At 40.5% G+C, this 72,089-nt stretch overlaps 2 long non-coding RNA genes across 4 annotated transcripts; one reads left to right on the top strand and one right to left on the bottom strand.

The window, feature by feature from the left end:
- Positions 1–41,293: 41,293 nt before the first annotated feature.
- Positions 41,294–44,831, bottom strand: LOC125930702 (uncharacterized). Its single transcript, XR_007460223.1, has 3 exons — positions 44,476–44,831; positions 42,394–42,536; positions 41,294–42,177 (listed from the first exon to the last, which is right to left on the bottom strand). It is a non-coding gene; the product is annotated as an uncharacterized LOC125930702 (long non-coding RNA).
- Positions 44,832–44,977: 146 nt separating this feature from the next.
- On the top strand, positions 44,978–48,196 carry LOC125930699 (uncharacterized). 3 transcript variants are annotated; one of them, XR_007460220.1, is made up of 3 exons: positions 44,978–46,523; positions 47,637–47,666; positions 47,913–48,196. It is a non-coding gene; the product is annotated as an uncharacterized LOC125930699 (long non-coding RNA). The 3 variants fall into 3 exon arrangements; XR_007460219.1 differs by having other exon boundaries at positions 44,978–47,666; positions 48,014–48,196; XR_007460218.1 differs by having other exon boundaries at positions 44,978–47,666.
- The last annotated feature ends 23,893 nt before the right edge of the window (positions 48,197–72,089 follow it).

Here is a 72,089-nt window from a genome sequence, read left to right as displayed (position 1 = left end):
AATTTGTGGTGCACATTTGCCTTCTAAATAGTAAAAAGTTAGACTGGGGTTTGTTGATGTGTCAAGTTGACTTGCAGGTTGTGACACCTTGAACATTCTCATGAGATTGTTGTAATCAAAGCTGATTAGATTGCTGGCTGGTGGGTAAAAAATACTGGCCTGGCTGTCATGCCATCATATTGCATCACTCTGTCTACCATAAACCAGTTAACTGACTGTAGGCAAGTTATTTTGTCTTGCTGGACTTTAATTCTGTTAAACTAAGGGGTTGTGTCTGATACTCTTAAGTTTCTTTGAATTTAGGACTAGGACTTTGCTATGGCCTCATTAGACCATTAGCTATGGCTCCCATCAGAGGTTAGGAGAAAAATAACTCCGAAGGCCTAAGAGCTGGTGTTTTCCTTGTCCCTCCATCATTCTAGCTGCAGGGCACACAAGGCAATTGCCCAGCTGTTGGCTCATCCAAGCTCTTTCCCACCCAACCTGTACAGTTCCATTTGAAATCTCATGCCTTGTTACCTTCTGAGATTTTTTGGTTTCTGAATGCAGAGACTCACTTCCCACAATCTCAGTACCACCAGTATAATGATGGTACTTGTTGCCTTGTATTGAGCCCTACTATATTCCAGTGTTATGCTATGTTTTGAACACCTACTATAGGAACTGTTAAAAGCACTTTCCATAGATTATCTCATCTAACAATCGCAACCTGTCAGTAAAGTGGATTCATGATTATCCCCAATGTGTTAAGATGAAGAAAATGAAGACCAGAGAGAGAGTAAGAAGCAGAACTAGGTTTAGAACTCAGGCTCTCTGATACCAGAACCTGTATTTTCACTACCAGCCTGTGTCCTGTGGGAAGTGAAAGATCTCAGTACAATTAACCTGAAAGGGGATTCTGGGCATGTGGTACATCTTTTTAAACTGTATGTCTGCTTCCCAGCGGGAGAGGAATGGAATGAATATTTGGAGATAACCAGAATGTGTAATCTTGGGCCTTAGATAAAATTGCTAAAAATAATTTAAGACCAGATAGGAAGTTCTCAGTAGTTCATAACTAAGAACCACCTATCAAGGTAGGGAGCTAGAAGAAAGAAAGGCAAGTATGGTGTTACCCTGGGTAGATGGAAAGGACAGGACCCTTCCATTCAAGTTGGATGATATAAGAATAAAGACCAATAAGCCAAGTGTTTGGGTATCATTTCCCCTGTCACAATTGCATCTAATGGAATTATAGACTCAAGCAAACCACTTCAAAATGGCTTCTACCTTGGCATTCATGGAGATGTATGCCTATGGCATCAGTCATCTAGCCATAAGACCAAAGAACTGTTCTAACCAGTGTAGCCTCCCACCCATGTGAGGTGCCTTTTGTGGACAACACTGGGTGAAACTACAGAGTGGAGACAGTTGTCCTTTCTGACCTTGCTTCTATTCTTTGGGTCAAAGGTCGTAGGTGGAGAAAGGAACATCCAGGCTACTTCTCACCGAAAACTCATGTCCTAGTCTTTGTGCTCAGATTGTTCATTATCAGCTTGGGAAGGGACATCACTAGGGTTTAAAAGGTCAGAACCAACTATACAGTATCAGTTATTATATTGGTATTTTGGTGGTGGGCAGCACTTTTGTAGTTAAGCTTTCTGCTGACTTGCACTGTTTCTCTGTAGATCACTTATCTTGGTTTAATAAGTAGATGGCAGGTTATTTTGTGTGTTCTTGAATGAATTTGACATGTACACAACTTGAATCAAGCTGAGAAAATTCCCTGTTGCTGCTTTACTCTTTTACCTCAACTTTGGCCTTCCCACACAGGAAACATGCTCACAAGAGCGATCTTCAGGCTCTCTGCTAATGCTGTTGTTCTTCAAGGGGAGTCTAACGTTGCCTTTACATAGGTGGGAAAATGGAGACACTTATTCAAGAATAAGTAGCAAGCGTACAAAATCTAGAATGTACCCCTCTATGTAGGGGAAAGTTACTAAATAATGAATAATAATTCCTTTTACATAATACAAATATAATACAAATATACATAATACAAATTACAAAAATAGGAATTCTTTTTTAAAAAAAGTGCAATTGGGGCGCCTGGGTGGCTCAGTCAGTTAAGCATCAGACTTTGACTCAGGTCATGATCTCGCCGTTCATGGGTTCGAGCCCCACATCAGGCTCTGTGCTGACAGCTGGAATGTGGAGCCTGCTTCAGTTTCTGTGTCCCCCTCTCTCTCTGCCCCTTCCCTGCTTGTGCTCTGTCTCTGTCTCTCTCAAAAATATACCTTAAAAAAATAAAAAAAGTGCAACTATTTCCAAAATAAAGCACTCTGGAGTCTAAAATCTTTTAAGCCTCTACATTCAATGATTTTTATGCAAATTATTTCATTGTTTTTCTTGTGCCAAATACAAGTAATGATAGTCCTTTGAAAAAGCTTAACAAAGAGCTGTTCTAATGGTGTCAATTTGGTTTTACAGATTCATTTAGCTGGAGGAACGTATTTACAATAGCCAAACAGGATTTTATGGAGTAATTAGTGGCTAGAAAGAAAGAGGAACAAACATTTTCTTGAAATAAGGGCATCTCAAGTGCCTTTGATAAGCAGATAGCTTGTGATGTTCTTCCAATTCCATCAGATTCATCTACTCTGAACTCTAGCTACCATTCCTACAGACCCAAAGTGCACCTTTGTTCCCAAGCAGTGGGGCCAGTGAGAGTGACTTCTGTGGCTTGGATCGGAATGACTTGATCCAAAGCCAGTCTTCCTTTAGACCAAGAAAATTTTGATTCTGGCATATGTAAGGCTTGGAGAAGGTCTAGTACCATCATAAGGACCATCCACCATTCCCACTCTTCAACCATTTAACAACAAGTTAAAAGTAAATGAGGTAAATCTAGTTTTCATTTTCTAACACTACTGTTGACTACAATCCTGTAATATATAGAAATTCTCGAGCAGTCTAGGTTTGGGAAAACCCCTCCCTTCAATTCCCTAAAAGGATTTCTCTGCCACCATTGATTTCTGTACTAAGAACTCTATCCTAAGACACTTGTGGCTTTACGTTTGGCTTATGAAGATGAAGTGAGAATACCCCTGCAGGGATACGTCGACAGCTCCTAAAATGGCTCTCAATGTTCCCTGCCTCCTGGTATTCATGCCCTTGTGCAAGACTGTGCTGAACCTACTGACATGCTTTTTAGAGTAGAATAGGGCAGAGTGATGGGGTGTCACTTCTGGGATTAGATTTTAAAAGACTAATTTCTGTCTTGCTCTTACTCTCTGTGTTTCTCATTTGCTTCTCCTAATGGTAGCCAGCTGCCATGTTGTGAGTTGCCCCTGAGAAAAATTCATGTGGCAAAGAAATGAGGGTGTCTTCTTGGCAATATCCAGTGAGGAGCTGAGACTCTCAGCCCACAGGTCATGAGAATATAAATCCTGCTAGTAATTATATAGGTGAATTTGTAAGTGGATCCTTCCCCAGTTGAGCCTTCAAATGAGACCTCAGTACTGATGCTTTGATTGTAGCCTAAGAGATCCTGAAACAGAAGACCCAGCTGAGCTGCTCCTGTGTACTTGGCTCATAGAAACTGAGATAATAAATGTTTTAACCCACTAATTTTGGGGTCTTAAAGTAACATTTGCATCCTAAAGTAGAATAATTATTAAGTCAAGTTCCAATCTGTATCTTAACTCCTCAGTTTTGTACTTTTATTCCTTTGTTTTCAGTTGGATTAAATATGTTAATGTGTATTAAAATGAATTGCGTATTTTGTTTTTCAACATTAGCATGTAACATTTGTATGAATAATTATGATTGTAATTTGTTTCTGCTAAAATTGTATCTGTCTCTTTAGCTCTTTCCTGACCCCTTCTTTCTAAAAGCATACTTAATTAAACAGAACTCTTTTTGCAAGTGTCAGAAACCAAATTCAAGCTAGCTTAAGGATAAATTAGGCTTTTTTTTTATATGAAATTTATTGTCAAATTGGTTTCCATACAACACCCAGTGCTCATCCCAAAAGGTGCCCTCCTCAATACCCATCACCCACCCTGCCCTCCCTCCCACCCCCCATCAACCCTCAGTTTGTTCTCAGTTTTTAACAGTCTCTTATGCTTTGGCTCTCTCCCACTCTAACCTCTTTTTTTTTTTTTCTTCCCCTCCCCCATGGGTTTCTGTTAAGTTTCTCAGGATCCACATAAGAGTGAAACCATATGGTATCTGTCTTTCTCTGTATGGCTTATTTCACTTAGCATCACACTCTCCAGTTCCATCCACGTTGCTACAAAAGGCCATATTTCATTTTTTCTCATTGCCACGTAGTACTCCATTGTGTATATAAACCACAATTTCTTTATCCATTCATCAGTGGATGGACATTTAGGCTCTTTCCATAATTTGGCTATTGTTGAGAGTGCTGCTATAAACATTGGGGTACAAGTGCCCCTATGCATCAGCACTCCTGTATCCCTTGGATAAATTCCTAGCAGTGCTATTGCTGGGTCATAGGGTAGGTCTATTTTTAATTTTCTGAGGAACCTCCACACTGCTTTCCAGAGCGGCTGCACCAATTTGCATTCCCACCAACAGTGCAAGAGGGTTCCCGTTTCTCCACATCCTCTCCAGCATCTATAGTCTCCTGATTTGTTCATTTTGGCCACTCTGACTGGCGTGAGGTGATATCTGAGTGTGGTTTTGATTTGTATTTCCCTGATAAGGAGCGACGTTGAACATCTTTTCATGTGCCTGTTAGCCATCCGGATGTCTTCTTTAGAGAAGTGTCTATTCATGTTTTCTGCCCATTTCTTCAGTGGGTTATTTGTTTTTCGGGTGTGGAGTTTGGTGAGCTCTTTATAGATTTTGGATACTAACCCTTTGTCTGATATGTCATTTGCAAATATCTTTTCCCATTCCGTTGGTTGCCTTTTAGTTTTGCTGGTGGTTTCCTTTGCTGTGCAGAAGCTTTTTATCTTCATAAGGTCCCAGTAATTCACTTTTGCTTTTAATTCCCTTGCCTTTGGGGATGTGTCGAGTAAGAGATTGCTATGGCTGAGGTCAGAGAGGTCTTTTCCTGCTTTCTCCTCTAAGGTTTTGATGGTTTCCTGTCTCACATTCAGGTCCTTTATCCATTTTGAGTTTATTTTTGTGAATGGTGTGAGAAAGTGGTCTAGTTTCAATCTTCTGCATGTTGCTGTCCAGTTCTCCCAGCACCATTTGTTAAGGAGACGGTCTTTTTTCCATTGGATGTTCTTTCCTGCTTTGTCAAAGATGAGTTGGCCATACGTTTGTGGGTCTAGTTCTGGGGTTTCTATTCTATTCCATTGGTCTATGTGTCTGTTTTTGTGCCAATACCATGTTGTCTTGATGATGACAGGTTTGTAGTAGAGGCTAAAGTCTGGGATTGTGATGCCTCCTGCTTTGGTCATCTTCTTCAAAATTACTTTGGCTATTCGGGGCCTTTTGTGGTTCCATATGAATTTTAGGATTGCTTGTTCTAGTTTCGAGAAGAATGCTGGTGCAATTTTGATTGGGATTGCATTGAATGTGTAGATAGCTTTGGGTAGTATTGACATTTTGACAATATTTATTCTTCCAATCCATGAGCAGGGAATGTCTTTCCATTTCTTTAAATCTTCAATTACCTTCATAAGCTTTCTATAGTTTTCAGCATACAGATCTTTTACATCTTTGGTTAGATTTATTCCTAGGTATTTTATGCTTCTTGGTGCAATTGTGAATGGGATCAGTTTCTTTATTTGTCTTTCTGTTGCTTCATTGTTAGTGTATAAGAATGCAACTGATTTCTGTACATTGATTTTGTATCCTGCAACTTTGCTGAATTCATGTATCAGTTCTAGCAGACTTTTGGTGGAGTCTATCAGATTTTCCATGTATAATATCATGTCATCTGCAAAAAGCGAAAGCTTGACTTCATCTTTGCCAATTTTGATGCCTTTGATTTCCTTTTGTTGTCTGATTGCTGATGCTAGAACTTCCAGCACTATGTTAAACAACAGCGGTGAGAGTGGGCATCCCTGTCGTGTTCCTGATCTCAGGGAAAAAGCTCTCAGTTTTTCCCCGTTGAGGATGATGTTTGCTGTGGGCTTTTCATAAATGGCTTTTATGATCTTTAAGTATGTTCCTTCTATCCCGACTTTCTCAAGGGTTTTTATTAAGAAAGGGTGCTGGATTTTGTCAAAGGCCTTTTCTGCATCGATTGACAGGATCATATGGTTCTTCTCTTTTTTTTTTTGTTAATGTGATGTATCACATTGGTTGATTTGCGAATGTTGAACCAGCCCTGCATCCCAGGAATGAATCCCACTTGATCATGGTGAATAATTCTTTTTGTATGCTGTTGAATTCGATTTGCTAGTATCTTATTGAGAATTTTTGCATCCATATTCATCAGGGATATTGGCCTGTAGTTCTCTTTTTTTACTGGGCCTCTGTCTGGTTTAGGAATCAAAGTAATACTGGCTTCATAGAATGAGTCTGGAAGTTTTCCTTCCCTTTTTATTTCTTGGAATAGCTTGAGAAGGATAGGTATTATCTCTGCTTTAAACATCTGGTAGAACTCCCCTGGGAAGCCATCTGGTCCTGGACTCCTATTTGGTGGGAGATTTTTGATAACCGATTCAATTTCTTCGCTGGTTATGGGTCTGTTCAAGCTTTCTATTTCCTCCTGATTGAGTTTTGGAAGAGTGTGGGTGTTTAGGAATTTGTCCATTTCTTCCAGGTTGTCCAATTTGTTGGCATATAATTTTTCATAGTATTCCCTGATAATTGTTTGTATCTTTGAGGGATTGGTTGTAATAATCCCATTTTCATTCATGATTTTATCTATTTGGGTCATCTCCCTTTTCTTTTTGAGAAGCCTGGCTAGAGGTTTGTCAATTTTGTTTATTTTTTCAACAAACCAACTCTTGGTTTCGTTGATCTGCTCTACAGTTTTTTTAGATTCCATATTGTTTATTTCTGCTCTGATCTTTATTATTTCTCTTCTTCTGCTGGGTTTAGGCTGCCTTTGCTGTTCTGCTTCTATTTCCTTTAGGTGTGCTGTTAGATTTTGTATTTGGGATTTTTCTTGTTTCTTGAGATAGGCCTGGATTGCAATGTATTTTCCTCTCAGGACTGCCTTCGCTGCATCCCAAAGCGTTTGGATTGTTGTATTTTCATTTTCATTTGTTTCCATATATTTTTTAATTTCTTCTCTAATTGCCTGGTTGACCCACTCATTCGTTAGTAGGGTGTTCTTTAACCTCCATGCTTTTGGAGGTTTTCCAGACTTTTTCCTGTGGTTGATTTCAAGCTTCATAGCATTGTGGTCTGAAAGTATGCATGGTATAATTTCAATTCTTATAAACTTATGAAGGGCTGTTTTGTGACCCAGTATATGATCTATCTTGGGAACGTTCCGTGTGCACTCGAGAAGGAAGTATATTCTGTTGCTTTGGGGTGCAGAGTTCTAAATATATCTGTCAAGTCCATCTGATCCAATGTATCATTCAGGGCCCTTGTTTCTTTATTGACCGTGTGTCTAGATGATCTATCCATTTCTGTAAGTGGGGTGTTAAAGTCCCCTGCAATGACCACATTCTTATCAATAAGGTTGCTTACGTTTATGAGTAATTGTTTTATATATTTGGGGGCTCCGGTATTCGGCGCGTAGACATTTATAATTGTTAGCTCTTTCTAATGGATAGACCCTGTAATTATTATATAATGCCCTTCTTCATCTCTTGTTAGAGCCTTTAATTTAAAGTCTAGTTTGTCTGATATAAGTATGGCTACTCCAGCTTTCTTTTGGCTTCCAGTAGCATGATAAATAGTTCTCCATCCCCTCACTCTCAATCTAAAGGTGTCCTCAGCTCTAAGATGAGTCTCTTGTAGATAGCAAATAGATGGGTCTTGTTTTTTTATCCATTCTAATACCCTATGTCTTTTGGTTGGCGCATTTAATCCATTTACATTCAGTGTTATTATAGAAAGATGCGGGTTTAGAGTCATTGTGATGTCTGTATATTTTATGCTTGTAGTGATGTCTCTGGTACTTTGTCTCACAGGATCCCCCTTAGGATCTCTTGTAGGGCTGGTTTCGTGGTGACAAATTCCTTCAGTTTTTGTTTGTTTGGGAAGACCTTTATCTCTCCTTCTATTCTAAATGACAGACTTGCTGGATAAAGGATTCTCGGCTGCATATTTTTTCTGTTTAGCACACTGAAGATATCGTGCCAATCCTTTCTGGCCTGCCAAGTTTCAAAAGAGAGATCAGTCACGAGTCTTATAGGTCTCCCTTTATATGTGAGGGCACGTTTATCCCTTGCTGCTTTCAGAATTTTCTCTTTATCCTTGTATTTTGCCAGTTTCACTATGATATGTCGTGCAGAAGATCGATTCAAGTTATGTCTGAAGGGAGTTCTCTGTGCCTCTTGGATTTCAATGCCTTTTTCCTTCCCCAGTTCAGGGAAGTTCTCAGCTATAATTTCTTCAAGTACCCCTTCAGCACCTTTCCCTCTCTCTTCCTCCTCTGGGATACCAATTATGCATATATTATTTCTTTTTAGTGTATCACTTAGTTCTCTAATTTTCCCCTCATACTCCTGGATTTTTTTATCTCTCTTTCTCTCAGCTTCCTCTTTTTCCATAACTTTATCTTCTAGTTCACCTATTCTCTCCTCTGCCTCTTCAATCTAAGCTGTCGTCGTTTCCATTTTGTTTTGCATTTCATTTAAAGCGCTTTTCAGCTCCTCGTGACTGTTCCTTAGTCCCTTGATCTCTGTAGCAAGAGATTCTCTGCTGTCCTCTATACTGTTTTCAAGCCCAGCGATTAATTTTATGACTATTATTCTAAATTCACTTTCTGTTATATTATTTAAACCCTTTTTGATCAGTTCATTAGCTGTTGTTATTTCCTGGAGATTCTTCTGAGGGGAATTCTTCCATTTGGTCATTTTGGATAGTCCCTGGAGTGGTGAGGACCTGCAGGGCACTTCCCCCGGCGAGCGCCTTTGTTCCCCACCAAACTGAGCTCTGTCGTCCGGGGGCTCGGCAACTCTCCCTCCCTTTGTCCTCCAGCCTTCCCGCTTTCCGAGCAGAGCTATTAACTTATGACCTCCCAGACGCTAAGTCGCGCTTGCTGTCGGAACACAGTCCGTCCGGCCCCTCCGCTTTTGCCAGCCAGACTCGGGGGCTCTGCTTGGCCGGCGAGCCGCCCCTCCGCCCCGGCTCCCTCCCGCCAGTCCGTGGAGCGCGCACCGCCTCGCCGCCCTTCCTACCCTCTTCCGTGGGCTTCTCGTCTGCGCTTGGCTTCGGAGACTCCGTTCTGCTAATCCTCTGGCGGTTTTCTGGGTTATTTAGGCAGGTGTAGGTGGAATCTAAGTGATCAGCAGGACACGAGGTGAGCCCAGCGTCCTCCTACGCCACCATCTTCCCTCCTGTCCCTAAATTAGGCTTTTTAATTCATGTGTGTGAAAAGTCCAAGGAGGTGGATCTTGGCTTAACTATGACTAGATGCACGAGTTTCAGGCATGATGACCCAGTTGCTCTCTCTGTTCATTTCCTCAAACTCTCTGCTTTCCACATTTCTGTCTCTGCACTCTTGGTTCTCTTGTCCTATCATTATTTCCAGGCCAACTCTCTTCTTCCTGTCTGCAAAAATGTTACCCCACGGTTAGGGAATCCAGAGAAAAGGGCAACATCCCTTTTTTGTAGATTATGCAGTGATTCCCCCAAGGGTTTCTGATTGGCTCTGAAGGGTGATACAATCCCTGGCTCAGACCAATTACTATCTGTAGGATGGGCTACTCTGATTGGCCAGGTCCAGCTACATATCTGTCCCTGAGGCAGAGAACTCTTAGTTACCTGGTAGACAACCCCAGAAAAATCAGATGGAATTGGGGAGGGTAAGAGTTCCTAAAAGGGAAAAAAATACCAGGCAGCTATAAAGTACCACATATCCACTCAGGGCAAAGGTAACAATTTATTTTTTAGAATATATGGTTATTTGTTGCTGTATAACAAATCATCCCAACTTGATAGCCCAGAGCAATAATAATCATTTATATTATATTTCTCAGAGTACTGTGGGCTGATAGGGCTGAACTAGATGTTTCCCACTTGGGGTCATTCAAGCAGGTATAATCAGATGGTGGCTAACCTGGGGTCATCTTAAATACATCATCACTCATATATTTGGTGCCTGGCCTGGAAAGACTCAAACAGCTGGCATTTCTTGCTTCTCTCTCCCTCTCTGTGGTGTCTTCAGTATGGTAGTTATAAGGTAGCCAGATTTCTTGCATGGTGGCTAGAGGTCTGTGTCCAAAAGGAGAAGAGACAGGAGTCTATGCCTCTCTAAAAGGAGAGAGAGCCAGGTGCATTTTAGGGATCAAGCTCCAGAAGTCACACACAGGTCCACTGCCTTCTCGTCCTTAGAAGGGAACCATGTTTAAAGGGAGTGGAATGAGATTCCACTCTTGAAGAGAGGAGCATCAAAGAATTTGTGGACACATTTTTACATCATCACATGTAAATTTTAAAACATCATTTTTGTTTGAGCCAGAACTTATTGTGAATTATTTCCAGATGAGATCAAGAGTTGGCTGAGACCTAAGTGTGTTTGACAGAGGAAGGTGGTAAAGTCACTAAATCCAAAGAGGTTTTTTATTTCTAGAGTAGAAAAATGTTTTTAATTTATTTTCTTAATCAGTACTGCAAATCCCAAAGAAGCATACGATTTAATACTGAAAATTTATACACACACGGGTCTGTGTTTGTTGTTATATTTATTGACTTCAGCAATCCTCACACTGAAGGGAGGGTAGTGTATTTGGTCAGTGATAGACCATTGTAGTTCCTGTACATACAGAGGCTCCTAGATACATTTACAGCCTTGTTTTCTTGTGGAAATTGCCATTTTTCTTGAAGAAAGATATTCTGAATTGTAGAATTGCTTTTTGCTCTCCAGGTTTACCTAATCTTCTTTTATGCCATTATTTGTAGTATATTTCTCAAGGATTTCTAAATTTGTGTGTGTGTGTAAAGAAATGGCTTAAAATGTTTTATTAGCAAAACCAAATGAAGCAGCTATCCTTTTCTATCTATGGAAAACTTTAATGGCTGGCCTTATCAACTCTGTTTGTAATAGTTTGGATTGTGACTTTGGACAAGTTATGTCATCTTTCTTTGCCTCAGCTTCTTTGTTGGGCCGCATTGGGCATGGAGTTTATTCAGGAGCTCATGTCCAACACCCATAAACCTCAAAGCCTGAGGCACTCAGCTTCACAAAAGGCCTCCAATGTATGTATCTTACCAAATTCCTTCTAGATGTGCCTAAACCCCGTGAACATTGAAATGGGCATGCTTGGCTTCTCAGCAATTCCCCCACTGCCTCTGGGTCACTACCGTATGCTTTCACTCTTGTGCTGATAAGATACTGGAAGAGATGGGGCATGCAAGATGGATTTTATGATCACCCCATTCCTCTGTTGGTAGGATATAGTAAGAGGAAGAAACGCAGGCTGGATTTCATGATATAATTTGGGGCTTACCTTCTCTGGGAGTGGTTGAAATATGAATACTATGGCAACCTTGCAGTGCTGAGGCTAGACTCCTGCCAGTACGTCTCCATGGGAGAGGTGGGGTAGGGACTCAAGCAAACACCAGAACATACTACTGAGCTTGAGCAGGATATATCTGTGAATTGTGGTGGTGGGAGTTGGGTTCAGACACTCTCTGTCTTGGAGCACAAGTGCCTCTCCTGATGTTTCAGTAAACAAACATTGCCATTATTTAAAGTTAGGACATTCTTGTGATTTGTTCTTAGACATTGAAGTCTGTGAATCATCCCCTCAGTACTGGAGTTTCCCTCTGGAGTGTGTGGCCGTAAACACAGGGAGAACAATGAACCAGGCTGGCCCTTGGAAAGGGAATCCTCTTAATGCCTTTCATCTGTAAACACGGGGTCCAAACTAGGGTCACCTCTGGAGTCTTTGTCAACCATAAGCCTTTGCTTTCAGAATCTTATTTATCTACTTCCTAGTATAGTGCCCAGCAGACCATGAGAGTTCAATAAATATTCAATGAAGGAATGAGTTTATCCAAACAGCAAGAAATAGTGGAAAGAGTGTGGCTGTTGGAGGTGCACAGACTTGAGTTTTATTCCCAGCCTTGCCTCTTTTAACTTTGACTTTGGGCATGTCATATATGGTTTCTAATCAATTAGGAACCAACCAGAAAAAAAAAAAAAACTTTATGTACTTAAAATTCAGGGACTATAAGGCAGAGAATTAGTTATATGGGTGATGGAAGAGAGGCTAAGAAAACCATAGGAGTTGGCAGACAGCAGCTGGAGGAAGCTTGGAGCACCTCTAGAGATGAGGGACAAAGAGGGGAGGTAGAATTACTGAACCTCATGGTCTACAGTCAACTGGCACAAGGCCACTAAGTAAGAAGATGTAGGTTGAGCTTTAATCTCAGTTTATACCATGAAAATAACAGTTACTACCCATATTCTTTTTCCGACTACTTATGCCCTCTCCACCCCATCCAACCTAATTCTCATAGCCTCATCCTATTAAGAATCACTGAAATAAATCAAGTTTAATCAGTGAATAGTAAGCCTGGTTCATAGCAGATGCTTAGTAAGTTTTTTTAGCAAAATGAAATTGTAATGTAAACGTGTGAGAGAAGTAGCAGATAGTTGCCATCACCTTGGTGTGAAATAGTTTATAAGATCCTTTCCTGGATGCTAGGTGACAGACCGAACTGGTATCCCCTCTGGTTCCTTATTCAGGGGCACAACAAGAGGTCAAAATGCCTTAAAAACATGACCAGCCCACATCTTTTGGCATAATTGAATTACAAATACATGGTCTAAATTCTCCCATCTATCCCAAAGGTATTACCTGGCAGGTAATTCCTTGCTCTAAACCAAACTTTGGTATGTGTATCTCATATGCTTTTTAAGGATTCCTGACACCCTTAATCCTATCTCTCCCTAATGAAAGTAAATACAACCAGTAACGCTGAGACTTGGAGTAACCATGAATTAGCATTTAGCCTCTCTGAGGGAAGGCCCTTGGACTGACTTTTTAATTCTTCTAGAGAATTAAAATTAGACCTTTGCCTCTTTGCTGTGTAAAGCAGGCTTTTTGGTATTGGTCAAGATGACACTTCACTTCATGTGCTTAATCCCTGTTTTCTAAAAGGAGACGGACTTTGACTAGGAGAAAGCATTTAAAAGGTTCAGATAAAAATCTTCCTTGGGGGCTAGAAGAAGGATGGATTAAGCAGTTGAGACTTTCTTTTCCTCAGACACGACGTCTTTCAAAAAATACCTTTTGGCCCCACGTTTCTTACTGTAGAGAATGTTTGTGCTCTTAAGAGAGAATTTGTGAATGTTTACGGACACAAAACCTTCATCTAATGTTATCAAATATAATGAACATCATTAGAGTGGTGTGTTTGTGTCCAGAAAAAGAAGAGGACAACATTAAGAAGTTATTGTAAAGTTATTGATTTTTCCCCTGTTGTTTCTCAGAATTGCCACACCCAGTCTTATCTCAGATTCTTTTGTTTATGTCCTGACAGGAACTCTCTTCAGCCAGCTCGATCTCTTCTGTCATTTGGGGGTCACTGAGATCTCGGGTCAAATGTCACCTCTTCAGAGAAGCCTTCCTTGACCACCCAACTGACAAAGTCTCTGTTTTCATAGAGCCGACCTTTCAGGGAAGACGACAAACAAACTGATGAACATTTAATGTTTAATGTGACAAGACACAAAGTAAGGATAAGGGAGACAGATAGACATCTGGATGAGAGGCTAGATGACGACCTTATTGGCCATTGAGCAAAGACTTCCCTGATAAGTGGATATTTGTACCAGGTAAGGGCAGGACCTTGCTCTGTGCATTTAGAGAAAAGAAAGAAAGCCAGAGGTTTGGACTGGAGTCACTGAGAGGGTGAAGGGAAGAGATGAGAAGTGTGAGGTGACTGTTCATGGGTCAGATCACAGAGACCATGATAAAACTTTGGTTCTAAGCTGAAGGGTAACAGGGCCTAATTTTCATTTGATGATTCTGGTTGTTTTATGGAAATTAGACTTCAGGAGAGTAAGGGAGGAAGCAGGGAGACCAGTTAGGGGGCTCTTCTTTGGCATTTCTGTGGGTGACTGGGTAAAGGATTCGTGTACTTGAATTCCCTTTTGGTTTCTGGACTGTATTTCATTGACTGCCATTCTCTAAACTCTGCCCATAGCAAACTTTGATTTAGCTGGTTCATATGTGCCTCAAGCACTCCCAACGTACCAGCCTCGGTGCCAAGCACAAGGGTAAGAACTTGCCAACCCACAGTTATTGATATAACTGAAAGATGGCATGATCCTGAATGGGGAAAAGTCCCAAGTCTTCAGCTAGTGATTTCTTAGTTCCCTGAGGCTTATTTCACAGAAGGTGTTTCAAGGGGTGGGGTGGGAGAATGAGCTGCTTTGTTTCTTTACCTGCTTCCCTACTTGTAAAAATGTTTGTGAGACACGCACGTGGCCTGAACACCAGAAGGAAGATTAGCAGAAAGGAGGAAAAATCAGATTCATCCTTTGAGGCATCTGGCAAGGGCAGAGAGGTCCTGAGCTCAAAGGAGGCTCTTCTGCTTGACATAACTCATTCTTTCGGCTCTGTTCAACACAGGAAGAATTTTTGAGGCCAAGCTCATTCAGTTTGGGACCCCAGAGTGCCAAGGGAGAAGTGTCTGTGTGGTGTGAATATCATTACCAGGCTCCGGTGGCTGGTAGCCAGCCTGGTAGGCTCCCGTTGCATGACATTGAAGCGACCGCATCTCCTGTGACATCCAGAGATGGCAGGAGGCAGAAGGACTCTGAAAAGACCAAGCTGGAAAGCTTTCCGGTGTCGTGTGTAATACTGCAGAGCCTGATGTCTTGAGCCTCTTTGAAACAGAAAATGAATTATAGACAGATTTGTGAGAGAGTAGCTCTACAGAAAACGCCTTTGGAATCTTAGGGCCTTCCTCTCCCCCCTCCTTTACTTGTTATCAGCCGTTAATGCAATGGTTTGCATTCATCCTGGGTATCACGTTGAACTGGAGTTGAAGAGTGTCTGCAGTTCCAACAGGCCCAATGCTTGGGGAGATAAAGACGGTCAGGATGCCAAGACCAACAAATAAATTAAATCCGCGTCATGGTTACTCTGTTTTGCTAACACGGCCTGGTGCTCAGGTTAAAATTTATTGCACGGAGCTTCTCCGGGTCTTAATTTTAACTTAAGTCGTAATATCCCAAGACTTAAAGAACTGCCTTTTGTGGCTTATTTTGCCTAGTTTCCTTGGGTGGGGGGCTCAGCGATTTGCATAATGCTGGGTTAAACGACCTAGGAATATATGATACAAGGATATTTTGTAGAACAGGAATAATCCGTGCTGTGAAGCACACCAGGCTAGTAGCAAGATTTTATATATTGACCTCAAGCCTTCCCCTCTGCTGAGTCTATTAGTGTCTCTATTTTCTGTTCTCCTTTTGAGAGTTGAGGAATGTAGACCACAGCACAGAGCAGATCATTGATCTATCAGGGTGCAACATAAACCAGACATAGCAAGGGGACATCGACTGGACAGCTCCTAGAAGAATGTGAACAGCGGCTGTCTGTAAAGCGATGATTCACTGACGTGGGGAGCCGTGCAGACTCCAGTCCGGTCAATCTGCTGGCCACAGAAATGCTTCAGAGGAGTCTCTTCCTCTGTTCCCAGGTAGCATCCACTCACCTTTGATTTGGTTCCATCTATTCAGATCCCACTTCTCATTTGGAGACTCTTTTTAATGGATGGGATGGAGCAGGGCTGCTGTCCTGCTGCAATTCCAAAGCCTCCCCTCCGCTCCGTCCCACCCATTGTCAATTTAGTCTGTGTCACTGCTTCTCAGCCATGGATGACCTTGCTCCAGAAGACATTTTCTATGTGTGGAGTCATTGTAGATTGTCACAACTGGGAGGGGAGTGCTCCTGGTGTCTAGTGTGTACAGGACAGGGATGCTGGACACCCTACAATGCACAGGACAGCTCCCAACAACAAAGAATTATCCAGCCCCAGATGTCTATAGTAAGAGGTGGAGAAACCCTGCCTGACGTGAATGATCTAATCCTTGCCCATCCCAGCCTCCTCTGCCCCAGTGTCTTCCAAGATGGATTCTGGAAAGAAGATATGCATGCATTTCGTTTTGCTTTAAGATTCCGTTTAGTGGGGCGCCTGGGTGGCGCAGTCGGTTAAGCGTCCGACTTCAGCCAGGTCACGATCTCGCGGTCTGTGAGTTCGAGCCCCGCGTCAGGCTCTGGGCTGATGGCTCGGAGCCTGGAGCCTGTTTCTGATTCTGTGTCTCCCTCTCTCTCTGCCCCTCCCCCGTTCATGCTCTGTCTCTCTCTGTCCCAAAAATAAATAAAAAAAAAACGTTGAAAAAAAAATTTAAAAAAAAAAAAAAAAGATTCCGTTTAGTAATCTCTGTCCCACAGGGAATACTGAGTTGTTCTTGAGAGCAAATAGGCTTTGGAATGGGGCAAATGGGGTTCCCCTCTCTGGGTTTGCTGGATACTATCTGTGTGGCCTTGAGCAAGTTAACCCCTGGAAACTCAGTTCCTTCATTTGTAAAATGAAGGATATAATATCTGTGGTGAGGATTAGACAAGAATACAGAAAACGGAGAACCATGTCTTGCCCTTAGTGAGACTTGATAAGTGGTTGTTTTATAAAGAATATTGAGCTAGACTTCATAAGCCGAACCTTTGAACAAGGCACTGCCGATAAGCATCTGTGCTAAGCAGAACGAGTGATTGCTGCATTTATTATTTTTATTGTCAGTGATTAGGAAAATAAATGGCAGTTTCTGTGTCAAATAAAGATCCCCTGACCACTCTCCCCTCTGGGGAAAAACTTTGCTTTATGTGTGGCGTATGATCTTTAGAATGGAGGCGTTGAAATCAAGATAGAAATACCATTATAAACAAAAGCAACTGAGGAAAGAGTGAACCCATAAAAAATTAAATAATCACTTGGATTCTGTGGTGATATTTTGGAAATACTCTAACTGAAAAAAAAATGCTATTTTTCAGGAGACGTTCTTTTATCTTGAACCATATCGCTTAATGATCCTGGCCTATACCTGTATCCACAACCTGACTCCCTAGAAATTTTTCTGAGGTACCAGAATTTCCAAGCAGGTTTCTCTGTATCCACACGAGTAGAGCTTCAATAAGGATTCTGAGAATGCCTTCAATATGGCTTATGATAGATGTCTGTGATAGAAGGCCCCTGTGGTTTTCATTTTGGAGTTGACTTAATCAAAAACAATCAGGCTAACAAAAGAGGGTGGGAGGGAGTCTGCTTTTCCCAATTTTACCATTGTGTGGCCAATTTAATGTCAGACTTTTCAAAGGGTTTTAAAATATAAGACAGCAGGAAAAACAATTTAATATAGAAATACCAGCATGGACTAAACTTAAGTAGACTAAATCAAGCATGATTTAGTAGAGTGTATTAAGGGTACTGGTTTTGCTTTTTTTTTTTTTTCCTCTAATTTCAATGCTCAACAGCAGAGTACCATAGAGTTTGCTTCTCCATGCATGAACATAACTGGAGAAGACTTTCATAAGATACATGCCAGCAGGTACTAGATTACTTCTCATCAGAGTCTTCAGCCAGTCTGATTTCCCTGTTGGTTAAATATGATGAGAATTTAAGATAGGCCTAGACAGAAAAAGAGAGTGATTATATAATGTGATATCCACACTTACCCAAAATATTTCTTCTACTCAGCTGGAGTACCTGAAATTCCTCTGTAAATTTTCCTTTGAGTTAGAGCATTGTAAGCCCTAGAGCACAGATATGGTATTTTATGTGGAAACAGCAACCCAGTGGCTATCAACTTTGACTGCATATTAGAATCACCTGGAGAGTCTTTAAAAAATATTTATGCCATTCAATATCTATAAGGAAATATAATTTAATTGCCGTAGGGTAGAACTAGGCCAGTATCTGTTAAAAAAAAACCAAACAAACAAAAACGTCTTTCACACAATTTTCTGATCTGCAACAGGGCTTGAGAACAATTGCAATAGCAATTTAAGCTCGGGTCCTTGGATATTTTTTTTCTGAATCAAAACGTCTGCTGATTACCACACAGTTTATCGATCACAGTTACTCACCTTGGCATTGACTCATGAGATAAAATCTTGGGTTGGGGTAAAGGGAACTGAGAAATTGGAGAGAAATGAAGGAAAGGCTCATGTAGGGTGGACAAGCTCCTCCACAGCAGGGGGCGCTGCCCTGAGCTGTCAGAGCAGATGCTGCTTCATATGGTGTCCACTCTTTCGCATACCCCTAACTTTGAGAATCAGGGTATCAGGAAACCAGTACCTACTGACTCTTTCACACCGAATTCATCCTATTAGCAGCAGTCTCCTAGCAAAAACCTAAGTCAGGGGAGGGAAGGGAGAGTTAAGAGTATTCAGGGACCACAGATGCAGGGTGTGGGACTGGCTGTCTGGTTGGGGTGGGAAAGGTTTAATAATAGAGCAGCACTGGACTGATTTGGGATAGAATAACAGGTGTTACCTGCTTCCTAGGGCTGCGTTGGTTCAGCCAAGTTCTTGGGTATTGGGAAGTTTCATAAACATAGTGCCCTTTATAAGAATTCTAGAGATGAACCGTAACAAACTTGGAGCTAAAAAAAAAAAAAAAAGTCTTTTAATGAGAATTAATGGTTCTCAATAAACTCCTGAGGGTCACATAACAACCAAACTATAAATTGTAAAGCCTGAGACACAAGCAAGGGGTCACCGTAAATTGTGTACATCTTTAAACTAGTGACCTTCTGTTTGCCTGTTGGTGGCCATGGCCCTCTCTCCTGCAGATCCAATCATCTGTGTTTTTTATGAGCCTAAAAAGTTCCAGGGAAAAGAGCAGTCCTGTTTTCAAGTGCTCCTCCAATCCCAGCCTGGCTCTGCCAGCATTTCCTCCTACCCCAAAACCTTCTCTATAGCAACCCTGGTCTGTTGCTATAAGGCAAAAGTTGGAAATACAAACTTAATTGAAAATTCATACTTAAAAGTCCAGTGTGTAATTGTCCTCTGATGTGGGAAATTTGCCTTGTCCCACATTAATCAAAGATGCTCTTTGATATTAGTCTACCTTTGACTCATTTCAAGTTGATTTGAAAAAATGATGAACACTGAAAAAGGTATGTTCTTGTGGCTATTGAGCATGCTCAAGAGTTTAAGATCAGAAATCTAAAAATCAATCCATGCCATGTGCCTTCAGACACATTTCTAAGCTGTAGTGATTTATTAAAAACATTTGCCAGATATTTTCTTGTTCCTCGTTTTCTACAAATGCTTAACTGCTCATGGACAAGATTTTCCTTGACAACAATGAAGCATTACGTTGCTGAGTGGTTATTTATGTGATTTTTGAGGTCACGAGGATATTTGATCTCACCATCACTACCACCTTCAAAGAAAAGGAGAGTTAATCTTATTTCCTAGCAGCCTACTGGTAAGTGAAAAATATCCTGGTGGCAAAGACAGGTTGTTACGGAAAGGTCATTCCAGCTCCACTGTAGAACAGCCTTCATTCCTGGTTCAGAATCAGTGTTTAATGTCTGTACAAATGATTAGTGACAGGTCTTCATATACAGCTTCAAGGCTTTCTTCTTAGCCCGAGACCCCCATCCAACCCTTCTAAAACTGCTGCTGTATACATCTTTATTTATTTATTTATTTATTTATTTATTATTTATTTATCTGTCTATCTAGCTATCTATCTACTTACTTACTTACTTACTTTAAAAAGTTCTGTTGGTTTTGGACCTCCGGTAGAAGGCTTCAGTTAATTGTACTCAGCGGTTGCTGCCACATTATCATCATTGTTCTATGAGAGATTCTCTTCTGTTCTGTTTGTCCCTAGTCCTAGTGGGATGGGCTGCAGCCACCCTCATTTTCCCAAAAAGTTCTCCCGGTGCTATCAGCATGGGCATGCAACTTCCCTGAAAAGCCAACACCTGTGCACGGCCTGTTTTGGCCTTCTTTTGCCTACACAAGGCAGCTCTCAAAGCCCTATACAGGTGGGAGGAGATCTCCCTCCTGGGGCATAAGCCATGATACATCTGGCTGCACTCTGGCCCACGAACATTTCTGCACGAGATGCTGTCATGAAGGGAAGCTGCATGTCCAACATCCTGCTGCAGTCCTTCCCTCTGGGACTTCTGCTGTGTCCATATGAGGTTTACAGGGTGTGTGACAAAGCCTGCACTCAACAAAGATCTGCATGCACCTGTTTGCAGTCCTTTGTAACTGCTGCACAGTACTCTGTGATGTGCATCCATTGAATTTTACCTAGTCTGCTGTCCCCGTAGTGGACACCCAATGCCTAGCCACCATACACGGTGTAAAAGAACACAGTTATTCAAGTCCCATTTTGAACCTGGGGGAAGTTTCCCTTGGAGTAGAATTTCCAGGTCACAGGCAATGCATATATATAATTTATCTGAGTATTTCCAGGTGGCTCTACAATAAAAAATTGCCCCTCTGCTGAAAGCTGATTAGTAGTTGGATTCTGTTAGAAAATTGACCCTGGAAAGGTAGTCTAATCACTTGAATTGGGGACCTGAAGTCTTCCAAGTTTTGGAAATGGCCAGTTTTAGTCACCATGTCTAGAGTGGCAGAGAAAGCTGTTTTACAGAGACAGACCAAGTGGACTGTTCAGAAATACAGAGCATCATGCAGAGAGGTAAAGAGATCCAACAAATGGCTATCTAGTTCTTGGGTCCCATCCTCCCTTAACTATTTCCTGCCCTTGAGTTTCACAATATATTTTGTTCTCCTATCCCACAGCAATATTCAGAGAATTACTGTTACTTCTGACCAAAATGAGCTTTTAACACAAAAGGGATGAATCCTTATAAAAATCAAGGACAACAGCATCAACAACAACAAAAGCTTTAATCTGAATGAAAGTGTTGCTAAGTTTGCTTAAAGCCATGTTCTAGAGATTTTTGGAAATGAAGTCTTGGGTTTGAATGAAAGTCAAGTTTTATCAGTGACTTTTCTCATGAAAGATGGGATACTTTCATCAGATAGAAGCAGTCCTTAAATTTCTATTCAGGGGTTTAAAAAAATAAGGTAATAATATACATCAGAGAAGTTTCATAGGATGAGGACCCTACAGAAATTAGATTGCAAGTTGCTAATGTGAAGACAGCTGTTCTAAGATCTGACTTTCAAGCAAATTTTTGGCATCCTGCAAGCATAGTGTGTATACAATGAGTTGAACTTTTCCTATTTAAATATTTTGTATCAGAGTATAAATTGCTCTTCTTCATTTAATCATGAATTTTAGCATAACTTTAAAATTGTAGGTATTTCTTCAGTCAATTCACTCTGCCCTTACCTGTTCTAGAATGCTTGGATGGGCTAGACTTGAGTTTGAGTAGACACTGGTTTCATTAACATTTTTTTGCAAGACTGGTTAAAAACTGTCTAGTGAGTTTCATTTCAGGGAAATGCAGTGTTGAGTCAAAACTATAGGAGTTGAAGGATTTAAGATCACTGAAAATAGTTCCTTTGTTTTATGACCAAAAAGTATACAGAGAACAGAAAACCTTGATGGCGGGACATAAAATATGAAATAATGCCAAGATACCTCTTTCTCTTCTTTCTTTCTGGGTTGCGACAACACTAAAGGTAATGCAGCTATTTCTATAGCTTTATTAAGAAAAATGTTTTTCATCGTGTAGGGTTACTTGTGAGATCATTTTTTTTGTTTGTTTTGTTGGAACTACCTCTTCCATCCCCATTTTCTCATATCTGACAGTTGTTCCATCCTCCGTGTGTCTTTTGCCCCCAAAGTTTATCTTTTCTTTCCTCCCATTGTATTTTTCTTGGTTCATAGCCCATATGTTGTGAATCTCAGATAAAATGTAGTAAAATTCAGATTTATGGCAAGAGAAAAATCAGAATCAGGTGGTTTGCAGTTAAAGGAAAACAGGCTTGTGATGGCAAACATTTTGCAAAATCATATGTAAACCTGGAATATATTGGGTCTTCTTCACAGAAAAGAATAAGAAAGGTAAGTTGAAATGACCTTGATTTTTCAGTTGAACATTTCCACATGATCAAGGCATAGATTGGTACAACAGTTGAGGTTGTGAGAAAGCAAGAGCCAAGGTCTTGTGAATTCACCAAAAGGAAATTTAGCTTTTTCCAGTTTGTAAGCACTTGCTTTTCCCATGAAGATAAAAGGCAGAATTTCAAGGCCACAATTCTTTTGCTCCTAGGAAATATTTTTGTGTTCATACTATTGTTACAAAGTTTAACTTTTTTCTTTCTTTTTTCTTTTTAAAATGAATTGTTGGGGTTTTACCACATGTTTAAGTTTTAAACCTCTTTTAGTCTTTTAAACTCATGAGATGAATCAGGAAAAGTGGATGTGGGCGCCCCAGTCCCTGGTTTCTAGGGTGTGGGATAGCCTTCTTCCCTCGAGTTGAATTTGTGTGGATACCCTTTGCTCCCTGTAAATAGAAAGCAGAGGTCTTGCATGGAGAGACTGTGGTCATGACCTGTCAGCAACAAAGCCCTCTTTCCTCTTTGAGGGCTAATTAAATGGGACTTGAGGGAGGAGTTTCCTGGACAGTCTCCTAAAAGGCCTACATTAAAAGCTGCCAAAAAGTGTAAAAATGTTTTATTTTGCCAATGTAGGGTTTCAAGAAAATGTTAAATTTCAATGTACTCTCTACCACTCCTTTTTACTAACCTCCAGCTTAATTCACACATTTATGCTACTTGCTTGGCCTCTGTGGGGATTTTCTAATGCTTGGCTTTAGACAATAGACAAATGGCACCTCACACCGTTTATTCATTTATCCATCCATCCATCCATCCATCCACAAAAGTTTACTTAGTCCTTTCTATTTACTAGGCACTGTGTTATATGTTGAGGATGTAACGGTAACATTAAAATATCAAGTCTCTGCTATCCAGGAACTTGAGTCTATACAAAAGACAGGCACTATTCAAGCAGCCCTACTGAATGAGTGCATCATTAGAAACATACCTAAACACTGTAAAGGAAAGACACTGCCTCTGGATGCGAGAATGGGATATGGTCAGAGAATGCTGTCCCCAGTAGACCAGTTGAGATGGAATCTGAAGAGTGAGCAGGGATTAATGGGGAAAAAGGGGGTGAGAGAGCACTGTGGCCTAAGGAAGCATTTGTGCAAGGTCATGTGACACCAAGGGCTTGGTGTGACCATAGCACGGTGAGGTGATCTTGAGCTGGCTGAACACATGGGGAACTGGCTTCAGTTGAAAGGGTCAGGTGCACAGTGGCCATCTCTACAAGGGCATATCAATTAAGGTATTTGTTTTTTATCCTAAGAACAATGAATGTCACTGAAGACAGGGCTGTAGCCTGGTAGATATTTCACAAGAGACACCTTGGCTGCTAAGTGAAGGCAGAGGAGCAGCAGGGAAGCAGTGAGACCAGCCAGGAGAAAGCTGTTGCTGGGGGAGAAGGATGGGTTGGACTTGTGTGCTACAGGGGACTTGGAGAGTGTTTGGCAGAGCAATAGATAGGAGATAAAAATGACAGGTCCCAGGTGATGGGTTAGATGTGAGGGTGAGGAAGAGACAGGTATCAAGAGTGATTCCTAGATTTTTGGCTATGCAACAAGAGGGATGGTGGTAGGTATCAGCAAAATAGATTACTTTGGAAGAAGTAATCCTACTGCTTCTTGGTCATTAGTGTCTTACAGCCTCTCTCTGGTCACCTGTGTTTCATCTCCAAGTCAGTATACTCCAGCTACAACTTGAGAAAGATAGTGCCGTGGGGAGATTTTGAAAGGTGACAGGTAGCAAAAGAAAGAACACATTTGAAAAAATGTTTATTTATTTTGAGAGAGAGAGCGCGCACTCATGAACATGGTGGTTGGGGAGAGCAGAGAAAGAGGGAGAGAAAGAATCCCAAGCAGGCTCTGCACTGTCAGCATGGAGCCCAATGCTGGACTTGATCTCATGAACTGTGAGATCATGACCTAAGCCGAAATCAAGAGCCAGATGCTTAACCAACAGAATCACCCAGACACCAAAACAACACATTTTTTACTGAGCACTTACGATGTGCCAAGCAATGAGTAAAACAGTGGGGTTTTAGTAGTAGGGAAAGTTAGATCCTGTTCCTGCTCTTTTGGAATGCCTTGTCTAATAGGGGAGACAAGCAATAAATAATTAGAGTTACTTCATTAATTATTTTTTTTTCTGTGATAAGTACCATAAGGGTAAGACAAAGTGAACTAATCAGGTCTGGTTGGGAGTGGGGGAGGGAGCATGGTCAAGGCAGGTACCCAAAGAGGGAGAATAAGAATAAGAATAAGAATAATAAAATATTCCAGGAGAAGGAAATAAACAGTTTTTGGAGGTCCCAAGGAATAAAATGGATGGAATATCTAAAAAACCGAGGGGCACCTGGTTGAGCATCAGTTGAGCTCAGACTCTGGCTCAGGTCATGATCTCGCTCGCAGCTCGTGAGTTCGAGCTCTGCGTCGGGCTCTGTGCCTACAGCTCAGAGCCTGAAGCCTCCTTCCCATTCTGTGTCTCCCTCTCTCTCTGTCCTCCCCCTCTCATGTTCTGTCTCTATCTCTCTCTCAAAAATAAGTAAATGTTAAAAAAATAACAAAAAATAAAAATAAAAAACCGAGACAGCGATGTCCTTCCACCTGGTGAAAACAAGGGCATGGTGTGACAGTGATGTCTGATAGAAATGGGGTGGAGACACAGTCCTGGCAGTTAGGGCTTCACTGCTGTCATTTATGTAGGCAACTGAAAGTTGCTTTTTACACCTTCCCATTCTTAGAACCCAAAAGAAAAAAAGAGGAACTGAATGGATGGGGTGTGGTGCTAACAAGGCAGAAATTGTAACTACACACTAGTGGAAAGCAAGGAGGGTGGTCTAGAGGAAGAGTTTTGAACTTCAACTGTACTTCTGACTCAAGCTCTGATTCATCCCTTTTGTGTTTTGCCCTGGCATCCTTGGTCTGGGATTATTTTATTTTATTTCATTTTGTTTTTATTTATTTTGAGAGAGAGAGGGAGGAACAGAGAGAGAGGGAGAGAGAGAGAATCCCAAGCAGGCTCTGCACTGTCAGCACAGAGCCCAGTGCGGGGCTCAAATTCACGAACCGTGAGATCATGACCTGAGCTGAAACCTAGAGTCGGTCACTCAACAGACTGAACCACCCAGGGGCCTCTGGGATAATTTTATTTGATGTCCCTTTAGTTACCATTAGTTCTTGAGGTTACTTTTGGACCAGGGTTATAGAAGATGTATTATATGGCAGGTGAACAGCTTCCTTAAGCACCCCCTTCCTCCCCACCGTGGACATGTTTTCTCCCGTGTACTTACCTCACCACCTTCTTCAGAAGACAGGGGCATCATTCTTGCCCTGGATGAGAAAGGAGGTGAAGATGATTCGTAAAAAATAAGATGCCACAGTGACATAGTCTTTGTGGCTCTGTGCACCCTGCCTGCCTTCTTTTCTGACATGTATTTTGGTAGGAGATACCCTGTGGTTCTCTTCCTCTTATTTTTTATTAAAATTTCCCTATCCTCTCTTCTCAGCTTTGGTGTCCTTTGCCCTGCATAATCAGAATCCTTTCCTCATGTTGTAAGTTCCTTTTGTGAACTACAGGAAAAATAGGCCCCGTAAAGAGCTCTGTCTCATTTAATAACCGGCTTGAAAGGAAGAAACGTGTCAAGGAGCATTTTAATCTTTCCCATTTTCTAGATACACTCAGCTGAACATTAATTTGAGGCACCTCTTTAGAAAGGAGATCATGGCTTTCGTATCTCAGTGGCTTTCCTGATAATTTCAGTCGTGTGCATGTTCAGACATTGGGAGTTTCTTAATGGGCAGTTCTGGGGACAGCATGATTGGTTCTATCTGGGAAATGAAATAATCTCCCACTTGTATATTTCTGCTATCAAAGATGTTCCAGCAATAGCTTTTCTCGGTCTGAAGACAGAAAAACATAAATAGCTTTTAGATTTGTTTTGAAACACATTAGGCACCCTAGATTTCACTTGAGTTGATATGTGTGTGTGTTTGGGTCAAGGAAGGCACAGCAAACACAGGGCCATGGAAAGAACATAGAACAGGGATTCCAAGTTAGAGTCTTGGCTCTGTCTGCCTCCAGTCTAGCTGTATAATCCTGAGCACATTCTGCTATGGTGAACATTAAAATATCAAGTCTCTGCTATCCAGGAACTTGAGTTTGTGCAAAAGATGGGGTCTCTGTTTCTTCATCTGTGAAATGGAAATAAGGATCATAATTCCCACCCATCCTCATCAGTGTGCTGATTTGAAGATACAGAGAAATGCTTTCTGCACGTGAGAAGATTATTACAGAATTGCTGCTTTTCCCCCTATGGGATGATCATTCGTCGGTACATTCATTCAGTGATGCTGGGGAGTGGCATGGCCTGACTTGGTAGGGAGAGGTTGACTGGAGGAGTCACCAGTGGAGGAGGCAGAGGGGGCCAGAAAAGAAGTGAGAGTGGCCTGGACCCCTGTGGTGATGAGAAGGTAGTAAGAAGTGGACGATTCAAGATGAGATGCAGTGGTCTGGTCAGAATCTTTCGAGGGGGAGATAAAAGTAAAGAACAGGATGAGTTCTTGAGGACAAACGGTAGAAAGGTGTGCTCTGAGAAGGAATAGGTTGGTGAGGCTTGGGAACTACTTTTTTGTTTCCTTTTTTTTTTTTTTTTTTTAATTTTTTTTTTTCAACGTTTATTTATTTTTGGGACAGAGAGAGACAGAGCATGAACGGGGGAGGGACAGAGAGAGAGGGAGACACAGAATCGGAAACAGGCTCCAGGCTCTGAGCCATCAGCCCAGAGCCTGACGCGGGGCTCGAACTCACGGACCGTGAGATCGTGACCTGGCTGAAGTCGGACGCTTAACCGACTGCGCCACCCAGGCGCCCCTTTTGTTTCCTTTTTAATCCTCAAAATCGTATGTTTAGAAAGGCTAAGGAAAAAAGTTGCTTTCTACATAAAAGACCACAAGTCATCAAACTGATGGCTTTTCATTTTATGTAACATATGGCATGAGTAATTTCTCTCTCTATTAACTTCCAATGACCTTAAACTAATTTCCCGGGGTGTGGCAATAGCAAACTCCCAAAGAAATTTGAACCTTGTAGCATGGTTCAAAATGACTTTTATGTCTTATTGAACAAAGGCTGACTTTTGGGAGAATCGCAATACCCATGGAAAGTGTTAAGACACAGACTCACAATGGAGCTGCCGACACTTTCATTTGGCTGTTACACATTCACTGTTAACAGAATCAGAATAAATATCAGTACCAATCTGTGTATTAAAGCCTGCATTATAAATCTGCGTAATGGTAACGGGCCTGTTGCCTGACTAACTTACTCTTTTTTTAATATTGCTGAGTGACAAATGGATAGCACGTGGATATGAGTTCTGCTGTTTGAAAATATCACAACAGCAGACGACACTGTTTAAAGACTGATTGAATTGGATTAACTACAAAAAGCATGCCTACTTTTATTACATTCTCTACTTCTAGATGGGCTAGTGCATAGTTTTTTATGATAGAAGTTAACGTACCATTATTATTCCATCTAAGTAAATGAAGGACACACATTTGTGTCACTTTTCATTCACATAGTACTGTGAATTTTCTAGCTATATTTTGTGGGAGTCATTTATTTTTTTAAAATTTCCTAATTACTCATGCATTTGGTGAGCATTTGTCATACCATATGCTAGCCATTGTTCTAGGCAAGGGGATTCATGGAGGACAGGCAGAGATTATTTCTTCCCTTCTGAATGGGGAAGACTGACACATTCCCCAAAAGGAAACATGCAGATTCATAAAACAATTGCAAGGGGTAACATAATGCAGGGCCAAGTGTATTGTGGGGGGTACTTGAATTTTAGTTTGAGGGTAATGGGGTAGCTTTGTAGAGTTTTAGGCAAAGGAATATTAAGATGTAGTATAGATCAAAGATTATCATTTTGATCCTGTGTGGAGGATACATTAGGCAGAATAGAATAGCCAATAAGCACAATAAAAGGTATTCAACATCATTAGTCATTAGGGAAATGCAAGTCAGAAGCATAATGAGATACTCACCACAGTGAGATAGCACTTCACGTTCCCTAGGAAGACTGAAATCAAAATGAAAGATGCGATAAATATTGGCAGAGAGGTAGAGGAATTGGTAGGTACTTCATGTATTGCTTGTGAGAATGTAAAGTAGTGAGGCCACTTTGGAAAACGGTTAGGCAATTCTTCAAAATGTGAAATATAGAGTTAACCATGAGACCCAACAATTCTGCTCTAGGTCTGGGCCCAGGACAAATGAAAATATGTGTTCACAGAAATACTTGTGTATAAATGTTAATAACAGCATTACTCGTAATAGCCAAAAAAAGTAGAAATAATCCAGATGACCATCAACTGATGAATGAATATAGAAAATGTATTATATCCACACAATGTAATATTATTCAGCCACAAAAAAGAATAAAGTATGATACAATGAGGATAAACCTTGAAAACATTATGCTAAGTAAACCAAGCCAGTCAGAAAAGACTGCATGTCATAGGATTCCTTTTATATGACATGCTCAGCATAGGCAAATCCATAGAGACGGAAGGGGATTCATGTGTGTCCAGAGGTAGAGGATGGGGGTGAGGATTGGCTTCTGATGACTCTGGGGTTTATTTCTGGGGTGATGAACATGTTTTGGAATTAGACAGTGGTGATGATTGCAGAACTCAGTGAATATACTCAGCGACTTGTACCCTTAAAAGGGTAAATTGGATGGTATGTACATTTTATCTCAGTAAAGATGTCAAGAAAAAGAAAAATGAGAGAGGCGACCAGTAAGAACCAGTAATACATAACCGGTGTCTCTTCTTGCTAATGTGTCACAATTGGACAGGCCTTGCGAGTGCTCCTGGGGAATGAAAGTGTCTAATACATACACACTGGCAATCAGGGTTCCCTCAAATTGCTCTCTGTACCTCACATACCAGCTCCACAAAATGACCTCCATTTCTCAGAACCAGTCGTGCACTTTTATTTTTACTTGCCTTTGCTCAGTCTGCTATGATTTTCTTTGCCTTCTTTTTCTATTAGAAAAAAAAATTACTGGGGTGCCTGGGTGGCTCAGTCGGTTAAGCATCCCACTTCGGCTCAGGTCATGATCTCATGGTCCGTGGGTTCGAGCCCCGCATCGGGCTCTGTGTTGACAGCTCAGAGCCTGGAGCCTGTTTCAGATTCTGTGTCTCCCTCTCTCTGACCCTCCCCTGTTCATGCTCTGTCTCTCCCTGTCTCAAAAATAAATAAAACGTTAAAAAAAAATTAAAAAAGAAAAAAGAAAAAAAAATTACTAATTCTACAAGCTCATTTCAGATTCCTCCTTGAAACTCTTCTTGGTTGCCTGGCCCTTTAGTACATTATTCTTGTTTTCTCTGGGCCTATTACATGTGGCCTGCGTGTCTGTAAGAACTCAACCACGCATTTCAAAGAACTGCTTCGTTTTTGATGTTTTTCTTTTTCTTTTTATTTTAAGTATAATTAGCATACAGTGTTATATTGGTTTCAGGTGCACAGTATAGTGACTCAACAATTCCATACGTTACTCAGTGCTCATCATGATAAGTGTACTCTTAACCCTCTTTGTTTAACTCATCCTCCTACCACCTCCCCTCTGGCAACCACCAGTTTGTTCTCTGTATTTAAGAGTCTGTTTTTTTGTTGCTGTTGTTGTGGTTTTTTTTGGGGGGGGGTCTCATTTTTTCCCTTTGTTTTGTTTGTTAAATTCCATATATAAGTGAAATCGTATGGCATTTGTCTTTATCTGACTGATGAATTTCACTTAGCATTATACCCTGTGGGTCCATCCATGTTTCACAAATGGCAAGATTGCATTCTTTTTTGTGGGTGAGTAATATTCCATAGATGTTTTCTAAAGAAGACCTACCAATGGCCAACAGATACACGGAAAGATGTGCAACGTCAGTCATTGTCAGGGAAATGCAAATCAAAACCACTATGATATATCACCTTACACCTGTCAGAATGGCTACATCAGCAACAACAAAAAACATTAAGTGTTGCAAGGGTATGAAGAAAAAAGAACCCCATGAGAATGCAAATTGGTGCAACCACTGTGGAAAACAGTATGGAGGTTCCTCAAAAAATTAAAAATAGTATTACCATATGATCCAGTTAATTCCACTCCTGGGTATTTACCCAAAGAATACAAAAACATTAATTCAAAGAGATATATGTACCCCTATGTTTATTTCAAAGATCCACTTTGAATTCACTCTTTCTTTCCTTCTCTTCCCCTTTCTCTTCTCCCTTCTCTCCTTTTCCTTTCCTTCCTTTCTTCTTCTCCAACTCCTTTTGCTCTCTTCTTCCATTCCTTTTTGACAATCAGAAAGAAGTTTCGGGCACCTGGGTGACTTAGTCGGTTAAGCGTCTGACTCTTGATTTCAGCTCATGTTGTGATCTCAGAGGTTCATGGGATCAAGACCCACATTGGGCTCCACACTGACAATGCAGAGCCTGCTGGGATTCTCTATTTCCCTCTCTCTCCGCCCTTCCCCTGTGTGCTCTCTCTCTCTTTCTCTCAAAATAAATCATAAATAAATTTTAAAAAACCTTTAAAAAAAGAAGGAAATTTCTTTGCCCTCTAAAGCTGCTAAAGTAGTGTCTACTGTCTGTACATAGTAGATCTAGTGTCTTCAGATCTGCCTGCAGTTGGTTTCCCAAGGCTACTTGTATAATGGAGATGTTCCTCTTACAGAGGTTCACCTTACTCTCATTACAACGTTTCCCTCCTTCCAGAACTCAGCTTCTGCTGGAAGTGTCAAAAAGGCTGTAACAAGCAAATTGTTTTATAATCCATTCAGCATAACTTCCCAGTAAATATTTGTTGAGCAGCTACTACATGCCAGGCACTACTTCCAAGGGATGGAGCAGGAATCAAAATAGTTAAAGTCCTTGATATTAGTTAAGATCAGAAAATGACAAGCGTGCTGCAGAAGTTTAAGTTAGGAGATGTGAGAAAGAGTGAGTGAGAGGCATCTTGAGGTTGAATGGCCAGAGAAGGTCTGTGAGGAGATGTCATTTGAGCTCTGATCTGAATGACCGGAAGGAGCAAAGAAAAAGTATTTGAGGCAGAGGGGACAGCTCATGCACAGCTCTAGGGTCAGATGGCATTTGGAGTATTAAAGGACCGGAAGAAGGTTTGGTGTGACTTGAGTTTGGCAGATGAGGGAGAAGAAGCAGCAGGGCCTTTGGAGGATGAGCCACAGGCTAGATCTTCTGCGGAGTGTGCACGTCAGTGGAAGGGGTTGAGATTGACTCCAATTCCAAAGAGAAACCACTAGAGGAAAACGGGCATGTGCACAGGTTTGTAAATGTGTTGACATGTGGGCATTTCACGTTAAAAGTGGTTTTTCTTTTTGGCCTCCAAAATAGGAACATCCTAGCTCAGAAAGTGAAAAAGGAAGGTGGAAAGATAGTCAAGAGGAGCTGACTAGCCAAGCATTGACCCGGTAAACAGCGAACAGTACACAATCCTGAGCTTCACGTGGCAAAGAGAGAACATCTAGGGTTGTGCTTGCCAGAGGTTGCACAATAAATATCGTGGCTATGGTATTTTTGCATAATTTAATTCCGGCTTAAAGGCAACAGGAAAGGATTCTTTTTTATTAGAGTTTTAAAAGCCCCTTCCTGTTAAAAACGTAAACCAAGATGGCCTTAAAAAAAGAGCCCTTTTATTGCCCCACAGAAGAGAATGTGGATCTTACAATGGAACTGAAAAAAGATCCTGTTGCTTAGAGAGACAAAGAACTATAGCAGCACATATTTCTAGCCAGGAATTTTAAAGAGCACTTTGGAAGAAATAATGCATTACGATAGAGAGCTATTGAATATAGCAAAAGCTTTAATAACGTTTATTCCTCTTGGATATTGGAAATTCCATTCCTAGTATTTACCTTTAGGACAAGTTCATGGACCGACACAATCATTTATCTCTAAGGGTGTTTGACCATTTTAAAAAAAATAGTAAAGATTTAGAAACCTTCTAAATACCCAGTAATAGCAAAATGGTTAACTAAATACTCTGAGGCAATGTAATATCTTGCATTAGGCACAATAATGTTGTAGAAGAATATTTAATGAGAAGAAATGTTTCTGTGAAGTATGGTTAAGTGAAAAATATGACACTTTCCCCCAATAATTGGCAGTTAAGTGGACACAAATCAGGTTACAAAATAGCATGTACACTTTGGCCTCAGTTCTGAAATTGTTTAAAAAGCCAATTGGAAGAAAACTTTTTCAAAATGTTAACAGTGGTTATTTCGGAGAGGCTGAATAGCAGATGATTTTTTTTCCCTTTTAATTTATTTTCTGAAATTTCTAAACTGAATATAAATAAAAAAGTAATAAGAGAAATCATTCATTTTTAATGGGTTATAACAAATTAATAAAAAAATTAACAATTTAATGAATAAAAATAGCTAAAGATTTACCTCCTGTGTGCCAGGCACTAATCACTTTACCTTTTCTGAAATAAGTTTATTTAATGCTTTTATTCATCTTCTGAGACAGGTACTATTATTAATTTCACTTACCGTTAACAAAACTGAGGCACAAAGATGTTAATAACATACCCAAGCCACACATCTAACAAATACTGTCACTGGGTTTGGGATCCCACATGGCATGATGTTCCAAGTCTGCCCTTTTAACTGTAGTACTATACTTCTAGCAAATACCTATACAGAAAGTAAAAAGTTTCTCTGTTGTCAGACAGATAATGAGAATTGTTTGCTCAATTTCATTTTTAAAGATTATCACCAGTTCCTGGGGCGCCTGGGTGGCTCAGTCACTTGGGTGTCCAACTTTGGCTCAGGTCATGATCTCACAATTCGTAGGTTCAAGCCCCACATCAGGCTCTGTGCTGACAGCTTGGAGTCTGGAGCCTGCTTCTGATTCTGTGTCTCTCGCTAGCTCTCTGCCCCTCCCCTGCTCATGCTATGTCTTTCTCTCTCTCTTTCTCTCAAAAATAAATAAACATTAAAAAAAAAAAAGATTATCGCCAGTTCCTTAGTGAGGAGTGGCCAGATACTGTCTTTTACCATCAACTTTCTAGAATGTAGACTTCCTTATAAATATGGAGCCTCTCCGATTTTGCCATTAAGGAGCACTTCTTTGTATTCTCGAATACGTAGTTACTTAGACACATGGATCATTCCAGACTTTCTGAGTCAGGATTTTAATGACTCGCCAATGGGGAAAAAAACCAGGTAAGCTGACTTTGCATAATTGGCTTAAGTAGGCTTCTACCCCTCTGGGTTGGCAGTGGGCTACACCACTTGTATTTACTGTCTTTTGTGCCAGTTGGCTTAGGCCAGCTCTTGTCATGTGTTCTTTTCATAAGGCTAGAGTCTACTTTAGAAAGAACACACAATAAGAGACACAAAAGAAAACTTTATACCAGGAATGAAGCTCAAAAGAGGCGGGAGTGAGAACGGCCAGTAACTGTGACAATCGTATATGTCATCTAACGTATATTGTTAATAAGTGCTTGCTCAGTGCTGGGCATGGTACTAAGCATACATAACTTAGGTTATTCCCATCATTCTTCACAACGTGTGCTGTGAGATGGGTGCTATCATTCTCCCTACTTTATGCTAGAGGAAGCTGGTGCTTGGAGAAATAAATTGCCCAAGGCCATGCAGCCAGCTCGAGTCCTTTGAATCACAAGGCTATTGTTGTTTCCACAGGGGCAAATGGCTTCATTTACCGTCACCACCCTATCTCCCTGACACTTCTCCAAATAAGAATCCATAAATTACTGTTTTTTTTTTTTTTATTATTATTAGTATAGTTCTACTGGGTGGTAAAGAAATTAAGCTTTTTTCTTTTTGTGAGCTCTCCATGTTCTTTGTGAGAGAAGGAATCCTTTCCCTCCTATTATAAAAACTCTGTACTGAAATGTTTGTGTTCCTTTGGCCGCTCCTAAGGATTCCTGATCCTGAGCTGTGCTGGCAGGCAATGTGATGCTCCATGGTACGGAGATCTGGGAACAGTCGGATCGTTGCAAAATGATTTCAGTGGGCAATGAGTCAGAGTGGCTGGAAGCCTTTGGAATCTGACAAATTCACACCCTTCTTTATTTACCTGTCACTGTGGCTTACTTGGGGTATTCCCCAGACTTCAGGGCTGACGTCCCAGTCACTCTGGTGTCTGAACACGGCTGAAAGGCTTTCTTGTTTTGCATCTCTCTGGCCTGTCTTCTGTGCAGCATTCGAGGCCACAGGCACAGAAAGAGCTTGTCACTGTCAGAGGATCGGGCTGGCTCTTGGCCTTCTGGGAGATCAGAGCCCCCATGTGGGGACAGCTCCTCTGTCTCTGCCTGCTGCTTGCCAGAAATCTCTAACTGTTTGTCAGCAGTTTTGCGGTGGTCCTTCAAACTGGGTATTCCCACCGAATGCATGGTCATTGCCGCTTGAGTCATTTTCAGCTCGTTTTTAATGTGGCACCTTTTCCTCATTGGCATTCTATACTGATCTCCACTCTCATGTCCTGAAAAAGATACTCTTTCACCTTGCTGTTGAACACATGCTCCAAGTGACTACGGTGCTTATAACCTCACTTGCAGCATCGCTTTTCTGTTTTAGCTCATGCTTCAGTGAATTATGCATTTTAAAAAGAATAATCACTCATTCCGTTACATAAGAAACAACCAATGCTCATTTTTTTTTTTTTTTTAAATAGAAGAGGTTAAAAAAAAGAAAATGAAAACTGCATGCAATTGAAGTGGCCGGAGATGACCATTGTCATTATACAGGTGTCTTCCTTTTGTATTGGTGCATGTATCCTATACTTTATGGGTAGAGGTATACATATAGCCATACAGCTGTGAAAATTTATTTGAAAAATTGTCTGCACCTGTAGCTGGGTGACCAAGGAGGATGGACATATTCTCTTGAGAAAATTGTTGTTTTGTTTGGCTGGTACTTATTTTTCTCATTTAAAACATGAATACATCGGGGCGCCTGGGTGGCTCAGTCGGTTAAGCAGCCGACTTCGGCTCAGGTCATGATCTCGCGGTCTGTGAGTTCGAGGCCCGTGTCGGGCTCTGTGCTGACAGCTCAGAGCCTGGAGCCTGTTTCAGATTCTGTGTCTCCCTCTCTGTGACCCTCCCCTGTTCATGCTCTGTCTCTCTCTGTCTCAAAAATAAATAAAACGTTAAAAAAAACCATGAATACATCACAGTATACAAATACTCAGTGTATACTTTGAGAAATTCTTACATATATATGTGCATGTATATCTAGATTTAGATCTAGATATCTTTATATATACCTATACAACAGCTATCGAGACTGGGACAGGATGTTTTCAGTGCCCCTACCCCTCCAAGATTCGCACTTGTCTCTTCTCATTCTCTCCTTTAAGAGAAACCACTGTTCTGATCTCTCTTCCCATAGGTTAATTTTGTTACTTATTGAACTTCATATAATTGGAATCATACATTAATTACCCTTTGGTGTCTGATTTCTTTTGATTAATATCACACCTGTGAAAGTCATCTATGTTGTCGAATTAACAGTAGTTTGCTTTTTTTTTTTTAACTGCATAGTGTTCCTTGTCTGAATATGCCACAATTAATTTTGTTGATGAACAGTTTTGAATTGTTCCCAGTTTTAGGCTTCTCTGAATAAAGATGCTAATCTGAATAAGGCTGAGGCTTTTGTAGTGATTACTTTGTCACCCAGCATCTCCTCTGCCCGGTCCTACTTCCCCTTTTTCTCCCCCCACTGCCATCATTCTTAAAGGACTCCTTAATAATCTTCTCTCCTGGTAATTATCTCCACCTTGCAGTCCTCTTCCTGGGACCCTAACCTCTAACAACAGCCTTGATCAACAGCCTTGATGGATATGTTATATCAAAATGGCTGTATTGTTTTATTTGGCCCTAACACTTGGACAGAACAACCTTAACAGTCCAGTTTTCATAAGGCCCTGGTCACAAAAGGGACAGAAACTGGCATGCCACGTGTACTTTGAGAATGAATATCTTGGTCAAAGGTAATTTTCCAAACATGAATGTGTCTTCTCGATACTTTTTGGCAAAAGTGTCATGTAAAATGAGAAAAGTGGTGTTTTAAGAGGTATAATCCAGTTTTGTAGGTACAAAGTGAATTGGAGAAGAAGTCTATTTTGGACAATTACATTAGTTCGGACATAAGGAAACAAGGAAGGAGGGATGTGAAGAAAGGAGGCACAGTCTGAGGGCATCACGGCTGTGTGTAGAATTGTCAATAAGAAAACGGAGAAGTTAATGACGACACCTGTGCTTTCAACCCAGCTCACCAAGATTGCATTTCTCGTTCTCTTCATTTGGTAAAGAGTGTAAAGGAGCATGCTTTTAAGAAATATAGACATCAGGACAAAATACTGGTGTGGGGTTGAGGACATGCAAAGTTTAGTTTAAGAGCATGAAGAGATGTTTATGATGGAACTGTAAAAAATACCCATCAGGGAATAGGAGATGTGGGGCTTTTGTCAATGAAGAAATTTTATTTTATTAAAAAAATGTTTTTTAACATTTATTTTTGAGGGAGAGAGAGAGAGAGAGAATGTGTGTGTGTGAGAGAGAGAGAAAGAGAGAGAGAAAGAGAAAGGGGGGGGGCGGACAGAGAGAGGGAGGGGGAATCTGAAGCAGGCTTCAGGCTCTGAGCTCTGAGCTGTCAGCACAGAGCCCAATGTGGGGCTTGAACTCACAAACTGAAAGATGACGACCTGAGCCAAAGTTGGGTGCTTAATCAAATGAATCACCCAGTCTCATGTATGAAAAATTTTTTAAAGAATAGAAATATGTAGACGTTATATTGTGTATTACTTACCTACTGCTCCACAACAGATGGCCTCAAACTTAGCAGCTGAAAATGACCGCATGTTACTTCATAGCTTCTGTGGGACAGGAATTTAGGGGCAGCCTAGCAAGGCTTTGAGTCTGTCATGGTGCTGTGGTCATCTCCAGGCTTATATGGGAAGGATTCACTTCCAAGCTCATTCATGTATTTTCTGGGAGGATTCAGTTACTTGTGCGTTGTTGGACAGAGTTTTGGCTCCTTATGTGCTGTGGACCACCGTCAGTTCCTTCCCGGGTAAGCTTCTCTGTTGGGCAACTGACAGCACGGTAGCAAAGACGCAAGAGGGTCGGAGAAAATGCCAGCAAGGGAGAAAGCTAACAAGATGGAAGCTAGACTCTCTCGTAACGTCATCATGGAAGTGACATCCCATTACCTGTGCCATATATATATATTTTTTTTTGTTAGGGGTGAGTCACCAGGTTTCATACATACTCCCATGAAAAGGGTTACACTGGATGTGGATACCAGGAGGTGAGGATCACCGGAAATCCCAGTGATCACTGTCACAGGCTGCCTACCACATCTATATAACGTTTGAGGACATGGTGCTGATACACCACAGAAAAGCTCTAAGCATTTTTCACCACCTACAACTTCGCAGCTAGGAACTTCCATAAGAATAGTAGAAATGTTTTCCTTTGATAGGAGGCCATATATCAGTGGAGGTGTTTTTGGCATTTACTAATGCACTCAGTAACTTGATTTGAGAAGTCAACTGTGCAATACTGTATAATTTCAAACACTTTTCTAGCAAAACTGTATTACTTTTAATTAGACTGATTTAAAGCTGTTAAGATTCTTGTCAGAAATAATTTTTAAGTGGATGTGTCAAGATAAAAACAGCAGTTGTCAAGTGAAGAAAGCAGTAATTTGTGCATGTACTGTCTGGCTTATGAGCAGTTGGGTCTTTAAATGCTAACTGAGCATTTGTGCTTACAATTTCTTTTATAGAAGCCATTCTGGCAGTTAGATATTCAAACCGTTGGAATGCTATTGTTTGTGGTAAATATTTGTCCTATGACTAGCGAATTAAATTTGGTTCCTACCCTGTAATATAGACAAAAGCATCACTAAGAAGAGAAAGCATTTAAGCAATTCAATTCAGCAATTGGTCAAACACAGAGCATGAGCAAAGCATTCTGGGTGATTACAGAGTGGAATAATAACAATAATGAGGACCACTCTTTGATGAAAGCAAATCAGGTGACTTTATGCACTTGGAAAAGCTTAAATTCTTTTTGGAATCTTTTTAGGCTATTAATTTCTTTAGAAAGCTTTTTGCTGTTGGGCAATGAAAAGGAGGGCTTTTGCCTGATCTCTGTGGCAGGATTTGTTAGTACCGGTACTTGATATTTTGGGTCACACGATTCTTTGTTGTTGTGGGGGCTGTCCTGTGCATTGTAAGACATTTAGAGCACTCCGGGCTTCTACTCACTAGATGCTGATAGTTCTGTTCCCTCCACCCCAGTTGTGACAATGAGATATATTTCCAGACATTGCCAGATGGACCTGGGCTTGTATGGAGGCAAGCAAAATCACCACTCTGTGGGAATTAACACAGCTTTTGAATTAGGGAATCCTAAATTAACAAGATGTAATGTTATCTTACTTTTATACATTGCATTTATAAATCTGTTACCTTTTCTCTTGGTCCTCAAAAGCAAAATTCCATATGGTGAATAAAAGATCATTCATTTTCCTATTTGTGGAGTCAATAAACATTCATCAAATACTTATTGTGTGCAATTGGCTTTATGCAGGCATTGTGAAATATATGAAAAAATGGAGATTTTTCTTCTCAAGAAGCTTGAAATCTCAGAGGTGGTGTAGAGATTTAAGTTATATACATATATATGTATATGTATATATATATGTATATATATATATATATATATATACACACATACATACATACATAGAGAGAGAGGGGGGAGAGAGAGGGAGAGAGTTATTTGTTATATATATATATATAGAGAGAGAGATTTAAGTTATATATATATATGGAGAGAGAGATTTAAGTTATATATATATTTATATATATGGGGGGAGAGAGATTTAAGATATATATATATATATATTTTTATATATGGGGGGAGAGAGAGAGGGAGAGAGGGAGAGCACGAGTGTGTGCACTAAGTTTGACAAAAGAAAGAGGTAAAATGTATAGGATGTTTTAAAGAAGAACTTCTCTGTTTCCCTTGAAGACCAGTAGTAAGTGTACGTTCATCCCTCAGCTGGGGTTCTGGAACCTGAGTTTAAGAGGGTGAAGTTGACCTGTCATTTTAAGGTATGAGAGTAGACCTGGAGCTGGAGCTAGTCATCTGGGCCAGAACATTAAATCTAAGGGGCTAGGCAGAGAGGTAGAAGCCCAGCCCAAAGCCAAAGGTTCTCAACCAGAAGTGGCAAGGTGGAGGACACACATATTTAACAGGACCAAAAAAGGGAGGAGCTTGGAGAAGTTTCCTGAAACACTGATAAACAGAACTGGGTCCTTTTTGTAGGAAACTGGTAACAAGCCCCAGGTGCGGTAGGAGCCGTGAGAGCACTAAACTGGTTTCATGGGAGGGAGGTCTGCAGTGGGCTCACGGTTCTTCTGTTACCCGTGTTGCCCAGTAGGTCAGCAGTTTCACATGGAGAGCGATTCCAAGCCAAATGCAGGCAGTAGAAGACTAATTATCAGAGGGTCCTGCTTCCAAGAACAGAATGCTGGCCAGCCGTGCACCCAGCATCTTCACCATTAGAGCTTTGTGTGGGGGATGAGCCTTCAAAAACATAAAAACTCTCCCGAGAAGGTATTATTATCTACAAATCTCTTAGCATTGCAGTGCTCAAAGTATATTCAAAAGACTGTTAATATGTGTTACCCTGAATACTTTTATCCGTTAATTAGTTTTGGAAATACTAAGCAAAATAAGTTAAACGTATTCCTTTACCACAGGACTTCTCAGAGCCTTTAAGATGCATCATAAGTCTCAAATGGAGGCATCAAATATAAACATTTCCCACATTTATGTAATTACAAAGCCTTTCATCATGTAACATCTCATGAGAATACAGTCTATGCTACATGCTTTGTGTGACTCTGGTTCTGAGTGAGTTTGTGAAATGAGTGGCTAGACTTTAAGTGAATAGTGTATCTCAGGGAAAAATGCACCAACATGTGAACCTTCACAGATCTGCTTCCCTCACCTGCTGAAGAAAAACCTGACTTTGCCAGCTTGCCTCCGGGGCTCCTCCTGCTCCACCAAATAGATTTCTGTCTTGATCATCATCATCTTGGTCTTTATTATATACATCACTGCAAATGGTGAGGTCTGGAGATGCTAATTACTCTAGAAAGGTCAAAAAGCAAATGGTAGGAGGAAAATGATAGAGATATTAAGGGGGAAATGAAAAGCGGGACAGGTTTGGAGAGGAATTGTTGGTGTTAGAGCAGCGCAGGTTCACTGACCTTTAGAGCCACCTTCATTCATCTCAGAATTGGAGAAGGAGGGAATGCTCAGAGAATATTTTTCCGGGAGTTACAAGAATAATACTTAAGCTGGCATTTTTCCATATTAAAATGTAGTAAACATTTAAATTGATTTTTATTTACTTGTGGTTGCTAGGCTGAATTTCTTTAAGTATGAAAATGAGATGAAGTAGAGCTTTAAGATGGTCTCCAAAAGGCCAGTCTTTATAAGAGTTATAGCGGGGAATATTTAGTGGGAAACAAAGGTCATCAGTTAAGGCACAGGAGGGTCAGAGTGTGTGAGTATCCTGGAAATAAAGGCTTAATGAGATAAGCCAGTGAATAGATGCTATTTTTGTCTTCCCACCCACCTTCTGGGAACACCAAACACACCTCTTTTCGTAGGAACTGTTCTGGTTGTGAGGAGCTGCTAATCACAAGACCTAGCCCTGTGGCTGCTGGCGTGGGCACACAAGTAGGCCAGGCCAGTCATAGCTACCTGTTTCCAAGGCTACGGGAATGCGTGCATGACCCAGTTCAGGCCAATCAGAGTCCTTTCCTGCAATTTTATATAGAGCCATGAGGGAAGAGAGATGCTCTGGTGTGGCTAAGCAGGGGTGATGGAAAGCTGGAGTTTTCTGCACTCATGCTTCTTTACCATTCCATCGCTGAGGCTGGCTGCTAGCCAGCAGCCAATCAGTAGAAAAAGAGGACATCAAGGAGAATCTGAGCTGGGAGGTGGAGAGGGATGGTAAAATATAATCACATTGTCTAAGTTACTGGGCTCCTTGAGGCCAGCTTAACCCTGGACTTCCCCATTACTAGAGCCAAACACTCCCGTGTAGCTTAATGAATTTAAGTTTAGTTTCTGTCACTTGTAATCAAAGGAGTCCCATGGATTTACCCAGCATTGTTCTGAGTGTCTTGAGGACAGAAAGGTAGAAATGGTTGCAATGAAGGGCCATGAAGAGGGAGATAAAAGGTGTTACTATAAGCTTTCTCATGAGCTCTGCTTGGGGTAGAACCTGATGGGGAACCTGAAGTCATACCAGGGGCGGAGAGGCGACGGTAAAGTGAGTAGGAACTGAGGAATTAATATCTTTTTCTTGCCCTGAGTTGGCTGCCCTCTTGCAGTGATAAGGTGAGATGAACTGGGTTCCTTGAATGGTGATTTCATTTTGAATTACCTAAATTTATGCTCTAAAGGTTGATTTTTTTTTCTGTCTTGTCTGTTTCATCCCTGTGGTTGCTATGGTATATTTGGGTAAAAATAATAGACTGGCCCACGGTTTTTATCAGTTGCTTGTTTTAACCACTTCATTATGGTTAGAAGAGGCTGTAGGTACAAAGAAAATATGATGCTCCTTAATGATTCATCTGGCATGGCATTTGTGCTGTCGACGTGAGTGTGATGAAATAGTGGAATCTACCCACATGCGCTGAGCACAGTTACTCCCATCACCAAGGCAGGGCAGTGTGCTTTGCTGCATTGCATCCACAGATTCTTCTCATGTACACTCCCCATGTATACCTTTTGGAAATTCAGTTCATGCTGCACAAATTAAAGTCTCACTTTGTGTCTTTGTGAAAGGCAGTAACTAAACAGATGATATGCTTTGAAGTAGGAAGCATTTGAGATCTTGAAAGAAAAGACAGAGACCATATTGATTTTTTTGCCGTGAACCTGAAACACAAATGAGAGCGCCGCATCAGGTTTTTTTGTTATTTTATTTCTCCATCCTTCTGTTAAAAAGAAAGTCCTGATGTAGTTGCCTCTGGTCCTTACTTGTCACTTACCGTCTCTTCAATTCCCTCTACACCTATAGGGTTGACGTAGTAGAAACTCAAGTTGAGTTAGAAATCCCTTTCTAAAAGCAACTGAACCAGGAAATTAACTTACTCTTTGGTCTGTGTGCATGGGTGTGAGGTGTGGGCATGGCTTTGTGGAAGGAGGTTGGGCATGGCTTGTGGTCCTGGTCAGTAAACTCCTCAGAAACTTGGCGGCAGGGCTAGGGAAACATTCACCATAATCCAGGCACTTTTCTGTCAAAAAAAAAAAAAAAAGTATCTGGGCTCTAGAGAGTCCTGTGGGGATTTGATAAATGTTTTCATTTAAAAAATAGCTTATACTACTAGGCATTGGATAAAGACACTTGGGGTGTGTAGCCAAGTGAATGGAAGGAACGTGGGGAAAGTGATGATGAGGATGATGATGGTGATGGTGATAACGATGATGATGATATGACTAATACTTACTAAACACGTGTAAGGCACTTTTTGAATCATTCTACGTGTGTTCTCATTTACTTGCTACAGTGACTTTCTGAGGTCACCTCTCAGATGAGGAAACTGAGGTACTGAGACAGAGCTCACACAGCTAGTGTAATGGAAGGGGATTTGGACCCAGATTTGTGGGACTTCAGGAGCTGACTGGGATTCAACTAGTGAATGATAATTTGGTATGCTTATCAAGGGAATGGGTGTCTTGCCAGGCTATTTCTGGAGATGCCCAAACCTATGTTGGGGGTTATTGTGAGGGAGATTATAAAGAGGCTTTTCATGTATTAGGCAAAGAGATTAAGAATAAGACTCAGAGGGGAAAGGCACCTGGTGGGGGAATGACCTAAGAATTTGGACAAATCAGCTGGGGTTACATATTATAAGGATTTGGTGTCTTAAGCCTGAAAGCTTTAGGAAGCATTTGGAAGGCTTCAAGCTGAGAGGGACTTGCATTTTTGTAAGATGACACCGTTTCACTGTGAAAAATGGACCTGAGTGGCCGCAGGAAATTTTAGGAGGTCATTCCATTGATAACGTTGACATGGGGAAGGTGATCACGGCTCAGACTAAGCAACTTGTTTAAAATAAATTCACCAATTTGGGCTGTGTCATCCCCAGATGTTTAGTCTGCCACACTCCCATCCATCCCTCCTGCCTTGTGATCTTTCCTGTTGCGCATCACTTTCAGCTGGTCTGAAAACTTGGGGGAATTTTCTGAACAAGCCACTCCTCAAATGTGGGTAGGCAGGGAGAATTAGCACAAATAAGTGACTTAATCTTGGCCCTGGATGGAGGTGTCTGGATGAAAGGCCAGTTACATCTTTAACTGAGATGGAAGGAAGTGGGTCTGAAGGATTGGGTTTGTCCTCAGCACCAGGCGGAAAGATTGAAGTTACTCTCTGTTCCCAAGTCAGGCATCTCTGGGGACTAGAAAAAGCTGTGAACTGAGTTGGGACGCATTGTTTTTAAACTCTGGGACCTTGGCCATGTCACCGAATGGCCTTAAGCCTGCCACTTTATCTAGATAGTGGGAATAATAATGCCTGCCCTCTGTTTCTCACAGATTCCTGGCAATATCCAATCCAGTGGTGTACATGGAAATGCTTGAAAAGTCACAAACCATTCTATACACATTAACTGTCACGTCCAGTCAGTGGAGTGAAAGGCCATTTTTGGATGCAAAGAACAACCTTATGAGGCAAGCGTGCTCATTTCAGAATTTCAGTTTTCTTAAGTATCCGAGTATTTTAAGGGTCATTTCTAGGATCCGTTTGTACTTTCTATTGTAAGTAGCTGCATAAAAGCTGGCATTTCTGTTTCGGAGAAGCAGTACTGCAGAGCGCTAAGAGCATGGACTTTGGAGTGAGATATAAGTTCAACTCTATGCTCCGCTTTTTGACACCTGCGTGAGCTTGGCAAAATTATTTAGCTTCTCTGAATCTTCGTTTACTCCTCTGCAAAATGGGTGTATTAGCAGAACAGGCCTCATAAGCCTGTTTTGAGAACTAAACGAAACGTTACACGTAAAGTTGTTAACACAGTGGTTAGTCTATGTGAAGAACTCATTAGGTAGTAGCTATCACTATGTCTATGTTTTAAAATTTTTACCTTTTAGCTGCATTTCTCATTTAATTGTCTGGTATCAATGGGGGGAGGGCTGGAGGTCTGACTGTTATGCATCGTACTTATGCATGGTACTTACGCATGGTACTCATTTATCCACTTAGGTAGATTCTGCATGGACATAGGAAGGGTCTCCTCCCCATCATTCCCACCCATATTCTTAGGAAATGCTCTAAGGGAAGGAATCAAATGGGAGAGGGGTAGAGACAGCTTGTTGTTGGAAGGCATAATGATGAGATCAAATGACATTAGGCCACTCCGCATTCATGACGTTCCCAGGCCCCCTGAGCACCCACGACACTGCAGAGAAGTTCCCACCGGGCTTGCATCATCAGTGGTGTTCCCGCTTGCAGCCTCATGGGAACGCACGTGGGGGCCGCGTCCAGGGGTGATGCTGACGCACAGCTGTGCGCTGGTCCAAACAGTTCCGGGGAGGCACTGGGCGTCGGGCAAAGCCGACACTTGTGATGTCACAGAGGAATCTCAGGGCTTGGAAGGCTGACAGAATGCCTTTGCCAGCCCTGGGCTGCAAATCAGAAGGGAATTCGGCCTCCAGAAAGTTCACTTTCACTCCAGCCTGGAGCCAGTCAGAATCAGTGCAGGGCTCTTAACAGATTATAGATTGATTCTGCTGAAATGGAGAAAAATGCAAAAGGGACATCTTCTCATTCCGAGTAGCACCCGCTGATCCTCTCTAAGCAGATGTACTGATAATTACTCCCATCAATAAGGAGGAAATGCTCAGCTCAGCCTTGCCGACCTGCGGATTCCCTCCTCCTTTGCCAAAGCTGAGAATGTGTATGGAACAAAAACTGTAGGGGGAGCTATTTTGTTTTGAATGACGAGTGTAATCTGCCTTTTCAAGTAAGCAAGATATTGAGAACAATTTCACTTTTGGGGGCATTATGAAAGTGCTTTAGAAGGAGGCACCGGTCATTGTATAGGGAACTGTGTAATATGCATCAGTGTGGATCTGAATGAGGTACGAGGCCCATGCTCTCCCAGTTATATCACATGGTATTTGGGCATCTTGGGGTGAAGTTGGGGGCACAGTCTTGAAAGCAAGACAGCCCTGGGTCCAGATCACAGCTCAACTACTTAGTATCTCAGCAGCCTTGGACAAGTTGCTTCATAACCCTGTAAAAGGGTAAAAAGGAAAGAGGAACGTCTGCACGACCTCCCCCACTAAGTTCTTACTCGGATTTAATTTGACACTGCATTTAAAATTCAGCCGGTAGTCTGCACTCAACAAATGGTTTTTCTATCCTCCTTATTTCTCTAGAGTGTCAGATACCGCACTCTTTCATACTCATCTATGAATGTTGCGCTTCTAATTGGTTTCTTGCCTTTTATAAAGAAGATGCGATTGGGCTCACAAAATAGGGCACATACTCAAGATTAGTCCTGCTGTTAAGTGTCCTCTGTTCATTACTTTGATGGGATGGTTTGAGGATGAAGTCTTTGCTGAAGAGTATTTGATGCTGTAGGAGAATGTGTTTGTGCCTGAGCACAGGTCAGAAGAGAAACTAATGATGGAATGGCATTTGCTTCTGTGGAGAGGCCCGGGCAGTGACTTGAAAATGATTTTTGAACAAAAGCGTATTTCCTGGTATACCAAGGATATATGGCTGTGACAGCCCGGGGACCGCTCGGCTCCTTACTCAGACATAATACTGCTCAGGGTAAGTCTCCTCCAGAACCCAGAAGACTATAAGGTAACAGCAAGCCAATTTCTCTGCCTCCAACAAGATAAAGATTGCTTTGGAATCCATCTTATAAATCACAAATGGGGCTTACTACTAGGCCAAGGAAACAATTAGTAGTTATCCAGTAAATGGAATCAATAGAGGAAAAAACAACCGACCCACAAAAAGACAGCAACATATTACAAGGGAAAATGTTCTGCATATTGTCTTCTGTCGTGCTGGGCTAGGACATCTTAATGAAGAGCTATATTCTCTCAGGATGGTACCCCAGAGAGCTTATCAGAAGTGTTACTAAGAAGTCACGGTCTTAATTTTTTTTTTTTTCTCCAGCCTCGCGTATACAAGAGAATTCCATATTTGACAGCATCCTGGTACTTCCTTTTTTAACAAAGACATCTTAATGTTTCCATGACGGTAACATGTGAGTTACCTCACGTCCAGTCTTAAAATAGTTGTTACACTTAAGGAGTATTATTAGAATAAAGCTGGAAGGAAACACGGAGACAATTACTCTAATTCCCTCATTTTATAGGAGAGAATCCAGGGACCCTAGTGCCTTCTCAAGGCCGCACAATGACTGGGGTCAGGGCTGGCTTGAGAATTCAGATTTGTATTTCCATACCGATGCTCCTTTTATTTTTTGACATGTAATAATTCTTCTTGGTCTAGAAGAAGATTAGAGTATTAACAGTAGTTTACATGTAAGAGAATACCACCAAACAGGCCCACTGTATAAATCATTGCAGAATATCATAGAGGAGGGACCACAAAGACCACAACGGTTACATTTTACAGTCAAAGAAAATGTGGCACAGAGAAGTTGAATGACTTTCTAGGGACAACCTGGCTAATAATTGATGGAGTCAAGATTTGAACTCGTCGTGTCTGGCCTGTCTGGTACTAGTTAGAACATCGGCTGGAGTTGGCCTGGGGTTTTATTGGACTCATCTCTGTTTTAGAGTATTCTGAGAGATGTCCTGACCCTGCTTCCGCAGGCTATGAGGAAGCTTGCACTTTGGAAACACATGAGAGAGGTTGGAAGTGTGGATTATTTATAGCCTGAGAGGAGAAAGTTGTTCAACTTCATTTCCATCCCTAACCACATGGGAGAATAGGTTGGAGTAATAGGAAGACCCTCAGTGGTTGCGAAGTGTGTGTGTATACATTGTGGTGGGGACTGTATTATGCCTAAGAGTCTTTTGGTTTTCTCTTTTCCCTTCAGCTTTCTGAGATGCTCTGCCTTATAGCCCCAAAGAGGTGGCTTTCATGGCTCCTCTGACTGAACTCGGGGTAGATACAGATGGCCCCTCTGAGAGCGTCCCACCAGGGTTTTTGCAATTAGGCATAGTGACTGAATTAGTTAACTTTGGAGAGATGTGTTGGAGTCACCTAGACTTGTGATCCGAAGCCTCCGTCTCTGGGATGCCACAGTCTGACACGGGTTTGTAACCAGGAAGCAACTGTGTGGAGAGAGAGAGAGGGGTAGGTGAGGGAATGAATGCATTGCATATGCTTTCTCTTCCTCTATCTACAGGTACTTGAACCCTGATTTTTCAGCATCACCGTGAGTATTGTGACCATAACGCCAACACAAGGGAAATGAAAATGGGTCTTAATCATATCATTTGGGTCTGGAATCTAGTTGTGCCCCAAAGCCAGTGTCTATCCTGGGCATTTCTGAAAAAGAGGCTTCTCTCTCTTTCTTTTTTGATTTAAGTCAGTTCGAGTTGAGGTTTTAGTCCCATGCAAGAGAAGGAGTTGTAACTGACACAGGAGCTTTGCACTGCCAGTAAATTGCTTTGTTTTGCAGAATGCAAAGCCAAGCCTCAAGAAGAAAGAAAAGAAGTGCTGGGATGGCTCCTTTTTGATTCTAGTTTCTTATTTATTTCTTGTTTTGTTGTTTTTGTAAAGAACATATAAGAAACTCTCCAACTGAATGCCACATGGTGCCTAGATCCTGATCCTTCTGCAGCAAAAACGTTTTTCTGTTCTCTGGATCGTTCCTGGATACTGTAGTTCTAGAAATGAAGACATGGAGAGGGCTGGCTGGAGTCAAATTAAAAAAAAAAAAAAAAAAAAAAGCAACCTGAAGGGGGTAGAAATGATCAAAGCAAAGAAAAAAGAGTGAAATATCCTAATCTGAAGATGATTTCGTTTTCCAAAAGCTCCTAGCAAATTGAGAAGGCAACCGAAGGAAAGGCTTGTCTGGGAAGGTATGCATCAGATAAAAGCAACGGCCATGGAAACAGAAGGTCTGTCTTCTAAAATGGATTCCTGGGGCGCCTGGGTGGCTCAGTCGGTTAAGCGGCCGACTTCAGCTCAGGTCACGATCTCGCGGTCTGTGAGTTCGAGCCCCGCGTCAGGCTCTGGGCTGACGGCTCAGAGCCTGGAGCCTGCTTCCGATTCTGTGTTTCCCTCTTTCTCTGCCCCTCCCCCGTTCATGCTCTGTCTCTCTCTGTCTCAAAAATAAATAAAACGTTAAAAAAAAATTTTTTTAAATGGATTCCTGACAGTGAAACTCACTGGCTATAGCCAGCCCAGACTGAACTCCTTTCTTCATCCTTGAATGAATCACTATGGTCCCAGGGATGTGATGCTGTGCTTGGTCAGACTTGAGTCACCTGTCCACTTCTGGATCTATGGAGATGATGGACATCACCCTGCTGAGATTATGGAAAGAGCAGTACGGGGAAAATCAGGATGCAAAAGAGGAATGAATGGAAGTCAGGCAGGTAACAAACAGAAACCAACAGATGAGAGTTCTCTTGAAAGCAGGCACTGTGTAGAATCCAAGCTCCTTTAATGACATATTTCTGAATGAAACATTTGTGTCTAAGATAAGCATTTCTGTGGGATTTATAGGAAGCATAGCTGTCTCTCTGTGCTGGATATTTTACACAGGAATTGTTCTGAAATACTTAAAATGTTAAAAACCTGCAGAATACTTTTACAAATATAACAATACTGAGAAAGTAAGGATTGGATATTATGAAATTGCGAAGACTTCAGTTTCAGTTACTTGTTTCTTAAAGTTTATTTATTTATTTTGAGGTGGGGGAGGGGTGGAGAGAGAAGGAGAGGGAACATTCCAAGCAGGCTCCACACTGTCAGTGCAGAGCCCAATGCAGGGCTTAATCTCACGAGACGTGAAACCATGACCTGAGCCAAAATTAAGAGTCAGATGCTCAACCAACTGAGCCACCCAGGCACCCCTCAGTTACTTGTTACATGGCCTTATGATAGACTCAGGATTTTCTTCAGAGTACCTTAATATAAATAATTTCAGAGCCATAAAGACTGTAATTTTTGTGAAATTATCATCCCTAGGCTCTTTGAATATACCACATTCAGAACTTTCTCAGTGATGCAGCTATAGAGAAGGAAAACACTAGCTGGGGTGATGAATTGGCTCACTGGAATGGTTCTTAGAATTACATCACCACCTTGCAATAAGGTTCCATAAAAAAAAAAATACAAAGATTTGGGTTTGGTAATTTTCTCACCGCACTTTTCTTATTCCTTTCCAAAAAATTTTAATACATCAATAACTTATTAATTTGAAGTTCTTCCCTCTAACATGGGAAATGTGTCTCTTTCTGAGAAGATGGATGCTCCCCCCAAAAATAAAGCATGTGGAAGGTAAATCGGTGTTTTTGGATGGATGCCTTGTTGGAAGAAAACAAGAGGGTGGTCAGGCCATTCTTACCTGACTTTCCCTTCTTCCACTTGATACTCCACCTTCAGACATAGGTAAACATGCCATCCATCATATTATCTGTTTCCTTTGTAGTAAATTTGACTGGTTTTAATCACTATATTTTGTTGACTTGATGTAATATGCAGTATTCGAGTTGAAAGGGGGGCATGAACAGCTAAAATGACATCTCATTTTTTCCAGGGACCTTTGTTCTTAAACACAGGAAGTTGTAAAATCTCCAGTAGCAAATTTCATTAGGTTTAGGCAATACTATAAGTGATGGCATTCTATTGAGTCAATGCCTTGAATGTGAATCAGGAGATTAACTGTTGTGGCAAACTGTCAATCTTGACTCCTAAATTATTGTGAGTAGCGAATTTTTTGTTCTGGCTTTGAAGTTGAATTATTCTTTTCACTCAGTATGTCAGTCAGAAAAGAGATTTGTCTTCTCAGCTGAGCTCTGCCTGGTTTTCTTTAGGTAATTAATATTTCCCCTTTCTCCCACACTATGCCATTACTTTGTTATTATTCTCATTCATCAAGACCCAAATAGTTCTTTAAAATTCTGAGGGGCTTGACAGGTTAAACTGTATCCCATTATTGATGATATTAAACAACACCTTCTGAAAAGTTGTCTTTAGGCTTTCTGTCAGATTTTCAGTAAAATGTCATCATATTTGTATCTTTATTTCTTTAAGAGAGAGGGAGAGAGAGAGGTCATTCAGAATCACTTGCTAACGCTCTCTACAACATGTTTTTAGACAAAAAAATATGGTTTGGGAAAGAAGAAAAATACGAATTTTTTGGAAGCATTGTAAAATATCCATCATTAACAGGCATGTGAGCCTAAGTGTGCACAAATGTATGTCCAGGAATGTTCATTTCTGCCATGTTTGTATCCCCTAAAAAACAAAAATGGAAACAACCTAAGTTTCCAAAAGGATGAAAAGTTAAATAAACCATGACACAATGTAATGTTATGTGTTATTTAAGAAGGATGAAGTACATTTACCTAGACTTGCTTGAAATGGAGCTCATGAAATAGCACTAGGAATAAAAAAGCAATTGCATAATAGTCAGTATAGTAGAATCATTTTTTTGGTAAAATATATGTCTTATATATGTTAATGTATATGAACTATTCATTGTAGTTAGATCTGAGTAATGAGAATTGTCAGTAATGAGTTGGGGAGGGCTTTTGTTGTACCTTAACATAACCTCTGTGTTTTTTTTTTAATGATAAGCATGCATAAAGGTTTTCAAATGCATATGGACAAAATAAAATAAGTCATTAAGCTCTCTCATTTTATAAGTGAGAGAACTAAACATGGAGAAATTCAATGACTTTCTTACTCTAGTCCAGCTCATTCGAGCCAGAGATGGAATTTGGATTCAGCTCTTTGGGCTTCAACATCTGTATGATTACTCCTGCATATTACTCCTCTTTCTTACATTAATCATAAACATTGTTTTAATAACCAATATCCGCATCTTTGAAATCAAACAGAAATAAACCCCTTGTCCTCACCACAAAAACCTTGGAATTTAAATCTTAGAAGCTTAAATCTTACTTTTCTTCACCATATCGACAAATCCACTTTCCTCTAGGAATTAGAATTAAATTTATGCTGCATTTATACTGCTTTGAGTCACAGTTTAATCACACAATGCAAGGAAAGTCTCTGCGGCTCAGCTCTTCTGACAAAGATGCTCACTGTAGTGATACCTGTGAATCCATTTCACAAAGACTCGCTATCCAGGTGGACTCTCCATTGGGCTGTTTCTTCTGCTTATTTCTTGGTCTCATTCTTTCTTTTCTTCCTGTGTGGCTGTCTGCAGGAAGTGGCTCCACATAGATGCTCTAGCATCCAAATTCACACTGCTGAGTAATTTATTCACTGTTTTCTTCCAGTCTTTATGTTGCAGACATTTGGACTTACTAAACTGTTGATTCTCTTTCCTTCTGGGGGATCTGAACTCTCTGAGTGCTGAGGAAGGAAACCTTGCAAGGGCGAGTGGAAGACGAGCAACAGAACAGGGAGTTTCTGAGCAAAATTTCAATGTCAGCCAGTCATCGGTGTCCTCTTCCTTACCAACCATCGATGCAATTCTTGTCATCCTCAGTGCCACCTATTATTGGGCATTGACGAGAGCCTGGAGTAGGCACTTGACACAGACTTATGCCTCAGTACAGTCCTTTGGGCTGGATACTGTTAGTGTTCCATTGATACGTAAGGGGTGGAAGCAAATAAGGTAAGGCTTAGGTGATTTGTTCAAAGTCCTATTGGCTAAGGACTACCTTGCCTGTTTTGGAGGAGAATCTTCTTCTCTCAGGTTTCAGTCTTTGAGTTGGAAAAAAAAAAGGCCAAGAAACCATAAGACTCATCACAGAAGTGGAATTCTCTAACACTGTCTTTCTCCCAATGTATTCAGCTTATTAGTGTATAGGGGAGCTCTAACTTTCTGAAAACATCTATTGATTTTCTTGTGTGTGTGGGGATTTACAGAGACAATTCGTAGGCCTCAGATGCCGTTGTAACATTCACTGCTTTGCTGTGCATAGGAAGGATGTTTGTGAAAGAAGGCCAAGTAATGTCATCATTTGGCCTCATTTGTGAAATGAATGGCTGTGTTCCTGGCACTGAGAAGGATGCCCTAAAGCCATTTGAAAGATGAAAGGGCTTATCTTGAAACAAGGTTTTCTGGAAGATCACAAACCAACCGTCTAAAATGTTAGTTCAGATAAAATGAGAGCAAAGAACTATTGGAATCTTCAAGTTGAAATTTCTAATGAGGATTTTAACAACTTGTACAGAAATTATCCTCGCTGCAGCCTTTGGAATTGATTCTTCTTATAGGAAGGGGAGAACGTTTTCTTATCCCTTGCTTATGGACTTCAAAGATATACAGTGATTAGAGTGTTTTCATTTTGCCCAGCTTTGGTATCGGGGCGTTCCTGTTGGATTCTCTAGTCAAAATTCTTGTCTGCAGCTTGGAGCTGATTTTAATATAAATAGCAGGTTTGTCGTATCTCAGGTGCTTATTAAAATGTCATTCAGCAATTAGCTGAATCAAGAAAGGAACATAGTACACCTTTATTCTGCCTCGAAGCTTATAGATATCTACGTTGGGAATCTCACTTTGCTTCCATCATACTGAAGCAGCTGTTGGTTTGGGTGACTGGGCTATACATTTATAAGGAGCCATTGCTGCTCTTTGGAGATATCTGAAGGGGAATAACTTCTGCTACCTTCTCTCTACTAACATCACCAATTTCGGAAGTGATAACAATCGATTCCCTAAGGCCATCAGCCGCTATGTAGTGTGTTATGAAATCTAAAAATTACATTGAAATATTCTACACGTGTTTAGATTTCACATAATCTTGAAAGTTGGATATCAAGTGCTATCCTAAAAGAAAGAAAGAAAAAGAGAAAGAAAAGAAGGAAGGAAGGAAGGAAGGAAGGAAGGAAGAAAAAGATGCTTTACCCCTCTAAAATCCAGACTGCAATAATGTATACATCACTATTAGCAGTGGGATTCCCCACCCCCGCCCTGCCCCTGCTCCTGCTCCAACGGATTTGGGGGCAATCTCTGAGATGTTGCTATCACATTAAAGGGTTAAGTTTTTTAGGACAAGTCTGAAAGAGTTTAATTTTCTCAGCACGTTGCCTCATCTCTGGTAGCTGCCACAACATGCCTCATTTTGGTAGCACAGCAGTTGACACATTCTTTGGGCATGGAAAAAGTAACAAAAATCAGTAATCTCCCCTCCTCACTCTCACCAGTGAGAGCTATGAAGAAATATAATTAAGGATTTGCATGCTTAGTATAATGAAAATATTTTTTTCCAGTTCTGTTTGGTTCTGAATTAATAATAAGCAAAAGGAAAAGAAGCTCAGTACACAGGGTGTGCTGTGCACCTAACAAAATTTAATAATTGGTTAATTGGCACATCAATTTTTCTGTTATTTTTTAGAATTGACAACTAATCCACTTGCCTACTTCCTATTAAATACATTTCCACCACCCCCCCCCCCCCCGCCCACCAAACATCCCAAGTCTTCTTTTTTTTTCACTTTTTTTTAAATATTGTTTTTTAATAATCACAAAAAAAAAAAAAAAAAAAAAGACATTGGGCCAGCTTCTGGAATAGTGGAAGAAGGACCTCCAAAAATTCACTGTTCCATAAAAGAAATGAGAACACTGGCAAAAGTGTCAAGATCAACTTTAGGGGATCTCCGGAAATGAAAACTTACAAAAATGTAGGAAGGGTTTATTCAAAAACAATGGGTGAATCTTAGCAAGAACAGCAAGATTTATGACACTTTTAAACTTGCCATAATTCTACCCTCTTCCTGAGCTCGGTAGCCTTGAAAACCAGCAGGCTTGCGCTGTCATAGCTGTGAAAATCAGCAGCCTTGCCAGCCACTGGAGGGGAAAAATGGCTTTGGAGCTCCCCTAAAGCTTACTCCCCAGAGAATTTCCACTATCTGGCCTGTCTGTAAGTTTGCTGAAAACAAGTTCCAGGACTTGTTTGTTTGTTGAAGTCATCATGATGTATATTATTAATAAGAGGTTCTGAATGAATATTTTGTGGTTCAATGACACTATTGAAGACCCAAGATAATCATTTTCCCGTCACCCTAAGTGAATTGATTCATCTTCCTTGTGTTGGTAACCTCATGGTCACAGGGTGGCTGCCACAGCTTTAGGCACTGTGTCCCTAGCATCCCATGCAGGAAGGAGAGTAGTATGTGGGAGATCAGTCTCCTTTAATTAGTGGAGAAGGTTTGAGAAGCTCAAATGTTCTCTTATGTGTCATTTCCCAGAATTGGGCCACATAGCCGCTCCTAGTTGCAAGGGAAGCTGGAAAAGAGAATATTTGACAAGGAGAGGAGAATTATCATGATTTATTCAGAGAAATTATGACTTATCTGTGGAAGTTCGGCACATTAAAGCCTGAACAAAAAAGGGTTTTCTTCTTTCTTTCTCTCTCTCTCCTTTCCTTTCTTTTCCTTCTTTCTTTCTTTCTTTCCTTCTTTCCTTCTTTCTTTCTTTCTTTCTTCCTTCCTTTCTCTTTCTTTCTTTCTTTTCTTTTCTTTTCTCTTTTCTTTCTCTCTCTCCCTCTTCCTTCTTTCCTTCCTTCCTTCCTTCCTTCCTTCCTTCCTTCCTTCCTTCCGCCTTCCTGACTTCCTTTCTTTTTAATTTTTTTTTAAATCTGGGAAGATTTGGGGGCAGAAGGAAAGTAATAGTGTTAGTTACAGGCAAGGATTGTCCCTGATTCATCTTTTTAAATTGAAGTATAGTTAACATATAACATCCTGTTAGTTTCAGGTGTATATCATAGTTATGTGATATTTTTCTACATTATGAAATGATCCCCCACAATAAGTCTAGTTACCGTCTCTTACTATGCAAAGTTATTACGGTATTATTGACGATGTTCTTTCTGCTGTACCGTTTATCTCTGGGAGTTTGTCCTCCCCTCCCTCTGAAAACTTCTTCCCTGTGGTAACCAGCAGTTTGTTTCCTGCATCTGTGAGTCCGTTTCTGTTTTGTTATATTTGTTCATCAGTTGTTTTTTTTCCAGACTCCACACATAAGTGAAATCATACAGTATTTGTCTTTTTCTGAATTCACTTTGTATGATGCCCTCCAGCTCCATCCATGTTGTTGCACATGGCAAGATTTCATTCTTTTTTTTTTATCATTGAGTGACATTCCATTGCATACATATACCACATCTTCTTTATCCATTCACCTATCAGTAGACACTTGGGTTGTTTCCTTATCTTGGCTATTGTAAATAATGCTGTAATGAACATAGGAGTACACGTGTCCTTTTGAATTGATGTTTTTGTTTTCTTTGGATAAAAAACCACAAATGGAATTGCTGGATCTTATGATAGTTCTTTTTGTGTGTGTGTGTGTGGAACCTCCATTACTATTTTCCATAGTGGTTATACCAATTTACATTGCCACCAATAGTATATGAAGATGCCCTTTTCTCCACATTCTCATTAATGCTTGCTATTTCTTCTCTTTTTGATGATAGTTATTCTGACAGATGTGAGGTGACACCTTGTTGTGGTTTTGATTTGCATTTCTCCAATGGTTAGTGACGTTGAGCACCTTTTCGTGTGCTTTATGGCCATGTGTATATCTTCTTTGGAAAAATGTCTCTTTAGATCTTCTGCCCATTCTTTAGTCTGGCTGGTCTTTTTGATGTTAGGTTGCATAAGTTCTGTATATATTTTGGATTTTAACTTCTTACTGGTTATATTATTTGCAAGCATCTTCTGCCATTCAGTAGGTTGCCTTTTCATTTTGTGGATGGGTTTATTCACTGTGCAGAAGCTTTTCAGTTTGATGTAATTTCATTTGTTTATTTTAACTTTTGTTGCCCGTGCCTGAGGAGAATGGTCCAAAAAATATTGCTAAGATCACTGTCAAAGAGCTTCCTGCTTATGTTTCCTCTAGGAGTATAATGGTTTTAGGTCTTACATTGAAGTCTTTAATCCCTTTTGAATTTATTTTCAAATACGGTGTAAGATAGTGGTACATTTTCATTCTTTTGCATGTAGTTGTCCAGTTTTTCCAATACCAGTTATTGAAGAGACCATCTTTTCCTTGTGGTATATTCTTGCCTTTGTTGTAGATTAATTGACCACATAAGCGTGAGTTTATCTCTGGGCCCTCTATTCTGTCCTGTTGATCTTTGTGTCTGTTTTTGTGCCAGAGTCATACTGTTTTGATTATTTAGCTTTTTAGTATAATTTGAGATCAAGGAACACAATACCTCCAGCTTTGTTCTTCCTTCTCAATATTACTTTGGCTATTCGGGGTCCTTTGTGGTTCCATACAAGTTTTAAGATTGTTTGTTCTAGTTCTGTGAAAAAAGCCTTTGGTGTTTTGATGGGGAGAGCATTAAATCTATAGATTGTTTTGAGTAGTCTGGACATTTAACAATATTAATTCTTCTAGTTAATGAGCATGGTATCATTTTTTCATTTATTTGTGTTGGTTTTAATTTCTTTCTTTGATGTCTTACAGTTTTCAGAGTATAGGTCTTTCACCATCTTGCTCAAATTTATTCCAGTGAATTTTATTTTATTTTTTTTGATGCAATTGTCAATAAGATTGTTTTCTTAATTTCTCTTTCTGGTAGCTTGTTATTGGTATATAGAAACACAAATTGTTTCTGTGTGTTAATTTTGCATCGTGCAACTTTCTTGAATTCATGTATTCTAATAGTTTTTTTGGTGGAGTTTGTAGATTTTCTGTATATAGTAAAAATCTTGGTGTATGTATATATATAAATATACATACATACACAATGTATATATAGGTACGTACACAATACAATATTATTCTGAATACCACTATATGCTACAACATGATGCTAAGTAAAAAAGTCCATCCAAAAGGCCACATGTTGCAGTGTTCCATTTATATGAATTGTCCATCAGCAGATTTATAGAGATACAAATTGATTATATTTATAGATTATTTAGATTTATAGAATCTTTAGCTATTATAGATTATTGCAAGGATGGGGTGGAGGAGAAGGTGGGAAGTGACTTTTAGTGTTTAACGTATGGGGATTCTTTTGGGAATGATGAAAATGTCTTGAAATTCGATAGTGGTGAGGTTGCACAACTTTGTGAATATATTTAAAACACTGAGTTGTACATTTTAAAAGGATGAATTTTATGGTATGTGAGTTATATCTCAATAAAGCTGTTATTAAAAAAAAAGTCACTCCCCAGCTGTTTTCAATTAATGCTCTCAGGGCTAATGTGTATGAATGACTCAGCAGAACCCCGTTGTTTCTAACTTATATTTTTAAGAGAGCCAAACTATTTTGCAATACAGCAAACATATATTAAACAAAATGTAATCATCACATTTCACTGTTATAAATTGGATAAACAAAACAGATTTCTTTACAGGCACCATATGGAGATGGGATTCACCCATAAATACATCCAAGTTGCTTTGGTCATTTTATAGTGAGCTTGGGTTGGCAGAGAAAAAGAGAAAGGGAAGTTAAGGCAGAACAACTCAAGCCTGATGATTTTGCTCTTGATCAGCAACACTAAAAAGGCTTTCGTTGGATTCTTAACTGACCAGCCTGGCTCCCTTTTACTGATTACTTTCAACAGATAATAGTTTCTTGGCTAGGTACTGGTAATTATTTTAGATGTTGAGATTTTACTGTGATTAAATTAATTAAAATCTGTCTTCCTGGCATCCTAAGAAAAGACTATACCTCTCAGAGTTTAAGCAGTTTTTTTCCCTTAACTTGGAGAACGATTAAAAAGAGGTTGGTATCTCCTTGAAAAAGAAAAACTCAGACTCCTCTACCCAGTACCATAATAAAAAATGATAATCAATAAAACACTTGAGCTTTTAGCAATGAAGATGACTTTAGACCATTCCTCTGTATTTTTTGTTGGTTTGACCCATTTCTTTCCAGGTAAATACCTTTGTTTACTTAATACTCACATCTTATTCTACCATTCCAATGTTAACATTTTTTTCCCAGTCCCTGGGATGTACAAGAATATATTACAAATAGATAATATCCTGCTGGCATGCTTTTAAATGCTGTTAGAAATAACCAAGTACATCATTTAAAAAAGAGCGCACATGAGAACTTTTAACAGTGTGAGTTTTGAAACTTGAGTTTTTAGGTGTTCACATGCCTAAGTATTTACATTTTGCTCTGTGTTTGCTAACTTAAGTCTTACATGCTTGTATGATCTTGATATAACCAAGGATGTAAACCTGAGGACATGTAATTGTGAAATTGGATTGCAATTTGCATATTCCATGGAAGCAAACTAAGAATATTATTTAGGCTATGTGTTGACAGGTTATTTCAGGGAGTGGTTGAAACATACATCAAGTATAACTCTTCCTCCTAGTGAACCTCTTTTGCTGTTTGACAGTTACTTTACTTTGGACATATTTGTATTAATTTTGTCACAAGAGGGCAAAGAGGAAGACTTTGAACTGTCATTTGCAAACTGAATTATTTATATCATTTTTTATATTCTAAGGAATCTGGGGGCAGAACTTGTTGAGACCTGATTTATATTGTGGAATTCCCATATGGATATGAATATGGTAATATTGAAGGATAATTGAAATTTTGTTGCTTTTTCCTAGTGAATGGTTTTGCTGAAGAATGCGTGTTAATTACAAGTTAGAAGAAACAATGTCTTTAGAATGTTGAACCTGTATTGGTGACCAAAGTAGTCTAGCATTGTCATAAACAACTGAAAGATCTCAAAATGTTCCTAAATGAGGTAGGGTGGTATTGTCCCAGATCTGCTCAGCAACATGAATCCCAAAAGGAAGAATTAGATTAGTAGGAAATTGCGGTTGGCCTAATTTTGGAACAATTACATCCAGAATGGGAGTGCTTTTTCAGAACTTGGTCAGAATCAAAGCAATCTTCGAAAATTTTGGAGATCGAACTCAGGAATTTTAGGATAACGGATCCCCATGCATACATGTATGAATCCATGATAGCATTTCTATGTCCCATTCATGCAGGCATCATTAATGGATCAGGATAAACTTTACTCTTAAACCCTAAGATAAAGTATGATAGCGAGCCTCCAAGATGTCCCCCAATAGTCCTAGCCCTGTGTATCCATGCCCTTCTGTAGTTCCTTCCCATATTGCATAAGGCTGGCCTGTTTTACCAGTAGAATACTGCAGAAGTGAAGGATAGGAAAAGTGTGACTTCTGAGGCCAAGTCATAAAAGACATTGTAACAACTGCGTTGCTCTCTCTTGCATCCCTTCCTCTGGGGGGGAGCCAGCTGCCATGTCATGAGGACCCTCAAGCAACCCTATGAAGAATTCTAATGATGAGGCCCCCCCACTAACACTCAACACCAACTTGGTAGTCATCTGAGTGAACCATCTTAGAACTGGATCCTCCAGCTCCAGTGGTGTCTTCAGTTACCGAGACCTCATGAGAGGCCCTGAGCCAGAACCGCACAGCTAAGCTTCTCCTCATTTCCTGACCTCTAGAAACTACAAGAGATAATAAATTTTTTATTCTTGGGGTACCTGGGTATCTCAGTCGGTTGAGCAGCCGACTTTTGATTTCAGCTCAGGTCACAATCTCATGGTTTGTGTGATGTAGCTCCCATGTCAGGTTCTACACTGACAGTGCTGAGCATTGTTGTTTAGCCTGCTGCATTCGGGGGTAGTTTGTTACAAAGCAATAGATAACTAATACACAGGGTGTGAAAGGTGATCCTAGCAAGCTTAAATGAGGCAGTGGGGGAAAATGAATGAGGGAAGACAGGTAAGGTTTGTAAATGTGGGCAACTGGACTCAATCCCATTGGGGAAACTTTGAGGATTGTTTAGTTTGTACTGAGAGTTGTGTCACAAAGGGGTGGGGAGCTTGTGTATCTTCACACCAACTGCCCTTCCTCATTGACTGAAGATTGCCCAGGGGGCCATTAAATCCTCAGTACTTCCTGGCTGCCTTGCCCTTGGCCTTTGAAAGAATCAGAAAATCCTCAGAGAAGCAGAAAGCTGTAGGTGGTTGAAATGGAAGGCTGTCAGCCTGTAAAAGAACTGTTCCATCGAGACTATAGGTGAACCCAAGATGGGAGTGGATTGAGTGGATTATGGGGTGGATTATAGAGTGAGGCTTCAATAATGTCTGCCATACAGCTTCGGTCTTTTTCATCGCCACACTTGGAGCAGCCATGCCCAAACAATTCGAGAGGAGATTCCCACTGGTCTTCCATAGTCCTCTAGTCTAGAATATACTCCCCACTCTTTGTTCTGCTTTTTCCCTCAACACCGCTTTCCACCCAGTGAGGTCGTACATAACGCTCAAAGATCAAAGGTTAGCTTCCCAGGGAACCTTCCCTAATAATCCCTTGTTTGGCTAAGTTGCTGGTTGTTGCTTTAAATAGTCACATGGATGGTAATCACTTCTTTATGTGTTTATCTCTCTGACTTGCCTGCTGGTGAACTTTTGCTCATCCTTAATACTCCCTGTGTCTGGCATATATTAGACCCTCAAAACATAGGAGCTAAAAGAGCAGAACTAGAGGCCTCGAGGTAAAGGTGCAAACCTCACTGTTCCACAATAGTCCCTCAGAGCTTATTCTCCCTCAGAGGTACTCACAGACATGTGTTTTACAACGGGGAAAAGAATCGTATTTACATATTTCTGGATTACTTGGATTACTCTCTATAGAAGGAGTAATCCAACTGAGAATAAAGATTTTGCCAAACTGGGTTTAGGAAGATAGAATTTTAATCTCTAAGCCATCCAGTACTTGAATTGGCTTACCGTAGGTACTTTTTAAATTGTATTCTACTGGCTTGGTAGAGAAACTTTTTACTTAAAAAAAAAATGGACTCTCCTCAGCAAAGTCATTGAACAGCTATGTTACCATGTTAAGTGTGGCATGAGGTTTGGTTCCCATTATTAAAGTTTGAAGGATATTGTTTTTATGGGGAGAAGGGGGAGGGAAGTGACCAGCGCTATTTGAAAGCTGGCATTGTTTCTAAAGGTCCTTGGGGAATGTTACCATCCCCAAACATTAACAGATGTCATTCTCCTGTCCTGGTTTGACCCAAGGCCCTTACCCATGGTTCGCTTGTGCAGCGATTTAGCTCGTGTGGATTTTGTCATCTTTCCCTCCAGGGCAGGACGGGCAAGTAGAAGAGAAGTGAGTTTCATTTTACCTCATTTTGCTTTGTTTTCCTCTCATCGCAGCCACTCTGCGGCTTATGTTTAGAGCATCCAATAGTTGCTGGACCTGGAGGATCCCTTCTTGTTGGATGCCAAGAGTTAAATGGATTCAGTGCATTTTCCAGGGGGCATTATGAAAGGTGCTAACAGATGTCGATTTCAGCTTTGTCATTAAAGTGCTTCTCAAAAGCCACCTGATGTCTCTGGGTTAGAGCTTTTCTTTCAGCCTTTTCTCATTACATTTTAGCTCTGTTTTGTGAATAAACCTTTGAAGAAATCTGAGAGCTATTTTGGAAACCCAAGGAGTAGAACACTTGAAACGTCTAAGCTCTGAAATATGTGTTTGACCTTATTCCTCATGCCAATGGTCCAGAGAAGGCAAAGGCAGATGCTGAGTACTTACTGTGCTCTGAAAGATGATATTTCTTTAAAAAATTAGCCATAAGTTTTATTATAATTGCATATACGCATACAATTACCCTCTGTGGTCTTTGTAAAAAAAATTCTTAAGATTTGGTGTTAAAAATTCATGTCATGTTTGGAAGCTTTGAGTGGTTTTATTTATCCTAAAGGCGGATATAGTGAATCTAGTAATATGCATTCAAATACTCTTTCTTTCTATAGTTACCTGTCATGGAGACAAGGAATAAATACCAGTATAGCTTTACAATGTGCATTTTCAGACATGGCTTGGGACCTATCTGACTTCAAGTAAACCATAGAAATCTCTTAATTCAGCTGATTTCATTTCACTTTGGTTCTAGTTGACACCACATTGTTTTTGATGGGGGGGGGGCTAATTCAATTAGGATTGTGTGCAGTATTTGACTTTCAGCTAGTAGGAAATGATCTGGTACAGACATAAGATGTCAAGGATAGATCTTGTATTTGCTGACCAAGCATCCCTGCCCTTTTTCTTAGAGAAAAGCAGCCCAAGTGTCCATGTAGGAACCACCAACCTGTCATTTTCAGTCTTTCTCCCACTCCCCTAGATGGGGATGATTTTACTTTGAGGCTCCTGTAGTGGGCACAAGACTCAGACTGGGCCAATCCAAAAACCAAGTTTTACCAGATTATAATGATTGTTTCAGGGATGTACGGGCACCTGTCCTAAATCAAGCCTTCCTGAGAACTTTCGCTGGAATTAGCAGGGAAGAGTTGCACATATCTTCAGGATCTTGGATGCCAAGAATCTTAAACTCAGACTTGTCAGTGACCATGGTGGTAGAGAGAATCTTCCCTTGATATGAAGCGCTTCAGAGAAAAGCTGAGGCAAGAGATGGTGAGAAAAAGAGTCCTGTGAGATCTAACCATGCCAGGAACAACTGACCTTAGCCTTCCCTCATAAATGAGCCAGTAAGGTCCCCTTTGTTGTTGTTATTGTTGTTATTTAAGCCCAACAGTTGGAGCCCAAACTAAACTACAGAACTGCGTGGGTGATCTTTCGGAGGGTGGACTGTGACTTCCTGAAGACTTGACTGGGTCCTGGGAAGTGGGGTAAGGAGGGCTATAAAGAAATGTGCTGGTCTGTCCAGTTCTTTGCCTGGAGCACCCTCATTTCTGGCAATTACTTTTTTTACTCCTTTTTGGGTAGAGGGAGCCAGAATGAATGCAGAACACGTGCTGGGGGTCAAACCCCTGCTTTATACTAAGCCAACAACCTCATGCCAGTCCTTTCCAGGACTAAAAGCTTGAGCTTCCCATCTGTGGGCTGCATTTTCTTCAATGTTGGATCAAGGTGGATACGTTTCAAGCGGTTTTGAGGAGGCTTTGCCTCGAGGTCTTGGGGAGGAATTCACTACAGGAAATAAAGGACATTAAGTCATCACAGTTGGGGTTTCCCTCCTGCATTTCCCATCCTGTTCAAACTGCAATGGTGTGTTCATCATTGCATTTGAAGAAGGAAAGAAAAGGCTTTTTCTTAACAGTGTTTGAAAACACCTTACATCTCTAAGCTTCCTTCTTGCTTGTTTCTCTGATATCTTCAAGATGTTAATCCCTGAGAACTTCATGTTGAAGTGTCTAGAGCCTGGTCTGCAACTCAGCTGAGCTAAATCTCTAGATTGATGCATTGAGCCAAAGATGCTGTGTTTACCCTCTCCCATTTCTACATCGTTGGTTTGAGTTCTTGGTGGTGTTAATGATGTTCAGATCACTGACTTCCTCTCTGAAAAGGGCCTACTTAACGTTTGGCTTAATGTATTTCTTTCTTTCTAAAGGAAACTGTTAAATTTTAAAAAAATTACGTGAGTAGTACCTGTTCATTATAGAGATTTTAGAAAATCAAAATATGAAGGGGGAAGTTATCTTCCATAGTCCCACTACCTCAAAATAAGCCACTTTTCTGCTGAAATCTCTCTGATAGCTTTCCATTGCATTTGGAATTAAATCCCCTCTCCTGAGCCTGGCCCACCACCCCCCTGCCAGTCCCCAAGCATACCTGTTGGCCCCCTTGCATTCTATGACTTCCTTGACTTCTTTTAGTTCTTTGGAAGGGTTCATTTGCTTTCACTTCCAGACCTTTGTGCCTGTTGTTACCCTCCTTCTTCACTTTGCTAGTTGCTGCCTGCCCTTACGGTCTCAGCTTAGAGGACCTCTGGGAAAGCTGCTTTTCCCAAAGGGGTCTTTATTAGGCACCCACTTCCAGAATATTCTCTATTGTCCTGAGCAGTATCCCAATTTAATTTTGTCACTTGTTTATTTACTTTTATTTCCCCATAGCTCCATGATAACAGAAACTAACCAAATATTTTTCAGCATTTATACCCCCAGTGCTTAGCTCTCATCTGGTATAAAGTCATTACTCAGTATAGATTGGCTGACTGAATCAACGCTGTTCAACAATTTGTTTTAAATTGAGACTTCATTTTTTATTTTATTTTATTTTATTTTATTTTAATTTAATTTTATTTTATTTTTAAATTTTTTTTTAACATTTATTTATTTTTGAGACAGAGAGAGACAGAGCATGAATGGGGGAAGGGCAGAGAGAGAGGGAGACACAGAATCCGAAATGGGCTCCAGGCTCTGAGCTGTCAGCACAGAGCCCAACGTGGGGCTCGAACTCACGGACCGTGAGATCATGACCTGAGCCGAAGTCGGCCGCTTAACCGACTGAGCCACCCAGGCGCCCCGTGACTTCATTTTTTAAAAAAGGTTTTAGGTTCCATGTAAAGTTGAAGGGAAGGTACAAAATATTTCATATACCCCTTCTCCCTCATATGTACAGCCTACCTGATTATCAGCGTGCCCCCCAGAATGGTACATTTGTTATAAGTGATGAATCTACAAGGATGAATTATAATCACCCAAAGCCCATAGTTTACATTACAGTTTATTCTTTAAAAATTTTTTTTATTTATTTTTATTTTATTTATTTTGAGAGAAAGAGGGTGGTGCGTGTGTGTGCATGTGAGCACAGGCGTAGGCATGCGCGTAGGGAAGGGGCAGAGAGAGAGTGAGAAAGAGAGAATCCCAAGCAGGCTCTGCACTATGGGTGCAGAGCCTGATGTGGGGCTCGAACTCATGAACCCTGAGATCATGACCTGGGCAGAAACCAAGAGATGGCTGCTTAACGGACTGAGTCACCCAGGTGCCCCATGCTACAATTTATTCTTGGTATTTGGACAAATGTATAATGATATGTATCCATCATTATGGTATCCTAACAGGGTATTTCTACCACCCTAAAAATTCTCTGTGCTCTGCCTGTTCATCCCTCCTTCCCCTTCCCAGCAACCACTGATCTTTTTACTGTCTCGATAGATTTACTTTTTCCAGAATGTCCTATAACTGGAATCATACAGTATACAGCCTTTCAGGTTGGCTTATTTCACTTAGTAATATGTACTTAAGTTTCCTCCTTGTCTTTTCATGGCTTCCTAGCTCATTTTCTTTTAGTGTGGAATAATACTCTCTTGTCTGCGTGTACGACAGTTTACCCATGCATGAACTGAAGGACATCTTGCTTGCTTCCAGGTGTTGGCAATTGTGACTAACGCTGCTATAAACATCCAGGTGCAGGTTTTTGTGCAGACATACGTTTTTAACTCTCTTGGCTAAATACCGATGTATGTGATTGCTGGATTGTATGCTAAGAGTATGTTTAGTTTTTTAAGAATCTACCAAACTGTCTTCCAAAGTGTCTGTACTATTTTTCTTTTCCACCAGCAGTAATGAGACTTCTTTTTTTTTTTTTATTTTTTTTTTTAACGTTTATTTACTTTTGAGACAGAGAGAGACAGAGCAGAATGGGGGAGGGTCAGAGAGAGAGAGAGAGAGGGAGACACAAAATCTGAAACAGGCTCCAGGCTCTGAGCTGTCAGCACAGAGCCCGACGGAGGGCTCGAACTCACGAGCCGTGAGATCATGACCTGAGCCGAAGTCGGATGCTTAACCTACTGAGCCACCCAGGCGCCCCAGTAATGAGACTTCTTATTGTTCTGTATCCTCACCAACATTTAGTGTTATCAGTGTTCTGGATTTGGGCCATTCTGATAGGTGTTTAGTGGTATTTTGTTGTTTTTAATTTTGCATTTGTGTGATGGCATGATTTGGAGCATGTTTTCACTTGCTTATTTAACATCTACATGTTTCTCTGGTAAGGTGTTTGTTAAAGTCTTTGGCCCGGTATTTAATTGTGTTTTTTTTTTTTTTTTAATTATTAAGTTTTAAGAGTTCTTTGTGTATTTTGGATAGCAGTTCTTTATCAGATATGTCTTTTGCAAATACTTTCTCCCTGTCTGTGGCTTGTCCTTTGACATTTTCTTTTGCAGAGCAGAATTTTTTTTACTTTTAATTCTTTCATGGATTGTGCCTTTGGTGTCATATCTACAAAAGTTATAACTATACCCACGGTCAGCTGGATTTTTCCTGTGCTGTCTTGTAGGAGGTTTATAGTTTGCATTTTTACATTTAAATTTGTGATCCATTTTTGAGTTTTGTGAAGGGTATGAGGCCTGTGTCTAGGTTCATTTCTTTGCATATGGGTGCCTAGTTGTGCTGCAACCATTTATTGAAAAGACCGTCTTCACATTTTTATATTTCCTTTGCTCCTTTTTGAAAACCAATTGACTGTGTATACGTGGGTCTACTTCAGGGCTTTCTACTCTACTGCTATCAATGTACTCATTGATCTGCTTATGCATTCATTTGCAATACCATACTGTTTTGATTATTGTAGCTTTATAGTAAGCCTTGAAGTCAGGTAGTTTTGGTCCTCCAGCTTTGTTTTCCTTCAATATTGCATTGGCCATTTTGCATCTTTTGCCTCTCTGTATAAACTTTGGAATCAATTTGTTAATATCCATGAAATAACTTGCTGGGATTTCAATTGGGATTGCTTTGAATCTGTAGATTAAGTTGGGAAGAACTGACATCATGACAGTACTGAGCCTTCCTATCCTTCAACACAGACCATCTGTCCATTCATTTCGTTTCTGTGAACTTTTTGATATACCTCTTTGGTCTGTTTTTTCTCCAAAAATTTATTTTTTAAACATAGTTTGTGCCAATAGTTGAAGCTTTAGCCTTTCTTTGGGTGCACTGTTAAACCTTGATGCAGTAGGGAGAACAGTTTCTCCTTGTTTTAATTGCTGTCTCTTCCATGCTGGGCATTGCCATAATTTATGTGCCCTGCCCCTGCTCTGTGCCAGGCACTGTGCTGGATGCCTGTCCAGATGTTCAGATCTAGTGTATTGCCTAGGACTGGGCAGTATAGCAAGGCTATATTACTCCCATTCTCTAGGTAAGAGAATGGAGGCTTCTAGAAGTTAAGTAACTTACCCAAGGACACACAATGTTTAAGTATCTAAATTGAGGTCTGAACTGGAATTTGGAAGTATGAATTCAAGGTATTGCTTTACCTCTATGATTGTTGCCTGCCTATGAACACAGGCCAGACTGTAAAGAAGTCTTTGTTGATCCATATTCAAGTTTTCACTGGATTCCAACAAAATAAAGAGCTTAAAACATGAAATCGTCTCCTAATTCCATTAGCTTATCTGGATGGTGAGGTTGCATACATAGTAGACATGAAATTGTAAGTAAAGGTTTGACCCATCTTAATATGGAACGTCTTTCGTTGTTACTGCTGCTGCATTGGAAGAGGTTGTTTAGCTGATCTGAGAATGAGATGTCTTCCCGAAGGATGACAAGGAAATAGTTCCTCACTTCCATGAAATAGAACTAAGTAATTTGATTTTGAAAACCAAGCCCTCCCTGTCCTGAAGGGAATGACAACCAAATTTTGGCCTGCTGAAATTAGGTTCTGCTTTAAATAAGGCACTGGTTTCCTGGCGGGCCAAACAAAGAAAATAGGTTTGTGGATGGTGGGTAGTTGAGCAGTAGTCTATGAGAAGAAAATCATAGAGAAAGGAGCCTAAAACCTGTGGCTCTGGGAAGAAGGGATTCGGCACTACCTAGGAGCTGTTTGGGAGGTGGTTGGTGAACTGGCCCTCAGAAGAAGCCCTGGGTCAGCACACTTATTAGCACACTACTCACTCCCACAAAATTACTAACTTCACATGGCATATGCCGAGCTCCAGCTGACAGTCTAATCTTCATAGAAGAGTATTTGAAGAACCCTTGGCAGGGACAGTCTGGCAGGAACACCTGACCCAAGGCCTTTCTCTGCCTCCATCTAAGAATTCATGAGTGTATCTTCCCTTCCTTCTCCCAGATCTACTGTAGATTTAAGGGGACCTCTTAAAGCAGGATGGAAATGAGTGCCCTCCTGTTGTGTGGGACTGACCATGGAGCAGACATGTCTCTTAAGCCCACTTGAATGAAGAGCCTTGCTTTGGGTGGTTTCAGAATGTAAGACTGGAATCAGAATGCAGACAGCACAGTCCAGATACCCTTTCATCTTTCATAGAAATGGTGCCACAACTAAGCTGTCAGAGGGTGGTTTCTGATATGTGTTCTGATGAAGTCATGTTTCAGCAGAATCTTGCACAACTCAAGGACAGTGGTGAGCCTTCCTCATGATTTTGTAGCATTAGTTATTTTTGCTTCTCTCTTTCTGCTTCCTGAATCTACTTACCCTTCCAGATTTTGTATTATGTTTGATCCTACCATGAAATTCTGACTCTGCTCTTCCTGTAAAAAGTCCATCCTCCTCAGTATTTTGTGAAGCATCAGTCGTTTCCCTCTAGAGTTGGGATGCACCTCAGGAAAAGGTTGTATCAGTTATCTACAGCTAATTACTGTGACCTTCGGATACTGGAAGTAACCTTCCCTGCAATGGCAGCCATCTGTGAAAGTGTGCTTTGATGGTTTACCTTGTAGATTTATATCACAGCGCCTGGCACAGTGCCCATAGCTCCATCCTTTCCATCCTCATTTATGGAATGAATTAATAAGTTTTTGCATATTTGCATGAGTAAAAAAGCAAAAAAAAAAAAAAAACAAACTACATGCACCTATAATATCAAAGTGAAATTGGGAAGTTTAGAAATTGGCAGAGTGAAAGGAAAAGTCATTCTCTTATCTGAAGAGTCCACCAAATACACCAGTGAGAAGCAACATTGGTAACTGCCCGTCATACCTCAGAGGTCAGTGTATGTCCCATATCACCAGCCCAGACCAGTTCTCTTTGTCATGCCGTGCACAGGTAGAGCCTCTCCTAGGTAGCCATTGTAACAGTGACAAACTCCTTTCTCACTGCTGTGACATCACATTTATTGCTTCCATCTCCAGCTAAGTTTTATAACCTGTGCAACTTTGATGTCTAGACTGGCCTCACATTTAAAGAGTGAGTATATGGGGGATGAGGTAGTGGTAGCAGTCCCACAGCTAGAAGCAGAATCCCTTTATTTCACCTTTGGTTCAGAATCTTTTCCTCTTTAACTTCCTTTCCTTTCCTGTAAATTAGGACTCACGTGCTCAAATGTTTTCTGAGGTTGTAGTGGGAAATACAAACGAGGGAAGATGCCAGGTTTAAGATAAAAGGGAGTGGTAGTGAGTGTGGTGAACTCAAGCCTGTGCTCCTTCTGAAGGACAAACGTACATTTTAGTCCTAAGTATTCATGCATGAGAGGGCATTGACAAACCTTCTCTTAGAAAAGTCTGAAGTTTGAGACTGAGTTGGGGCACCTGTGTCTCCTAAGGCCATGAACATGTAAAAATGTTCAGCTTTTGTATTTTGGCCGCAAATTTTTTAAAAAGTTGAAAATATCATGTGGACTAAATAGCACATGTATTCAACACCTGCCTATAGTCTTTCACTGGAGAAATTCTGCTTTATACTTCCCATTGAACTTGACTGCAAAGCTAGCACACACATGTATAAGTAGTGTCTCAAATCATTTGATAGGTTTTAAAGTTTTAATTTAAGTTCCAGTTAGTTGACATATAGTGTAATATTAGTTACAGGTGTACAACATAGAGATTCAGCGTTTCTGTACTTTCCCTGGGCCTCATCAGGACAGGTGCACTCCTTAATCCTCATCACCTATTTAACCCATCTCCCACCCACCTCTCTTCTGGTAACCATCAGTTTGTTCCCTACAATTAAGAGTCTGTTTCTTGGTTTGCCTTTCTCTCTCTCTTCTCTTTTTTCCCCTTTGATTGTTTTGTTTCTTAGATTCCACACATTAGTGAAATCATATGGTATTTGACTTTCTGTGATTGAATTATTTTGCTTAGCATAATACTCTCGAGCTCCTTCCATGTCATTGGCAAATGGCAAGGTTTCATTCCTTTTATGGCTGAGTAATATTCCATAGTGTGTGTGTGTGTGTGTGTGTGTGTGTGTGTGTGTGTGTGTGTGTGTATCACATCTTCTTTATCCATTCACTAATTGATGGACACTTGGGATATTTCCATAATTTGGCTATTGTAGATAGTGTTGCTATAAACTTTGGGATGCGTGTATCCCTTTGAATTAGTGTTTTTGTATTCTTTAGGTAAATACCAAGTAGTGGGATTGCTGGATCATTGGGTGGTTCTATTTTTAGCTTTTTCAGAAACGCCCATGCTATTTTCCACAGTGCTTGCACCGGTTTGCATTCCCACCAACAGTGCAAGAGGGTTCCCTTTTCTCCACATCCTCTCCAGCATCTGTAGTCTCCTGATTTGTTCGTTTTAGCCACTCTGACCGGTGTGAGGTGGTATCTGAGTGTGGTTTTGATTTGTATTTCCCTGATGATGAGTGATGTTGAGCATCTTTTCATGTGTCTGTTGGTCATCTGGATGTCTTCTTTGGAAAGGTGTCTATTTGTGTCTTCTCACTTTAATTGGATTATTCATTTTTGGGGTGTTGAGTTTTATAAGGTCTTTATATATTTTGTTTTCTAACTCTTTACTGGATATGTCATTTGAAAATATCTTCTCCCATTCCATAAGCTGCCTTTTAGTTTTGTTGACTGCTTCCTTTGCTATGCAGCAGCTTTAAGTAATTTGATACTTATCTGTGCCTCTCTATACTAATATCTGAAGATGATTTCTTTTCTAAAAACATCTTTATGTGAATTTAAAGTTCTCACTCTAATGCTACCCTTTCATTCTCTTGTGTTTTATTAAAAGAAACAAGGATGTGCTTAAATTTGTGTCTCTTGGCAAGTAGGAGAGTTAGTGGTCAAGAATACAGTCTCTGGAAACTTTATGCCTGGATATGTGACCTTGGGCAAACTACTTAGTCTTGCCATGCTTCGGTTTCTTATATATATCAAATAGAGATAATAATAGTACCTATTTCATAGAGTTGTTACAAGGATTAACGGAGTTATGTGTAAATTGTTTAGATTAAAGCCAGGCACACAGTAAACACACAGTAATTTTTGCTATTTTTAGGATTATCTTGTTAGTATTTTTAGTGAATTGCTTATCCTTGGATCTACCCATCGATTTTGTTTTTCGTGTAGATCACAGCTGAATGACGTTTGGTTGTATGGACTGCTTTTTACAACATGTTGGCAGATGAGTGTTAAGTGTAGCAAAACAAAATCCCCAGGTGTTCTCAGTTGGATATCCTCTTGTGGGACTCAGGAAGCCCCCAGGACATGTAGACATTGGCAAAAAAGAAGGGACAGAACTGGGAGAGACCTTCCAGAGACAGCTTCTGAAGTTCTGAGATAGGGGCCCAGGCTGATTTAAAACTGAGATCCCTTTTATACTAGACTGAAGCTATTTCTGATGTTGTCACCAATATGCCATTAAATACAGCAGCCTCTGTTGCTCTGATGGCTTACTGGGCTATTCCTTTTTCTTAAAATTTCTACTAAGAGGTTTTAATCTTCAGAGTCATTTTCTGATGCTCTTGTCTTTTATTAACCTCATTCTTTATCATTGAATGTAGTCATTATCTTGTAACACATATATACCATTTTAGAGCATACACTTTCTGGCTGGTTGAACAGCCTAGAACCTCCTGCTCAAGTAGAGGAACAAACCCATTTTATGTGGCAAGGGTGTGTCCAGAAATAAATCATGCAATATATTGCTTGTATTTCTTAATAGTGTACACAGCAAGGGTGTGATAGCTTTTGTGTATTGTATGGTGGTAGGACCAGTCCAGGATCGGACCTCAGAAACAACTCATAGTTGG

Source organism: Panthera uncia, chromosome A2, assembly GCF_023721935.1.
Source record: "Panthera uncia isolate 11264 chromosome A2, Puncia_PCG_1.0, whole genome shotgun sequence".
In the NCBI taxonomy this organism is placed as follows: Eukaryota; Metazoa; Chordata; class Mammalia; order Carnivora; family Felidae; genus Panthera; species Panthera uncia.
Note: the sequence above shows the minus strand (reverse complement) of the source record. Positions and strands in the feature narration are given on the sequence as shown.